Source organism: Candoia aspera, chromosome 4 (genome assembly GCF_035149785.1).
Source record: "Candoia aspera isolate rCanAsp1 chromosome 4, rCanAsp1.hap2, whole genome shotgun sequence".
NCBI classification, from domain to species: Eukaryota; Metazoa; Chordata; class Lepidosauria; order Squamata; family Boidae; genus Candoia; species Candoia aspera.
Window position 1 is genome coordinate 89278065 of NC_086156.1, and position 72089 is coordinate 89350153.

The 72089-nt window shown below is 40.6% G+C and overlaps 2 protein-coding genes across 2 annotated transcripts; both read right to left on the minus strand.

Annotated features, from left to right (window-relative positions):
* Nucleotides 1–15161: 15161 nt before the first annotated feature.
* LOC134496425 (olfactory receptor 14J1-like) lies at nucleotides 15162–16067 on the minus strand. The gene has a single exon (XM_063302152.1). It carries the CDS (start codon nucleotides 16065–16067, stop codon nucleotides 15162–15164), a length of 906 nt encoding a protein of 301 aa, XP_063158222.1.
* A 16945-nt stretch (nucleotides 16068–33012) lies between these two features.
* On the minus strand, nucleotides 33013–33957 carry LOC134496426 (olfactory receptor 14J1-like). Its single transcript, XM_063302153.1, has one exon. It carries the CDS (start codon nucleotides 33955–33957, stop codon nucleotides 33013–33015), a length of 945 nt encoding a protein of 314 aa, XP_063158223.1.
* Between the last annotated feature and the right edge of the window lie 38132 nt (nucleotides 33958–72089).

Here is a 72089-nt window from a genome sequence, read left to right on the forward strand (position 1 = left end):
ATACAGAGAAAATATGGGTTTCCAAGTGTTTTTAGAGGCTTATTGAAGACACCATTGAGATGAATTAAGATGTGGCATTGAAAGGTAATTTCTCTCTTCTTCTCTATATCTCACATAATCATTATCTCTGAGCCATTATCTCTGAACCATCCCTCACATCATGATAGAGCACATTTGTTTATTAACATTGTGACCACATTTAGGAAACTTGCTGTTAATTCTTACTAAAGAGGGGTTCAATATAATGGAAGAAGAAGAAGAAAAAAGTTTTATCATTATAATGAATTTTGGGGCCAAAGCTCTTTTTAGTTATTTAGTTGATGAAATAACTAAAATTTGAAAGGATTAAAAAATATAGTCTCCAGGTAAGCTTGATTCCTAGTTACTTCATAGAATAACCATGCCTGTGTCCATGTAGTTTTCTTGGCAACTATAGGAAAGTAGTTAGATTTTGTTTTCTTTTTTCCCAATTCACCAATCTACTTCTCAGACCTAATATTCCCAAAAGGTTCCCCATTGTAACTTGACCCTAATGTTCTAAGGCCAGACAAATTCTGATTAAGCAGATAGTTGATCTATGCAAATCATTCACTGAAGTGCTTTATGTTGTGTGGATATACTATGAGAGACCTTTAGCTGCTCAACATCTTACCAGTTTGCTTTGCCAGCTGTCCTAAAAGGCAGTATCTCATTTCACCCATCTGGTATTGTCTGGCAGATAGAGACTTCATTCAGTAATTAGATACTGATTTTAGTCAAATTTAATAAGTTGGGTTGACCTTGATTTGGGAAGAAAAGTAACATTCGTCCATTCTTCTCAAGCAGAAAAAAATCAAAAAAACAAAAGCAAAATTTATACTGTTTTGGAGATAAAGACTTCATTTCAGAATTAGATACTGCTTTGAGTAAATTATGCCAAACATGTATTATTAAATTGGGTTGACCTTGATTTGAGAAAAAAATAGCATTTGCTCAAGCAGTAAAACATCTTAAGGATCTCTAATTTATGTAGTGGTCTCAAACCCAATATATATTAACTAGGCAGCACTAGGAACAAAACTTTATTGCTAAGACAAGTTTTCTTCCTATGTCTTAGGTATAAGAAAAGGAAGAGCCAACTGGTTTTCAGATATTTGCATTTTTATTTCAACTCCTATTAATTTTATTGCTGTTCATAATGATTCATTATGTTAATGTTAATGATAATTGTTTCATATCTGCAGATTTTCAAGTCAGTGCTTAGGATTCCTACTTCTCATGGACAAAATAAGGCCTTCTCCACTTGCTTTCCCCATCTTATTGTTGTCTCCTTGTTTATCAGCACTGGAAGTATTGCTTACTTAAAGCCTACTTCAGTCTCCCCTTCAGATGTGGATGTAGTAATTGCTGTATTATATTCTGTGATTCCTCCTTTGATGGATCCAATTAACTATACTATGAGGAACAGAGACATCAAAGCTGCATTGTGGGAAATGTTTGTGTGATATTACTTCCAAGAATTAATCAGGTCTTTTTTCCCAATTCACAAAGTGTTTTCCAACATTATATAAATGTGAGCAATTAATAAATAAATATATTATGATACCTGTTTGTGGAAGCAAATCACACTCTCAAAAACAAATGGCATAATGAAATTGAACAAAATGCCTATTTGGGTTGCCTAAAGCTTTCAGTGATGACTCCATGTGAAGGTAGTTCAAAAGAATCACTACATCAAACAATCCACAAGTTGATGTGGGATCAGAACAATGTCACTTTACTTTTGTTATTTTAGTTGGTTTGGCTGTTTGTGCAAAAGCCACTTCTTCAAGTCAAGTCCCTGGTCAAAGGAGATGAGCTTTTCCACCATGCTTTGGGAAGTGAAATGTGTAGTCTCCATTGATTCTCTTTGAAGGGTAAGGTGGAGCTGATTGATTCCAAGGCTTGAACTTAAGCACTGAGAGGGACTGTGTTCAGCTTGCACAGATCTTACGTCTTATATCTATGTCTATAGCTACATTTCTATATATCCATATCTATCTGATAAATGTAAGAAAATCTGTTTTCAGAAAGATGTTTCCAGGTGGTTAGAAAAATGAAAATAGGATCCATCTTGAACTTTCAAAAAGAGCTTTACCTTTTTTCTAGGCTTTTATAGCTGTCCTTTCCAACATTTGCATGATCCTGAAGAAAGGCACAGGCATTTCAAGGAGTTTCAGAGAACAGCTCTCTTCACTTTTTTGCGATCTCTGAAGCACTCTTTGAAATTGAATTCCAGCCACTGCACAATCGTAGTACTTATAGATATATCCAAATCAGATTCTTTATTTTGCCAAAGGTTAACCTTGATTATAATTATGAATAATAATAGCATAGATGGGAATGAACATTCAAGTTAAGGGCAGTGGTCACTATTGATAAGTATAAAATACTTTTTTCCCTTTCTTGTACTTAGAGCTTTCTCTTCAATTTCTTTCTTCTTTTCTTTTTCTCGCTCTGTATTAGTTTGTATTAGATTTTATATTATCTTTAAAAATATTTAATAAAATTATGTATTAAATTATTTTTATTTTTAATTCTTAAAGATTTCTTTTAAGTTTAGATCTTGTTTTGTTACAAAAAATAAAGATATTAAACAAACAAAGGTTAAGAGCAACATCTCAGTAGATCAGTAAAAGCTTAGCCGGTTTTAATTTTCTACACTAGCTGCAAAAGGGAAATTCACGAAACTTCCACATGGAGACAGATTATGCACATGCAGCACCAGTCCCACTGTGTCAACAGTTCATGTCGTACTTTCCTGTGAACTTTATACAGGCACTTGCCTCTGCTCTACAACCCCCTACTAACAAATTATCACAGGCACTCAGACGTGTTCTATTTTTAACACCCACTCTCAGATATGAAACCATATACAGTATGTAAAAGATTTGGTTATACTGTAGAACCATCCTGTAGAGTTCTTGTATAGCCTAATGAATTAATATCTGACTATGTGCTTGTACTTTATAGTATATATGATGACTTCTATTATTTTACTGTGGAAGGCAAAAGGAAGAGGGGCCGACCAAGGGCAAGATGGATGGATGATATTCTAGAGGTGACGGACTCGTCCCTGGGGGAGCTGGGGGTGTTGACGACCGACAGGAAGCTCTGGCGTGGGCTGGTCCATGAGGTCACGAAGAGTCGGAAGCGACTAAATGAATAAACAACAACAATTACTTTACTACTTGTTCTGTTAAAAGTAGTATATATTGGAGGGGGGGGGTTATGATAACCATGGTCTATGACCATAATAAATATAGTTGATATATTTATGGTATATTTGACTAGACAAATTAAAATATTCTGCTTTTCTCTACTGTAATGTTTGTCTACAGAACTTGACTTAGACAATTGTGTGTACATGTGTGTTTCATTATTAATTGGAAAGCATAGACGTTAATTTATTACTTGTATGTGCTGACTTATAATATGATATTTTATTTATTTATTCATTTATTTATCCTGCCTTAATTATTTTTTTTAATAAATAACTCAAGGCGGCAAACATAGCTAATACTCCTTCCTCCTTCTTTTTTCCCCACAACAACAACCCTGTGAGGTGAGTTAGGCTGAGAAAGAGTGACTGGCCCAAGGTCACCCAGCCAGCTTTAGTTTAGTTTAGTTTAGTTTAGTTTAGTTTAGTTATAATAATCTATTAAGACTGCTGTTATATGATTAACATTAAAAGTAGTACAAAATATTCATCAGAGGAGATACTCAGTTTAGATTAACGTTCACTGAATGTTGTTCACCTTAATTTTATAAAATTAAACATTTACATTAGAGTTGCATTCAGAATGCCATGGAGGAAATTGATTATTTGAATCCTTTTGAGTTGAGGTTCAGATCATGGTATAATACTAAGAGAGCTTTGGTCATGCTTACCAATGACCTGTGGCAAGCTCAGGATGGGGTGATGCTTGATCTCTCAGCAGTCTTCAGTATGATGGACCATAGTATCCTTCTGGAACAGCTTAGGGTGTTGAACTGGAGGGAACATCATTTTGCAATTGTTCTCCTTTTTCCTCCAGATGGTGTTGGTGAGAGGGGAGCAGTGGAGCCCCAGGCCCCTGTTTATGGGATGACTCATGGCTCTACTCTCTCCTGCCTCCTTTTTGATATGTACATGAAGCTACTGGATACGATCATCTATTGGTACAAAGTGAAGTACTATCAATATGTTGACTGTACTAGTTGTACAACTCTGCACCTAGCCATCCAAGTGAAGCTCTTGAGGTTCTGCCCCAGTGTCTGAAGGCTGTGAGGATCAGGATGAAGAAAAATAAATTGTGTTTCCTGCCAAGACTGAGTAACTATGGCTTCTGCATTCCCTAGGTTTAGTAACTGGATGGTTTCCATCTTTGATTCTTGGTGAGGTGGCTGGAACATGAGACCGGTACAAGACACTGAGGTCGCATTCCCCAAGAACAGCTCCGCCCTATCTACTGACATATTCTCCTATCCCTGACATCACTGAAATATACTGCCCTATTCGATCCACATCATAAATCACTCCATCCCCCATACTTGAAACTCTCATCCCCCTCTACAGGGAGCCCCCCCACCAGACAACATGCAACCAGGGGGTTGAGGTAAAACCCCATAGGTGCTATAACAGCAGCTCCCAGTATCTGCAAGTCACTCCCCACATAGACACCTTTAAAGGTGATAACGAGCACTTGGAAGGAAACTAGAAGCCAGTTACAGCTTGTGCAACACTAGTATCATGTGGGAAAACTGTGAGGTGCCCAGAACTTCACTTGCATCCTGTTCCATTAAACAGAATCTTGCAAAAATGAAAATGTTTCACTCCTCCTCACTTTTTAGTCTCTGGAATACTAGGGAGAGTCCCTTCTGAAAAGTTTCCCATCCCTTTCCCTCACCTGTGGATAAAGATGCCTCTTATCAGACTGTTACGTAGACTGTGGGTCTTCCTCCTGTCTCCCAATGTCACTCCCATATACCATCTCAAGTTTAGAGGGGAGGCACCAATTTCTCTGTGCGTGTTTGATCTGGGCCTGGCTAATTACGTGATCTTCCAGACTGTGGAACCAACTCAGGAGGGTCCCAGGGAGGCTATGTAGCTGAGGTCTAAGAACAGAACACACTAAAGGGACGTAAGTCAAAAACATGAGTGGAAGTAGAAACCCAGCTCTGTGGAGAATGACACTGCCCAGCCTAATTTGGCACATTGCTGTTGCCTTCTCTATTTCTCTTTCTCTATAGGACTTCATCAAATCTCCTCCTCCGCCTCCGCCTCCGCCTCCGCCTCCGCCTCCGCCTCCTCCTCCTCCTCCTCCTCCTCCTCCTCCTCCTCCTCCTCCTCCTCCTCCTCCTCCTCCTCCTCCTCCTCCTCCTCCTCCTCCTCCTCCTCCTCCTCCTCCTCCTCCTCCACAATATAGCTTTATAATTCAAACTATTGATTTATAGAGACCAATGAATATAATGATGAAGAGAGCTAATCCTTCTCTTAATTTTGAGCTTTGATGCAGAAGGTGTTTTGAAGCCCAGCCCAGTATCTTCCAGATGTGTGTCATTACAATTTCCACCATCTTTGTTGATTGTCACCACTGGGCATGGAATAATAAACATTATATTCCTAACACAATTTGAGAGCAGCTGGTTGAGGAAGGTGAGCGTGGCTTCTCAAAGTGTGAAAGGGACCAAAAACTGCTAGGCAATAAGGCAAAAATGGATTCTCCTCCATGCCAAGATGGCGATGAGGCAGCAACTCTGGAAAAGAGCTCCTCCAAAAGATTATTTGTTATAACTTTTTAAAATCTATTGTAAATACCAGCCCATTTTATTCTACATTTATCCCTCCATGCATGTTTTCAGTGTGACAGCCTTGTGCTGCTCTCTCAGAACCTTCAATGTAGAGAAAAACTAGACACATTCTGCAACACAAGCTACATCTGAGTCCACAATACAGCTGAAAGTCAACAGTTACCTAACAAGCAGGCAGCCACCCCTGTAAGTAATCCAATCCCCTCTAACCCCTCTGATGGATGCAATGCTCTGGAGTGGGATTTACAAGCAGAGATGAAAAGCCAGCAACTTATAGATCTCTCCTTTTCTATGGAAGAGGTTGTCCCCTTCCTCCGAACACACGGCAGCAATCAGCTCAACATCTGCAGAACTTTCACAGTACAAGGGTGTGAATACAATCCTGATAAACTTAAAAAATGAAAATATAACTGACTTTCTAACCACACAAGGCCTGTTGACAGCGCAAACCATTCACTCTATTTTTAAGCTGATGTCCCCAGTGAAACCCAAAGTGGACTCTTTAAAAGTGGTCTTTGTAAAGCTTATTGGAAACCGATCAGATGATAACACTGGTAAAGCGCAGATCTCCCACACAAAGTGCACCACAAAAGCAGTCAGCAGGGAAGTCATGGGCAATCTTACCTCTATACCAAGGAAGAGGGAGAGTAAGGATTAGAGATAGCTGACCATTCATGTTGAAATGGGTGAGAAACAAAGGCCTAGTGGTCATGTAACTAAGGGACAGAGGCATTTAAATTGTAAATACTACCTACAGCCTAATCAAATCACCCTACAAATATCAAAGAACAGAGTAAATCGAGGACAATGGGGATCAGAAAGAGCAATAATCTTATCATTAAGCCAACTACTATGCTGCAAAAGGCACCTGATTGATTTGCAGGAGGCTGAATGGCTCTCATCCAGCAGAGGCCATGAGCCAATTTTACTGACATTCAGGCAATCCACAATCTCCAGCATGTTGTTCAAAATGAGGCCCCCTTTGCTTACTTTTTCAATTTTCCCAATCGATGTGTTTCATTCAGAGGAACTCAGCCCATTCTTAAGCCAAGCTAACCCCAAGAGCACTGTCACTTTAAAGAACAAATGGACATTCTACCCACTTTAAGGACATTCCACCCGCTCTGCCCCTGAGAGATGAGTGTCCAGGCAATCCATCTAAATCGGTGCTACCTACAGCAGGACAGTGCACAGATGAACCCCTGGAAGAAAACCTGATTAACTCTTTCAGTGCCTTATCAGACTTGGAACAAGCAGACATTATTAAAAGACTGGATGATCTGAGAGAAACCCTAGTGGCAACACGTAAAATAGCCAAACCTCTAAACAGTTTGGTTTTACCAACTACCCAAAGGAACTGCAATTACTTTGAGACAGGACTTGTTGGCATCTCAACCCCATCTTCTGATTTGTGGAATCTAGATACACAAATCATCAAGACAGAGTCCCCTGGAGCAGATCCAAATTCCTCCACCTTGTTCCTTGTTAAAACAGCACAAGGTTCAGAAAATTTGAAGAACAAAAAGTTGGATGCTGTCCATAGACAAGAAGAAGGTCTTGACTGCCTAAAACCTTGGGAGCCACAATCAGAGCTAGGTGGTGGGCCACACCTGGAACACGAGATGGAGTTTTGCAGCCTAACACATCCAAGAACTGGCACACTCTCCAGCACTCCAGGCACCCGCTGCTTCATGAAATTATGACTAAGGTAGCCCATGAGGCTGGAAGAACATGAGAGCCCAGGGCTGAGACATCCTCTTTGGTCAATGATATAGACACAAAACAACAACTAGCTAATGTTCACTATTCTATGTGCAAATCATTACAAATCTTATCTGATCACATACCGCAGCAAGAGAGCGTCCAAGGTAGGCCAAATTACAACCAATGCTTGTCCCTAGATATTGAAGGAATGTGGGACCTCATCTCGTCTCTAGAATGACTACATGAGCCACAGAATCCAATCACAGATCTCAACACATTGCCAGCTACCCCTTCTGATAATAAACAAGGAAGTACTATTCCGCTATTGACATGCAATATAGCCAGGTGGAAGAACAGTATGTCAGATAGAGATTGGTTGGAATTCCTCTCCATGTTTGATATCATAGCACTTCAAGAGACATGGTTAACCACTGGTGATGAAGATGCTCACCTACTAGGCTAGATCATGGTCAATACCAGCATGTAAATTCAAGGTAAAAGGGCAGGCCTCGGGGGATTAGGTGTACTTGCCAAGGCAGAGTTGGGATGGCAAGGGCAGGAACAGGCCCTCAGAGAAGACCTCTTCTCTCTTCTAACTATTCAGTTCAAATAGAAATCATCTGAAATTGTGCTGCTAAATGGATATCTACACCCATATTCCTCTCCCTCCTTCTCCTACCCCCAGAACTTTTAGGGACACACAATGACAGGTGGGCTCTACTGCTGGCAGGGCTCTTTACATATATAGAGCACACTGACCATATCACAGCAGGTTGGGAACTCTCCATCATAGTTGCCATACACAAAAAAGGAGACAAGGGAGAACCCCCAAATTGTGGACCCATAAGCCTTATTGATATAACAGCTAAGATCTATGCAAAACACAGAGGATTGGGCAATTGAGAAGAATATATTAGTGGAAGAACAGGCTGGGTTCAGACCTGGGTACTGCACAATAGACAATTGCTTTGTACTACACCATCTTATTACCAAATATAGCACAGAAGGTAAACGTTGGTTTACATCTTTGATAGATCTTAGTGCCGCATTTGACTCCATAAATAGAGACATCTTATGGAAGAAGCTTGCTAAGCTGAATATGGAACCTAGACTTCTATACCTGGTAAAGGCCATCTATACAAATACATGCCTGAAAGTCCATATTAAAATCAATGGCTCTCTTACACAGAGCATATCCACTTACAAAGGTTTTAGACAAGGATGCCCCTTGGCCCCGATGTTATTTAATCTTTATGTTAATGTCATCCCAAGATTTCTCCATTCTAGAGATTTTCACATGCCAAAGATCCTGAACAGACACATCAACATTCTTTTGTATGCAGATGACATGGTTCTGATGGCTTACTCCCAAGTTGGCCTGACAAGATGGATAGGGAGATTTGGTGTCCATTGTGCTTCTAACTTTCTGAATATTAATAAGACTAAATCCAAAGTGGTGGTTTTTGGAACAAGACAGCCCAATTACAACTGGCACTTGGATGGAAAGCCTATAAAACAAATAGATTCCTTCTTATACTTAGGGGTGGTTTTTACAGATACAGGGTCTTGGGCCAACCACTTCAAATGAAGTTCTATAAAGGCAACAGCAAGCTCTAAAATGCTAACTAAATTACTTAGTTATGAATACCCAAGTACCCTGCTCCTCATTTTAAAGGACCATAAGGCAAAAATTGTACCAATGCTAACACATGGTGCAGACTTGTGCAGCCTATCAAAGGCCTCCTTATTTGAACAACATCAATCATGGTTTTTAAGAACTATTTTATGGACCTACAGGATTACACCTGCAGCAGCAGGAAGAGCAGAAACAGGTACCCAGGTTAACAGTAATCAACGTTTTTAATTACTAGTGGAGGATCCTCTCAACGGAACCTGAGAGACAATCAAAAATTTGCCTTGAAGAACAGATGGGCACACTTCAACCCACCACAGGGATCCACCAACTTCTCCAAACCATCTCATATCTCTGCACTCTATTTTATCTTATACTATTTTATCTTTAACTTTTTATCCTTACTTTATCTTACCTTACTATATTTTATTCATTTCATCTCATCACAACCTATTTTATCTCATTTTATTATGTCTTGTTTTATGTTGTTTTATTGTACCTTTAAATGAGTTGCCTGTTCTGGAATGTAATTATGCCGGTTTTGATTGCAATGCAAAGTCAAGTGTTCAGCAGCATGGTCCTATACAAATTTTGTACTTTATGTTCCAAAATAATCCAAAGGAGGCAAGTATAAAGAAGAGCAGATTCAGTTCTATCTATACCAGAAATTAATGACCTACAGCACTCTTGATGTTTCTGAATCATACTCCCAAATGATGAATCATGAACATTGCTAGTTCAACTGCATCTAGAGGACAACAGTTTCTCTCTCCCTGGATTACATGAAAGGATACAAATATTTCTCCAGGCAATGATAGAAATATTTCTCCAGGCAAGAAAGCATAGGTTTACCCAAAATCCAAGCAGCTGATTGGGAATTAACTGAGATAATTTCTCTTGATTTTTGTGGCATTCATTCATCCTAGTATAGTAGTTATCAAAATGAGAGCCATGATACCTACATGATCTTGGAAATTCACATGTAAGTTGACTGGGCAAGCAGACATAGACTCAACTTGAAGATTGTAGGCCTGGAGCTAATGAAGTCATGGATACAATTACACAAGTTATACTTAAATAAAAAAGAGAACAGGTTTTTTTTTGAAGAGTTGCCGATATTTATTAATTTTGACAGGGCAAGCTTGATACTGCTGTTTTTCATACTATAGATGATGGGGTTCAAAAGAGGTGGGACAAGGGAATACATTACAGTTGGTGCTAAATTCAAATTACTGGAAGGGGCTCCAGATGAGCATTGAATATGGGTAAGAGGAACATGGAAACAACAATAAGATGGGGCAAGCAAGTAGAAACTGCTTTTTTCCTTCCTTCCAAGGAGCAAATTTTCAGCACAGCAGTGAAAATGGACACATAAGTAAAAAGAATAAAGAAGAAACAAGCAAATCCTAAAACACAAACAAACACAATTAGTCTGATTTCATTTTGGTTTAAGCCTGTACAGGAGAGTTTGAGTAGCTGTGGGATGTCACAGAAAAACTGATCGATAATTTTGGAACAAAAATACATTCCAAATGTAAAACTGGTATGCAACAATCCATTTAGTAGGTTGCTGACCCATACAGCAAGAATCATGTAAATGCAGGCTTGTTTTTTTTCATTATTCTTTCATAGTGTAATGGACTGCAATGGCAATGTAGCGATCATATGCCATGATTGTGAGAATCCAAACACCAGATCCCAGAAAGAAGACAAGAAGGAAGACTTGAGAAACACATCCAAGGTAAGAAATATGTCTTGTGTTCATGAACATATTGACCATGGATTTAGGAACAATGACTGAAGTAGTACCAAGGTCCTGTATGGCCAGGTTCAACAAAAAGAGGTACATGGGAGTATGCAAATGATGGCTTAAAATTATTGCAAAGATTATGCGGAGGTTCCCTATTAGAATTGCCAAATACAACACCATGAAAGCAAAGAAGTATAACATCTGTAATTCTTCTATTTCTGAGAACTCAAAGAGCAGAAAATTGGAAACTGTTGAATGATTATCCATGTTTTATAAGACTGTAAAGGATGTCTCTGGAAAGAGAAGAACAGAAGAACAATTATTTTAAATGCAGCCTATTTCATGACTGTCCATGAATTAAATTCTTATCTGTATTATTGAAAAACCTCCTGATTTCATTTTTTTAAAATGAATTTCTTATTCTGAAGGTAAGATTAGTCTACTACATGGTAAAGGTATTTAGAAAGAGGTATTTTGACAGAACAAAATAATCATATTTTGAACTATCTTCTTCATTATGGCATTTTTATTTATGTCTTCTTTCAATAACAATAAACAGTCTAATATAGTATAATATTGTCTATAATTGTTAGCTTTAATTAGCACTGTCAACTCAACATTTGGGAGTTAAAGTCTGGTAATTTTAATTTAAAATTTAGTGGAAAATGCTATAAATAAAATGGTGAATATTAAAATGAGAAGTTGAGGGTTCCAATCTGTAAAAAAAAGATTTAATGATTTATTCACCATTTTGTATATTGATTCTATATCTGAACAAATGGCCTCAACTAAGGTGTTGTACTTTCCTTTGCTGCTTGTATGTATATAGCAATTTCATATATACCTTTTCCTTTGAAATCTTCAATAGTTCTCAATTACAAAGAGTTGGACACAACTTAACAATTGAACAACAACAACTTGCTACAGAAGAGACACAGTAGAATGCTGTAAAAAAAAAAACTTCTCGGCATGCATTTAAATAGCTGACATTTGAGCCACTTTTTCTGAGGAATTGATAAATAGCTTAATTACTCACTAACTCAACCCATCTAACTCAAACCGTAAACTTAACCTTTTTGCCTTCCAACATTACACATTCACCCAGTTATAGCTGATGTTGCTAAAATCTTTCAGACCATGAAACCATTTTCAGCAAATGGGAAGGAGTTATTCATATATACTCTGTGATTCATGGTGATTTCTACTTACCCCACAAGAGCTTAGTTTGCTTCTCCCACAGCATTTCCCTCCAGAATTCAGAATTCAACGCAAGCAAAACAGGACAAAAAAGGAGCATTAATTATTTAATTGTATTTTTGTTTCTATAATGAAGATATACTTCCTGGTGAGTACTTACAAGAGAATGGAGAACCAATAAAAGTCCTGACATACTCTTTCTCTGCCTTGAGAATGTCCATCCTTTAATGAAAGGACTTTTGATGGCATGGAAGATACAGTGTCTAGGAAGTATGATTGCAAACTAAGGTGTGTGATGGGAAAAAGTGGAGACTATTGCCTGGTGCTATTGCAAAATTTGTGGAAATATTCCATTCACTATAATCATTGCTCTTTGCCATCGGTATACATTTTCCACCCCAGTTTTAAATTCTTCTCTTGGATTCATTTTGTTTAGAACCTCCAGTAGAAAGAACCTTTCCAAATTGTTGCCAGTGGAATGCTATAACCAGTCTTACAGCTTTGAGAGAAGCCAAGCAGAAGGAGGCCTAGAATAATGCTGTTCACCATCCATGTGATCATTTCATATTTATTTTGTTGCATCAATATGAAATGATCACATAGATGGTGCACAGCCTTATGCTGATACGTCTTCTCGTGTCATCTGGTTTTCACCAATGGAAAAATGAAGAAATGAACTAATTAACCAAGACTAATAGAGCATCTTCCATTGAACCCAATGTTTCTCTACTATTTGCAAGGGGTCAGTGCTTAGACAATCCTGCTCTGCCAATGAATGTTCTTGAATTACAAGTCAGCTTTCTTGACTTGATCTTATCCAGATGCGCAATAGGTTGCATACCGTATAATTGAATATTACTATGGGACTTGGTGTTGGAGGTATTGGTGTGCTCCCATAGATTATCTCAGCCCAGTTGCTTTTGGCTCCAAAGTAACTGCTGTAAACTGTGGCCTATTCAGTGTGATTGGCAAGTTTGTTAGCCAGCCCAGATCTATCAAATCAAGAAAAAACATTATTTTCATGTATTAATTTCTTCAATTAGTTTGGCTATCCACTGATTTGTCTGCCAAAACCTCATGTTTTCCACACTGACAGATAAAAAGTAATTGATTCTGGCTCATAATCATTTAGATTAAAAGGAAGAATGAGCTAAAGGGAAAGGGGGTAAAAAACAAAACAAAATGTGGTGATATCCACATGGAGGAGGTGACGAAATAATAAAGTGGCATGGAATGACTGCAAGGAGACTTGTCAATTAATAAAGAAAAAGAAAACATGGGACCAACTTAAAGTGAACTAAAATATTTGAATAGAAGATGTAGCTAATACCTTCTAATGTGGGACAAAATAACAAAGCTTGATTATAACCAACGTTTCTTTACTGTGGTCATGATTGAGCAATATTTTCCCACCATTCCTGAGAGTTCTGAAGATGTATCAGCTAATAAAAAGTGTGTGTTCTCTTCCACAGACAGTTGGAGTAATTAAGGAGGAGTAATGTTAATTCAGTGTGCCATGTATGATATAATGGAAACTCAGCAGAACATGAGATTCTGAGAAACTCAGCAGAACATGAGATTCTGATGAGGGTTCATTCAGCACCCTCCACAGATTTGATTGCACAAGGACAGATCTGATTGTGGAAATGAAGGTTGCTCCCATCCACAACCATTGATGGCAAAGTGTTAAGCCTGGTTAGAGTAAAAGCTTTTCTGAAAAGGACAGGGAAACTATTAAATAAATACTTAGGCATGGATGAAGGCCTGTTCCATAGGTTGATGTTGAAATGACAAGAGAGTCTGTTCCTGTCCTTTAAAACTAAAGAAATACTAGATCTAGGATATATTGCTTGACCTCTTGTACGGTCATTTTAGACTCTAATGCTATCACTAGAGAATCCATAGTAGGATAGGTCTGAGGCCATATTTTTTTTTTTTTTTCCATGAGGAGCTGAACAAGGATTAACTGGGAAAGAGATCTCTCTCCAAGAACATTAGTTTTAGCCAATAGTTTAATTGGAAATCCTCATTTAAGACTCAATTGAAATGTAACCTGGTTTCAGGTCTCAGGCTTGCATTGGAAATTCAGTGCTGTTATGTCCTGGATTATGTTTTTTTTTTTTTTTTCTTTTTTATACAAATAGAGGCACACATTTGTGTGCCATAGAGACTGAGCAAATTAAGACTTTAAGATATATAGCTATTGCCTTCCAATCCTCTAATACTTGGAAAGAGCAAAATGTCCCCATTGCAATCACACACTTTGGGGTCAAGGTTTTGACAAACAAGGGAGATGGGATTTCATCTGCCATTCCTGCAATCTTAGAGAGATTTCATCTCGAAATGCCTTTGAAATGCAGAGCCTGAGGGTTGAGAGGGTTGGCTTGCTCATTCATTGCCTGGACTCATGAATGGTGCTCAGCCAGTTCCTCACCCATCACTACCAATTCTGTAGATAAAATGTTATAGCTGAATTTTAGGAAACTAAAACAACTAACCCTGTGTTGGGGTGAGTTGCTCCAGAATCTCATATATCTAGTCTTATATATCTAGTCATAAGAAGTGTCATTATTTTCTTAAAAGTCATACTGATGATTCAAAATTGGTAGTTCTTTAAAGAACATTAAACTTTCTGAGACTCATAGTTGCAAGTATACATTCATAGGATTGGGCTTTTTTTCCAGTTGACCATTCTTTAAGTGGCAGGTTACTTTTTTCCTGGATTCCACTTTGCATCAACACATTCTTTCTTAGACCCATTTTATCCATGATTGTAGTGTGATAAATATCACTTGTAATGGTTTCAAAATGGCTCTATTAATAACCCAATAAAATTATTTTTAACAGAGATTAATCAGACCAAAACCAATTGTACAACCAGTCTTTCCCCTACCTCCCTTCTGCTACATTCCCTTGAATGTCAGCTCAAAGTTGAAATATCCTACTAATGAGGAATACAGTCCAGTTTTATCAGTAATCTCATGATTGGAGCTTATAACGTTTTTCATCCAGATAAACACTTGATACCTACAAATGAACAGTCAAATATATTTTCTTGGACAATTCTCACATATTTAGCAGTTTTGACAAGGCAACCTTGATGTCCTTGTTTCTCATACTATAGATGATAGGATTCAAAAGGGGTGGGACAACACAATATAATACAGTTGAGATTACATCCAGTGAAGTGGAGGGAGGCCTCAGATAAGCAAAGGCTCCAGAGAATAAGAACATGGAAACCACAGTAAGATGGGGTAGGCAAGTAGAGAAAGCTTTTTTCCTTCCTTCCAAGGAGCGAATTTTTAGCACAGCTGTGAAAATGGATGTGTAAGTAACAAGTATGAAGAAAAAGCAAACTATGCTTAAAACACAAACAAACACTATTAGTCTGATTTCATTTAGGTTTAGGCCTGTACAGGTGAGTTTAAGTAGCTGTGGGATTTCACAGAAGAACTGATTGATGATGTTGGAACAAAAAGGGGTTCCAAAGGTAAAAGAGGTGTGCAACAATCCCTCAAGAAGGGTGCTTACCCATACAGCAAGAATCATATAAAAGCAGGATTGTTTGCTCAGTATTTTTCCATATTGTAGTGGATTGCAAATGGCAACATAGCGATCATATGCCATAACTGTGAGGATCCAATGATCAGATTCCAGAAAGAAGACAAAAAAGAAAACTTGACAAACACATCCAAAGTAAGAAATGTGTCTTGTGTCCATGAGCATATTAGCCATGGATTTGGGGATAATGACTGAAATGGCACCAAGGTCTTGAATGGCCAGGTTCAACAGGAAGAAGTACATGGGAGTATGCAGGTGATGGTTGAAAATTATTGCAAAAATGATGAGAAGATTCCCAGTCAGAACTGCCAAATACAACACCATGAAAGCAAAAAAATATATCAACTGTATTTCCCCTATTGCTGAGAAGTCAAAGAGTAGAAAATCAGAGACTGTAGATTGATTATCCATGATTTATAATATAGTACACAATGTCTCTAGGGACGCGGTGGCGCTGCGGGTTAAACCGCTGAGCTGTTGATCGGAAGGTCGGCAGTTCGAAACCGCGCGGCAGGGTGAGCTCCCGTTGTTAATCCCAGCTCCTGCTCACCTAGCAGTTCGAAAACATGCAAATGTGAGTAGATCAATAGGTACCGCTTCGGCGGGAAGGTAACGGCGTTCCATGAGTCATGCTGGCCACATGACCCAGAAGTGTCCCTAGGGACAATGTCGGCTCTAAGGCTTAGAAACGGAGATGAGCACCGCCCCCTAGAGTCGGACATGACTGGACTTTACGTCAAGGGAAACCTTTACCTTTACTACACGATGTCTCTGGAAAAATACAGAGGTACAGCTATTTTAAATGCCACTTGTTTCTAGACTGTTCATGAACTTAATTGGAATAAACAGGATCCTACTCTGTAGCCTGTACGTTGACATTGATTTTTGCATTAGAACTGAGATAAGAGTCTCATCGTTTCTACGGAATACTTTAGCTATATTCCATCAGACCAATGCTTATGAAGTTGAATCCTAAAACTGCTTGCTGTTCCTCATTAATTCTCGAGCATGCAAATCAGGGTTTGAATTGAATATTTTTATACCAGTACTCCAGTAAAGCAAAGTCAGTTAAATCATTGATCTTATCTCCTTAGTTGTATAAGATAGAACAATCAACTGGGCTCCTCATCCAAATTTTAGTTGGTGAATTTGAAATTACCATTTTGATTACTATGCTGTGAGAAACCTCATTGTCCCTACTTTATTTTTACTGTAATTCTAAGGTTTCAAATTCAGGACTAACTATTAGTTTTAAAACAAGAAAATAATGTTACCTGTTTGTCTCTATAACTTGGCTTGCTATATTCCTTTTCAAAATGCATTCCAGTATAAAAACAGAATGTAGCAGAAGAAGAATTTTCAGGACATTCTGTGAAGACTTTTGTTAACTAAAATTCCATTCACCAACATCCTAAATGCTGTCATTCAAAAAGAAAGATGTTCCTATAGCAACACAATTGTGGCTTTGGAGTAATAGTTAAATGATGGGGAAAGAACAGTATTGTGAATTAGTGAGATGGATGCATTGCCTATAATGTCAGTTACTCTCTGCTTATCTGTTAATAGTAATTACTGATGGATGCTTTAATTGTACAATGTGTTTTTTTTTAATAATGCTAATTTTATGGTTTGCTTTTTATTGTGCATTGCCCAGAGTCATGTCTTCTCAGATAGATGGCTAGATAACGACAATGAATGAATGAATGAATGAATGAATGAATGAATAAAATAAGAACACTCTGGGTCTTTGCTCTCTTTCCCTGAAATGATTTGAGCTGGAGTTCTCCAAAATCACTCCCAGCACCAAGTTATACCATCATCACGAATATCACTTAATTTCTACAATAGCTCAAATAGCTCGTAAAAAGAATGTATTTTTCAAAAATGATTGAAATAATATTAAGCATAGAATTAAACAGCTACATACATTAAAACATATGTTTGTTCAATAGAACTCATATAGAAAACACGGATACTGAATAATTAATTAATTTAAAGGTAAAGAGGATAATTAATGAAGTTCACATAAGTCTGCATATTCCCATTTCAGAAGAACAAGAAAATTCTTGTGTTTCTCTCAGCTTTTTTTCCAATATAGAATTCTAAATGGATTGCAGACTTTTGCCTCTTAAATGATGATCATTTGTAAAACAATTTTCCATATATTTGAGGATTAAAATGTTCCTAATAGTGTAGCCAATCAACAATTGATAGGAGCCCACCTTCCTCACAATCATGGTAATAGTATCAATCAACCTCTAATTGTCCATCTTGTGACGCAAAGGTTGATATAACAATATTAGAAGTAATACATCAGACACTGCCATTGTGTTTTAAATACTGATTTGAAACTGGAGATGGGAGAATATAGTCATTTGTTTAGCTTTGTTACAAGCTAAATACATGTTTTTGCAGAAACAGTATGTCAACTGAAAGGCAATTTTCCTTCAATACTCACCTTTATCCAAATTCATCAGCAACACACACACACACACAATATCTATCTATCTATCTATCTATCTATCTATCTATCTATCTATCTATCTATCATCTATCTTCTAATAATGTAGTTTAAATATATTTTTTCTATTAATTGCAAATCTGGAATTGGATAAAAGAATTTTTAACAAGTATCTTACTATGTAAGAGTAAACACAAGTGTACATGGGAACTAGACTTAGTTTTTAAAAAAATGTATTTCAAAAGAACAATGAAATCAAATTTTGTTCATCTGTCTTTGCCATTACAATGTTCATTTGTGTGTAACACTAAGAAATTGAGATGTTCTACATTTCTTCTACTGTGTATTCATAACAGAGGGACTGCCATAAAATTGATTGCCAAGAGAAATAATACTTATTGGTTGGGTCCCCTTTTGACTTTTCTTTTTTCTTTTGCTCTTTGAATAGATTTAAACATTTCATACGTGTCTGTGTGCCAATCTCTATGGTTAAATGATTTGGAATTTCTAATAGTTCTCTCTAACTATACAAGTGATGAGCATGCAAATAATGTAACAAAACTTTCTCACTATGCATTTAAGTAATTGACATTCATGCCAGTTTCCCTGAGGAAGAAAGAATCAGCTTTTATACTTACTTAATATTTAGCTATAGTGATGGCTTACAATTTGCCTTCATGTATTTCGTTGGATTGTGTTGCAAAATTCAGCTCCTAGCATTAAGTACTCTTTAGTGATGCCATGTTGTTAAAATTTGTCTGATGAAGAGATTTTCACCAAAGAGGAAGGAGTGTTTAGCATCTCTTCAGTGTCCCTGGGGAATTTACTTATCCAACAAGGATATAGTTTAGTTGGCTCAAATAATTTACCCCCAGGATTCAACACACAAGAGTTATACAGGCACAAGGAAACTTATTGACTCATTAATTTTGTTTTTCCTTCTGCAATTCTCAATCTCCTAAGAATGATAGAAAGCAAACAGTAACTCTGCCATCTTGTTCTTCAGAAGTGAGCATATTCAAGTTGTAATGCCAATGGCTTTGGTAGTGTTTGGGATACTGTTGACTGCAAACTGAGATGATTAATTTATGTTGTTACATTTATTGAGCTTTCCCCTATGGAAGAGTGGAAATCTATTTTCTAAAGAAACTTTATTATATTTTCGGAATAAAGTTATTTATTGTCTTAATTATAAAATGCATATCTAATCCCAATACTTCTTAATATTCCTATATAATCATTCTAAATAACAAAAAAATATCTTCATCTCATATATCAAATATAGAAAATAACTTATTAGTAATATTTTTTGAAAAAAATATTACCATTATTAAAATAAATATAACCTAAAGTGAGAATCACATCCTGGGCAAAGCAATCATCTTAACGATCAAAACTCCATCCACACAAACAAATTTGGAATTTATCCCACCTCAGAATAAACCAAAGCACCATTGATGTTATGGCCCAGTAGAAAGGATGGCAGAACAGAGGTTACTTAGGTTACTTGCCAGGCAACAGAGTAGACATTCCAAGCAGTGGTAGTTGGATGCATCCTTTATAAGAGGCTTGGCTACTTCTCTTCTCTTTGCTAGTAACAACGTTGAGCTCAGGTGTGATCCGTGTGTAGGAATTTCACTCTTGAACCCCAGAGCCTTGGACTGGCTACCAACCTTGACCCGGCTCTTGAATCTTGGACCAAATTTAGATTTCAAAAGCAAGCCTTTGCTCTGTCTGACATTCCTGAATACATTGCTAACTCTGTAACCTGAAAATAAAACTGATAATCTTCCAAGAAACCATTTATGTGTGTGAGGCTGAAACCTGAGGTAGCACAGTTTTTTTTTTTTTTTAAGCTAGTGTCCCACAATCAGTGAGGTTATCCAGCCCTGTTGCTGACAACTGGGGTCAGAAGTGTCTGGGGAGAGCTGAATCTCAAAACAGGCAAGACAGTGATCATGCTAGCCCAATCCAAGCCCCACCCCTTTGCACATGTGTGTGACAGACAAACTCTGCTAAATAGTAAGGAACTCCCCCATCTCACTTCATCCATCCTTAAAGAAGAAGACATAAATGCCAAAAGGTTAGCTTGTGGATAACCTTTGCTGGGCTTGGATGATGGTCGGATATCTATCCCAGCCCTTTTTGATCTTTTGGTAGACAGTAAGTTTCATCAATCATGATAGCCTTCTGGCCCAGCTTAGGGGGTTGGGAGTGGAGCACACAGTTTTTCAGGGATTCTTTCTTGGAGGCGAGTGTAATCAGTGTTAATATAGGAGACAGAAGTCTAACCCTACACCTCTGTTTTGAAGGGAGCCATAGGGATCATGTCTCACCCCCACTCTTATTTAACATCTGCATCTCCCTGACCTGGGCAAAGGAATTCATTAGCATAAGGTTAAATACCATCTGTATGCTGATAATATTCAGGTACAAATCTTTGCCCTGAGCCATCCAAGGCTCTTTACAGTGCCTTACTGTGAAGCTCTGGCTATGGAAAAACAGGCTTGAACTTAATGGTAGCAAGACTGAGTGACTGTGAGTTCTAGGTTTCCCAGCATTTAGAAATAATCTTAACTCCCACAATAGATCTGAACACAATTAGAGTGTCTTCCTCTACTCACAGTTTCTGCTCAAGAAGAAATTAGCAGCTGTGGCTTGGTGGCCCTTTGCACAAATCCATCTTGTATGCCGGTTGCACCCTTTCCTAGATTGGAAGGCATTACTCACAGTCACTCATGCCTTAATAATTTCTTGGTTAGACTATTGCAAGTTATGCAACTGCTCTTAAAAACCATTCAGAATCTGCAGCTGGTCCAGTAATACAACGACTTTGTGAACTGCACTGGCTCCAGAATGCATCCAGGTACAGTTCAAGATGCTGCTTATCACCTCTAAAGCCATCCATGGCCAGAGCCATGTTACTTGCAGGACTACCTGCCTCTGGTTGCTTCTACTTCTCCCACTACATCTGGCAGGGCGGGCACGTACAGACTCCCTTCTGTGAAACAGTGTCACTATGTGGAACCTAGAAGGTTTCCTTGATGTAAAGTCCAGTCGTGTCCAACTCTAGGGGGTGGTGCTCATCTCCATTTCTAAGCCTTAGAGCCGGCATTGTCATAGACACTTCTGGGTCATGTGGCCAGCATGACTCACGGAATGCCGTTACCTTCCCACCGAAGCGGTACCAATTAATCTACTCACATTTGCATGTTTTCGAACTGCTTGGTGTGCAGGAGCTGGGACTAGCAACGAGAGCTCACCCCGCTGCACGGTTTCGAACCGCCGACCTTCCGATCAACAGCTCAGCGGTTTAACCCACAGCGCCACCACATCCCTTTTGGAACCTAGAAAGCATGACTCTATTAATTTTGGATTGTAGTATATTAATTGCTGTTGTTTTTTATATATCTGTATTAATGTCAGATTGCTGCTACTGTATAATTTTATTGTTTCTGGCCTTAGGGCTGTAACAAACATGATTATACCTAGTCTCTTATGGTGCCCATCCTATGGAACACACTTCCCATGAGTTTTAGATCACCTCGATCATCTAGGCTTCTGGAACCTCTTGAAATCTGACCTTTTCCCTCAGGTGTTGGGAATAGGATGGTAGTGGAGCCTGATATGTGGGTTTGGTTTTATGCTGTCAAACAAACTGTACAGTTTTTGGATGTTTCTTTTTAAACTGATTTTTGCTTGCATTTATTAATATATAGGCTTTTATTTATTTATTCTTTGCTTAATACCTAGAGTTATTCAGTTAAGATGGGAAGTCATAAACATTTGCTTTACAAATAAACAACACAGAAACTCTGTGACTTTCATACTTGCATCAGATGTTGAGATAAATAATGTAATGGAAGTATTTGCATCATGACATCATGCATGTCTCTGCATTTTGGCATCATTGCAGGTTGCTGCAGGTTGCTGCAGTCAAAACCAATTTAGCATGTCTGAGGAAAGAAGAAAAGATTCTAGATTTATAGGAGATCTGATACTTGGAGCTGATGTCATAGTCCATGTTTATAAACAGTTGTTACTCACAAATGAAAAATAAAAATATTTTCAAGGAAACTTCCCCATTTTAAAAAAATTTGACAGGGCAAACCTGATGTCCTTGTTTCTCATACTATAGATGATGGGGTTCAATAGAGGTGGGATAAAGCAATAGAGTACAGTTGTTGCCAAATCCAGTAAGCTGGAGGGTGGCTTTATATATGCAATTAATGCAGATAGAAGAAGTAAGGAAACAATAAGATGGGGTAAGCAAGTGGAGAAGGCCTTTTTCCTTCCTTCCTTCCTTGGAGGGAATTTTCAGCACAGCAGTGAAAACAGAAACATAAGTTATAATTATAAAGAGGAAGCAACCCACTGCTGAGGCAAAACTGAACACAATAGTTATGATTTCATTTTGATTTATGTTGGTACAAGTGTTTTTAAGTAGCTGTGGGATTTCACAGAAAAACTGATTATGTTTGAACAAAAAGTGGTTGCAAAAGTAAAACAAGTGTGTAACAACCCAGTAAGAAGGCTGTTGCCCCATACAGCAAGAATCATGTAAATGCAGGTTTGTTTGTTCATTATTCTTTCATAGTGTAATGGATTGCAAATAGCAACATAGCGATCATATGACATGACTGTAAGGATGCAAAAATCAGATTCCATAAAGAAGGCAAGAAAAAAAAAACTTGAGAAACACATCCAAAGTAAGAAATATATCTTGTGTTCATGAGTATATTGGCCATGGATTTTGGCACAATGACTGAAATGGCACCAAGGTCATGTATGGCCAAATTTATCAGGAAGAAGTACATGGAACTATGCAGATGATGGTCAAAAAGTATTGCAGAGATCATGAGGAGATTCCCTCTCAGAATTGCCAAATACAATACAATGAAAACAAAGAAGTAAAACATCTGCAGTTCTTGTACCTCTGAGAAGTCAAAGAGCATAAAATCAGATATAGTTTATAACATGGCACATGATGTTTCTAGAAAAAGAGGTTAGAAGGACAGTTATTTTATTTTGAAATCAGCCCATTTCCGGACTGTGCATTCATTCTGGGGGGTGGGAGGAGAAGGAAGAGGGGTGGGAGTCTATGAAATACTATTCAGTGACTCAGATCTACTCTTGAATATTTATGTATAGCAGCATGATTTTGATCAGACATTTATTTATTTTTAATGATGAAATAATACAATGCTAAAAAAATATGATTCTGGTGTTGCTAGCAATGGTGTGGTAGAGATCTTCTTTAACTCTGAAAAAGTAATTTCTAGAAATGTTGGAGCTTTGGGAAATTCCATCCATAGCTCGAAATCCATTCACTTGTAGTCAATTACTCATTGTAAGTTAACTATTCAGTCAATAGAGGAAACTGGCTGTCTGTGTGCCTCTGTGTGTATATATTACACACACACACACAGAGAGAGAGAGAGAGAGAGAGAGAGAGAGAGAGAGAGAGAGAGAGAGAGAGATTGATTGATTTCTAGGAGCCCTTCCTCCTCTCTCCCCAGACCATAGTTTCAGTTTATCAGAATAAGCAACCTGTAAATCAGTAGATGGATGGAACATTAAGTTGTGGGCGTATGCTTCAACTTCAAAATTGGCTTCTTATATGAAAAACAAATCTGATAAAAGCAGTCATGTTTCTTTCATGATTCCTGAACTATATTTTCAGAAATGGGTATGTACCACAACAAATGTTCAGGTGTCTCCCAACATAAGATTCTAAACTTTTAAGTTTCTTTATGATTTCTTAAATCATAAATCAATTTTCAAATTAGGCAGAAATTATTTCAAAGTTAATACTGATTTATAACTTATAAGTCATATTGTCATTAATTACTCCATATTAATTCTGATACTAATTTGAAGATTTACATTTTGAAAATGTCTGTATATTTATAAATATTTACACATACGTAAACACAGAGAGCAATCTAACATAAAGATAAATGCATTCCTCAGTATACATTTAGAATCTTGACATTTATGTCCATTGGTCTGAGAAAGTCTGACTTACACACTTCCTCCAGAGCAGGTTCTTTTGTTTCTGATGCACTTTCCACTCCCAACATTAAGCTCTCATCTAATCATAAATGATGTTGTTAAAATCTCTCAGACAAGAGTTAAGGAAGATAAATGAATTTATTAATATCTCTTCTTGTCTCTCTGGTGATTTCCACTCATTTAATAGGGGTTTGGTTTGATGTAAATAATTTGATCTACACCTTTTTGTTGTTGTTGCTGCTCCTCTTTACATAATGAAGTTATAATTTTGGCATGTGGTCTCATGATAATAAGTAATTAAAAACAATTACAGGATATTATTTCTCTGCACTGAAAACATTCAAATTTTAATTCAAAGAACTTGGAGTCATGTGTGGGAATAATGAAAAAGATATAGACATAACCCCCCCCCCCCAAAAAAAAAAAAAAAAACCTAAGAGGAGCCATGGGAAGAGGAGGAGGAGGATTAATACTAAAATAATAAAAAAGAAAATTGCATTTCAAATTTTCAAGTTATTTTATACTATTATTATTATTGCAATCCATTTTTAAACAACATATTACATCTAGACCATACAGAATCATTTTGTCCGGTCTTGCCTATCCATTGATATGAGGTCATTTCAAAGATTGAGAAATGATAGACTAAGCCATGATTTAGAATTTCATAAATAGGTTTCTTTCCAGGAAAAAAAAAATAAAAAATCTCCCTTTTCACTACAGTCCACACATAATATATACAAAGCTGTTCAGAAGTAGACAAATATCAGATTTTCAGAATATTTTAACAGCAAGTCAAAATCTTCCAAAACTTCCCCAAGTTCTTCTAAAACCACTTCCGAAATCTTGTGGAGAAAATTGCAGGGACTTGTCCATGTAGTTGCCAGGAGGCAACCATGACTTGGAGGCACAAAATAAATAAACACATAATGCCAAATTATATTCCTTTTGTAATTGTTCAACAGTTTTTTAAAGCTATCAATTCAGCTTAATACATCAAGAGTATCAGTAGCAGTATTATTTCACTCCCTGGAGCCGGTCCGCCCAGTTTTCGAGGCAACGTGTTTTCAGAAGTAGTTTGCCAGTTCACCTGTGGGACGGTGGTCTGCCGGATGATTGAGTGCCAGGAGAGGAAGGGATCAGCCATCTTGCTTGCAACCTCTGTGCAGCCTTTTAAAGGACACTAAGTTAAAAAGCCTCACTTTCTATTTGAAATTGTCTATTGACCATCTTAAGGCTCTTAGAAAACTTTGCATGGACAACTTTGAAAAATCACTGGGTGAGTGTAGCTTCAACTCAGAATTGAAAAAAATAAAAAAAAATTGCAAGCTGAAGCACTTTAAAAAAATTGAAATAAACAGCAAAAATATAAATCTGTTTTGATCTAAGAAAGTTACAAATGGATTAAGGGTCCAGTTAAATTTGGAATGTTGACTTTTACTATAGGATTTTGGAATTAACTATAAAAAATAAATAGCTTCTTGTGGATACCAAAGTTATTTTGGCTGTCCTGGCTCATAGCAAAGAGAAGAACCTTATAATTTTAGAAACTAGACACTAAAGGAAACTAAAGATTCTAAGTAGATGGGGGAAAAAAATGCAAGCCGGTTTTTGGTGTTGGTTAATGGAACCTTCTATATATTCTGGCATATTCCTGACTGTCATTTCTGGAAAAGAGCACATTTAACAAGGAACTGGGATTCATTGGTGCACACATTCCTCATGTTAGTGAGTTACCGACTATCAGAATGCTTGTATTTGTCTTTTCACAGTATGCGACTGTATCATCTCTCTTCACTCCCCTGTCTCCTCCTCTACTGTCTTTTCTCTAGGATTTCCAACCTGTTTCTTAGTCCTAACATTTCACAATATCTTCCTTGTCTCTTCTTTTCTGGTTGTCGCATATTACAAGGCTTCATTTATTTATTTATTTATTTTATTTTTTTGTTTCCATGTTGTTGCTGTTGACACCAGGATGGTAATAAATCTTGGAAAAGGTTTATTAAGAAATCCTCCCTGGATATACTTACAGTGTCAGTAGTCGATGACCCCAAAGAGCCAGGTGAGCCCTAATGGCCAGGAAAGTTTCCAGAAATGAACTCACAAGGAGGCTGGGTAAAAAGGGTAAAGCTCATAGCTCTTTTCTGCCACTCCCCCATCCTTTGCAATACTCACCCCAGCACTGTGATAAGTAGCAGTAAGGAAATTAAAGCTTGCATTTACATTCATTGGAGGGGAAGGGACTACAAGAGAGTAAGAAGGAACACAGTGGGCAATACACATCTAAAGGAATGCACTAGCACCAGCTGTTTGCCTAGCGGACTCAGGGCTTTCAGCCTCCAGCCACTTAGGAGGCAATAGAAAGCCTTAGTGTGGAACTGATTAACATCTTGTCAGTTTCAGGCAGCAGGGCAAGCTGGTGGAAGAGTTCTAATCAAATGATTAAGGTCACAGAGTTGAGCTTATTAACTTGTGGTTAGCACTTTTTAAGGAAGCCCTGTGCTACAGAGAAAAGCAGCTCAGGAAGAGAGCACTTGTTTAGGCAATCCCTGTGGGGTGGGGTGGGGTGGAGGGGTGTAGAAAGAATGAGTAAGGCACAGGACAAATGTGAAGAGTTGCTTATTCTGTCTGCTCCTTTTGTCCATCACTTTTGCTTTATTTGATAAATCTTCCTTCCCTCCCATCAGCTGAAATGTTATTTAGTGCTCCAATATCTCTCCTTCTCTCTCTCTCTCTCTCTCTCTCCATCAAATATCACTAGTCTTATGTTTGCTCTGCATATAGGGAAGTGTGGTTTTGGGCAGGAACACAAACATGCAATACAAAGATAACACAACAGATTCCTATCTGTTCATTTTTCATTTTCATTTTCTTAACTTTCTTAAAGTTAGACAAGTTTTTTTTTTAACTGATCTATAGTTAATAATGGATATTTAAACCCATAATCTCTCATCAATATCTACACACACATTTTCCTAGCTCTATAACTCTAAGGGAATACCTAGTTGCTAAACATCAATACTATTACTAGTAATGGTTAGCACATGGTCAATATCATAGTGTAATGAGGAAATACAGACCAACAGGATAGTCACTGTTTTGCCCAAAACCGAAGAACAGAGTCACCATTTCTGGAGCAAATAAGGATAATCAGGTGAATTGCATTGGGGTTTATTCACCTCCCCACACAACCGATTTGCTGTGTTGCTATATCTGTCTAAGTCGTGTTCCACTCTTGAGGCATTTCCATGAAGACTCTTTCCCAGGATAATAGACAAATTTCTCATTTACCTGATGCATAAATAGTAAAACATGTATAAATAGTAATATAATTGGGCAGATAATGTAAAAGCTATTGGTGGAAGAAGACTATTCAGAGTAAACAGAGAACCATGTAGCAAAAATGTTATATATACATAGTGTTTGTATGTATATACACACATACACACAGAGAGACAATATATCACAATTACTGTATTACATTATGAACATCCCTTGCCATTGGTCCCAAGGTTTACCCATGCCTTCATTTTGTCCTGTTATTTCCTCCTACCCACATAGTTATGTCTCCTTTACATGAGCACCTTGTGTATCACTTTGGATTGTTTGGTAGTTTCCAAGCATTATTGTTACTTTGCCAGCTTAATCTCCCTCTCCCTCTCCCTCTCCCTCTCCCTCTCTCCTTCTCTCTGTCTCTCTCATGATTTTATGCTGTTACATTTAGTAGAGATTCCCTTGATATTTTTTTTTTTGAAAAAGGAAAATTTTCAGCACACAAAAACATCAATTAGCAGTCAGTGCCCTTTGCTTGAAGTGACTACCTGTAAAGTGAAGTAACTGTACTATGCAGTACTTTTTCCCAGCCTAGTGTTCTCCAGATGTGGATGTGAATTCTGGAAGTTTCAGTTCCAACACTTTGAAACCCATTGTCTTTGGGACATTGTCAAAGGGGGTAATGGGCTGCAAGAATAATCTTGAGGAACAGGAGGAATAGCCACAACCAAGACAAGTCAGAGAAAACACATTTGTGACCAAAGCAGAAATGTAATTTGAGAAAAGATCTCAGACTTGACCCTCCCCAATTCTCATGAAGATGAAGAGAGAGGGAGGGGGAAGAGTATCTAGACTTGCAAGTTTCTGTAATTGAAACCATATAATAGAAGTAGTATTAGCATTCATAACTTTGGTTTTCCTGTCTGGTCTACTTTGAAGGGTTGACAAAGGCAAATATATAGAGAGGGCTGCAACCAGAGAAGAAATGGTGATCCAAAATCCATGGACATTGAGAAGCCAGCGCAAAAAGGTTTTGAGACTGTGCTTGCAAAATCAGATAACACCTGATCCTTTAGTTCACATTTGAAATTGAAACTGAATCCACCATTATGGGATCAATCTATCCAAAATAAGTGAGCAAAACTTCCCTCCGGAAGTGGGAGAGAAAAAAAAAAGTTAAATCCTGTAATTGGTTCCTGGCAAAGTGTGCTGAAAAGAACTTGACTGCCAGGTATAATGAAAAGTATTGTAGCTAGGCTACTTGAATTCTTGGATAAATTTTTGGGATGGCTTGCGGAACATTCATAGGCATTAGTTGCTGCTGTTGGTGGGCTGCATATCTGTACTGGGATGGGCTACAACTATGCAGTTTGCAAGGCAACCCAAGGCCCCCAATGACTCATTATAATGTTATCCATAACTTATTTCATCTTCAATGTCTTATTCTGTGCTATAGACTTTTTGGCAACAAATTTAACAAAAGCTTCAGATGATCCTGCTATACCACAGTAACAGCAAGGAGACTCTACCAGCCATTTTGCTCCTGCGTCTATAGGTGATGTCATAGGTGCACCATTCTACCCAAGGTTTTGATTCCCAGTTGTTATGCGGCTGAAGCAGAAGACTCTGAGAACACCAGGGGGGGGGGATTTACCAAAACCAGCCAAGATGTATCTCAGCGTAACCGAGTGAGCCACCTTTGCTTCTTCAGGCCTAAAATAAAGTGAAAGTAAAGTATAGTTTTGCTCAGCTACTGATGACTTTACAAACTCATGCTTTCAGGCTACTTTTTAAAGGAAAGGAACTGATTTGCCTTATCACATATTTCTACGTTATTTGAACTTCCTGGTCTAGTGTACAGTCCTGGAGTAACCTGGCCTTTTCCCTCCAGTTACTAAATGGGGCAACCATTTGCATTCATGAATGTATTGGCCATGGATTTAGGAACAATGGCTGAAACAGCACCATGGTGTTGTATGGCCAAGTTCAGTAGCTCTTGCACCTCTGAGAATTCCAAGAGCAGACAGAAATAGATTGGAGATTGGTTATCCATGTTTACCAGCAAAGCTCAGGATGTCCTTGGAGCAAGAGGAACCTACAGTTATTTTAAATGCAGCCTGTTTCAAAACTGCTTTTTGGAATTAGTGGCCTATATTTTAACCAAACTGGCTCTCTCTCTCATTTTGTGATCTTCCTTTCCTTTCCTTTCCTTTCCTTTCCTTTCCTTTCCTTTCCTTTCCTTTCCTTTCCTTTCCTTTCCTTTCCTTTCCTTTCCTTTCCTTTCCGTGTTATAGCTGTTGTGTTGTGCTTTGGATGGAGATTAATTTCTAGGATAGATTGATATTTAGTTGAATCCATTTTTTCATCCAGTCAGACCATATGTCCTGTGCCAGTGGTTGCCACAGAACCTCAAAACATTATAGAGCCACTCTTGTCCTCAAAAGTTGACAGTTACATCTACCAACAAATAAAATAAAATGGCAATAAAAATAGCAATATCATCTCATGGTGTCCTTCAATTGACATTGGTTGATGCTCATTAATGTCAAAGGCCTTTTTGAAGAGTTGTGTCTTCAAGGCATGTTTACTTATGGTTTGGTCACCTCCTGAATGAACTACTGTACATAAGGCTGTCCTTGAAAGGCATCTGGAAACTGCAATTGGTCCAGAATGCAGCAGTGTAGGCAATTAGGGGCATTTCTCAATTCACCAATGTTACACCTTTGCTACATGAGCTGCGCTGGCTCCCAATAGGCTTATAAAGGCAAATGAAGAGAGCCATCTGAATATCAAGGGCCTTAGAAAGGTGGCAATGCTGCTAAGACTTGGCTATGTGGTCCCAGTAGATGGCATTTCCTCAGTGACGGGAACTTTGTCAAGCCATTTCTCCCAGAAAATTTTGTATACTCCTATACAAAATCAGAAGTGCAAGAGAATTCATATGTATTCAATTCAGTTTTATTTCAAAAACGTAATTCTAAAATTATTCTATACTACTCCCTCTCAAAAGTTCTATAGGCAGGAATTCCTCCACCATGTTTTCCTACTTTGAGCAACCATTCTCAGCTTTTTCTTTCTCATTCAAGAAATAAGAGAGTTCTTTCCTTAGACTTTTTCCAACAGTATGTTAGCCATTGCACCACAAATCATCGTTGTTGTTGTTGTTATATTATTTTGCCCATTCTATCTTCTTTCTTGTCTTTCTCTTTTCTTCTTTTATCATTCGGCCTATATGCTGCAATGGTCACTCTGGCTCTTTTCTACCACTACCTCTAATAATCCTCAGCCCTTTCTCTACTTTATCTGCTGGGGAGGTTTCAAATGGCAGGTTTCTCAATTCTTTCATTCACACTTGGACATGACATCCATACCCACATCAAAAGGTCGCCTGCAGGACAACTCAAACTCCATCAGCTCAATCATTTGAACATGCATGCTATGGCAATGGTGGGCATCCGAGTGAGACAGGAACAGCTTTCTTGAATTTTGCAGGGTAAGGCCTCTGGCTATTTTCTTATGGAAATTAAGTTATTTTCCCAATTCAATTTGGCCACCAAATTCTTGTCATTTTTTCAGTGTTTCTCTTTGTCTTTTTGTCCTTCTTCTCCTCTTCTTATTCTTTCTTATCTAAAACAGACCTCGTAGCCAAGGCTTGAACTAAGGGAGTATATGAGCAACTGATTCAAAGTATTCAGTTTCATTATTTTCAGCTCTCAGAATACACAAGCAATAAGGAAGGTATATACCACTCATAGACTGTCCACATTCTCCCTTCCTGCAAACCGTATGAGCAAATCTAGTTACTGTAAATCTGTATAAAGCACAATTGTCTAAAAATTCAATACCCAGTAGAGGGGTTTGAACCACATAGTATCTATATTAACTATAATGGCTGAGTGGATCTGATGAATGCCAATAAGGAGAAAATACATCACACCCTTACTAATATACACAGGGAAGAGGTAGTATCCCTTCCATGGTCCATCCACAACCTCAGTGGTAATGTCTGTTTCTGATGGAGAACAATTAGGAATAGGGTGAGCTGCTACAATGGTAGGGCTGATAAATCTTTCTTGTGGCATGTGGATTTTAACAATTAAAAGCCAGGAACATTTAAAACTCTCCAACACTTATGGAGCTTCAGTCAGTGAACCGAATGCTTAGATATTACAATACTTAAATAATCTTGGTGTATTAATCACTGTTCTGTTCACAGTATGTCAGTTTCCTTTACTTGATCTCAAGATATAGGAATAAGATTGTGTCTCCTCAGCCTTGAGGTTAAAAGCCAGCCTGCAACTGTCCAGAAGTGCATAAACATACAAGCTGCAATACATCCCACCAGTTCAGCAGGGAAGGCCACAAGATCCACCATTACAAAAAGTACCCAGTGCTGGGCATATATGTAATAGATTGTATATCGTACTAGCACTGTCACTATGGATCTTGGCATTGGAGGCATCTGCCTATTCTCTCCATTTATTACAGCCCAGTTGCTTTCATCTCAAAATGATTACTTTAAACTATGGCTCACTCAGTGTGATTGGCAGGTTTATGAATCGGCCTCTGGTTGCAATGTCTTGGAAACCCCATAAGATTTGTATGTTAAGGTGTTGTAATATGCTTCAATGTAAAAAAATAACCTCATATTTGAAAAAGGCAAATCTGACACAAATTAAATTCAACTTGGAAACCATTTACGGATGATAATTCTACATATGGACTTGTAGTGTTCTGAAATTTAGCTTCTCTTCCCCAAAGGCTTTACTGTTTTAGTCTCTACTTGTTTCATGAAAGAAACATAGAATTCTTCAACAGAAACTTTTGTCAATTGTTAATTCTGACTCATAACTAATATTATACTAGTCACCTTAGTTACCTTAGTTAATTATTGAATATTGATTTTATGTTAATAATTTAAGATTATTAGGAACTCTCAAAGTGAAACAAAATCGATAATATTCAGCAGTGATTGAAAGTTACATTGAATTTGTTATTTATTTGTTTTTTTATACAGTAATATTTGAGGTGCCACAGGTTCAATATTCCTTGGGATGTAAGGTTGGAAAAAAAGTATAGATCCTCAGAACAGGAGAAGACAGTTTTATGAAAACTGTTACCAGATTTAGCTCAGTTGGAACTAAGTCACCTTTTCCTTCTGTAGGCCAGTTTTTTTTTATTCTTTCTGTTGCTTCTATTTTTTTTAGACATCATGGACCAGCCCACGCCAGAGCTTCCTGTCGGTCATCAATACCCTCAGCTCCCCCAGGGACGAGTCCGTCACCACTAGAATATCATCTATCTGTAGGCCTAAAATATAGTTAAATGTCCTTCAAAATGAGATCTTTTATTGGTGACTTAGACACATAGACATATCTAGCCTTACCATAATCTGGAGTTTTTCCTTTAAAAAGTAAAGTCCTAATCCTGTCTCCCTATAGTGGATGGGAGGTACTGCCATCCACTAAACAGCTTTCCCAACAAACTCTTTTGTTCCAATGTCAGTTTACAGTAAAATTGTCAAATAATGAAAACTCCAGTCCAGTTTTGTCAGTGATCTTATGACTGGAGCTTATAATGTTTTTCATCCACATAAACACTTGATACTTACAAATGAAATGTTAAAGATATCTCCTTTGACAATTCACCCATATTTAACAGTTTTGACAAGGCAACCTTGATGTCCTTGTTTCTCATACTATAAATGACAGGATTCAAAAGAGGTGGGACAATGGAATATAATACAGTTGAGATTAAGTCTTGTGATGTGGAGGGAGGACTCAGATAAGCAAAGCCTCCAGATAATAAGAACATGGAAACCACAGTAAGATGCGGTAGGCAAGTAGCAACTGCTTTTTTCCTTCCTTCCAAGGAGTGAGTTTTCAGCACAGCAGTGAAAATGGACAGATAAGAAATCAGGATAAAGAAAAAACATCCTAAGCCTAAGACAAAAAAGGCCACAAGTAGTTTGATTTCATTTTGATTTAAGCCTGTACAGGTGAGTTTAAGTAGCTGTGGGATTTCACAGAAGAACTGATTGATGATGTTGGAACAAAAAGGGGTTGAAAAGATAAAGGAAGTGTGCAACAAACCCTCAAGAAGGGCGCTTACCCATACAGCAAGAATCATATAAAAACAGGACTGTTTGTTCATTATTTTTCTATATTGTAATGGATTGCAAATGGCAACATAGCGATCATATGCCATAACTGTGAGGATCCAATAATCAGATCCCAGAAAGAAGACAAAAAAGAAAACTTGACAAACACATCCAAAGTAAGAAATGTGTCTTGTGTTCATGAGCATATTAGCCATGGATTTGGGGATAATGACTGAAATGGCACCAAGGTCTTGTATGGCCAAGTTCAACAGAAAAAGGTACATGGGAGTATGCAGGTGATGGTTGAAAATTATTGCAAAGACGATGAGGAGATTCCCTGTCAGGATTGCTAAATACAGTACCATGAAAGCAGAGAAATAAAGCAATTGTAGTTCTCGTACCTCTGAGAATTCCATCAGGAGAAAAAAGGAGCCTGAGGATTGATTATCCATGTTACTCTCAGGATGTCCCTAGACAGAGAGAAAAAGAGATATAGAGTTATTTCAAATGTAATATGTTTTTATAATATTCATAAGTTCAGTTGGAATAAGTGAGATCTGATTCAGTGGCCTATATTTTGACATCAACCCCTCCTCTGTTTTAGAGGAAATCAAGCTGCTGCTCTTAATTTTCCCAACATATCTCAAGTGCCTCATGCAAAAATAAATAGAAGATGCTTTTTTTAAAAAGGACAGAAACAGAAATCAGCACAGTAAACATATTTAAAAAGTACTTTTGGATTTGTGCAACCTTCTAAAAATAGAATGCTGTATAAAAATATGAGGAAATCGATTGAAGAAATTTAAAGATGAAAAGGCTTATCATACTTTTCAGTTAAGGAAAAAAAAATAACTCAGGTTTCCTTTGGGTTTTATTGAAATTTACTTCCCATATCTAATTATAAATAGATTAAGGGCTATTAGGATTATCTATTTATTGCAAGTCAATGCTGCAGTAACTAGAGAATAAAGTTGTATTTGATGTTCTGTTATGGTGGTAAATTAAACATTTGTTTCTGGGAGCCCATGAGCTTTTCACCCATCCTTTGAACTTTGGAGAGTAAGCCATCTTTGCACTCTTAATATTGCTTTGAATGTTTCTGAAGCAAGTATTTGTATTAATAATGGTCTCTAGAATCAACTAGCTTGCACATTTCTTTCTGGTATTACAAATCAGATTTTGATTAGGAAAGTCACACAAAATAATAATAGTAAATTGATATGGGAAAAGAATCTGTATCAATTTGAGGAAAAATACCATTTTAAAACCATATCCTAATTTCTTTTTTATTCCTTAACAAATGCCGTATTCTGAAATGAAGCATATGTGCCCTGGTAGACGTATTTAAAAGCAGAACAATGGAATCATATTTGTAAAATCAATCCCACTCCATTATCTAATTCTCCTTTAGAACACTTCATTTACCATCTTCTGTCTAGAACTCCAAGTACTTTGGGTGCAATAACAGATATAATTACTGTAAGACCTGATTATTCAACATCTGGAATTTAAATTATGACGACTTTTACTTCAAAAAAGAATTGAACAATACTATTTATAAAATGGTCAGTCATCAGAAATTTCTTTGAAATGATCCACAATTCTCTCTATCTAGTCAAGCAGTTAGAATACAAAGTGGTGAAATGGAACTACTACTCACAATGCATAAAGACAGCTGACATTCAAGCTGATTTGTCTGAGAAAAGAATAAACAGTTTTATTGCTCACTAAATGTTTACAAATGTAATATTGTACAGTAGAACACAAACCCAAAGCCTTTAAGTTTTCTGCATTAAACATTCATCCAGTCCTACCTGATTGCTTCTGAAATCTTTCAGAAAATAAAAGGTTTATAACCAAAGAGGAAGGAGTTTACTGACATGTACTCTGTGGTTGCTGCTGAATTCTCTCCATCCAGCAGGGTCCCTGTTTGCTCCTCCTAAATCATTGGCTCCAGAACTCAATGCAAGAAAAACAGAGCCAGCAGGAAACATTAACTCCTTAGTCATGGTATTATACTGAAGAGGTATTTTCTGTGTATGGCTGTATAACAGTCATGTGATTTTTCTTCCTCTGCCTCAAGAATGCGACATTTTAATTCAAATTTCTTTTGGCTGGATGACAGATAAGTTGGCATGGGTAACTTTTGCTACCACTTTGACTGGCTATGCATATATCTGTTACCCTAAGGAAGAATGGAGATGTTGCAGTTGCAATGATCTATGGCTCTGTGCACCTGAGTATGGGGAAAAATGTATTGGCTCTTTAAAGAATCCACTCAGTAAATCAAGGTGGCTCTTAAAGCACCAGCAGATTTAACAGTCTACAAGCAAGGGTTTTTTGTTTGTTTTTTTAAATGTCAGGCTAATGTCAGGAACCTGTAAAAAATAATTTAGTTTGCTAGGACAGGACTTTCAGAGGGGCCAAAGAACCTGTACCCAATTATTTCCAATAAAGTGACCCACACATTCCAGAGAAGTGCCATGTTATACATCAGTTACCTTGTCAGTGATTTGCAAATTCTTCTTCATCAGTGTCATGTCCCCCGTTGCGATGTATACATACATCACAATGGGGAACATGCCTTTCCGATGAAGGGGAAGGGGAAGGAAAGAATCAGTGCTAATCCTATAAGCACTGAAAGACAAAAGCAAATAAAGGACAAAGGGGCATACCTTTGCCCTGACCCGGGAAGCCATCATCCTATCTCCCTGACAACTCTGCATTACCATGGGGGACACACCTGTTCCGGACACAGGAAGAGGACAGAGGCAATCAGCGCTAATCCCCCTGATCACCCATCGAGACTCAGGAATCGCTCCCTGATTGCTCGAGACTCCGGGTTCACTGTTGGGCAAGACTTCGGGACAATGGGGGGTGGGGAAGGATCAGGTATGCACCGCGGGTATTTACTGGCTACCTCGCATGCCATGTGCTCATTCCCGTCTTTCTCTGTGTCTGCATTCTATTTGTAATAAACCAGATATCCTTAGCTCTGGATGGTGAGTCTGTGTTTTCTTAGAATAAGGCAACCATCACATAAAGACGGGAATCAATTTTTTTTTCCCGCTAGTACCATTCCAGATTTCATCTGTGAGGGACCAAAGCTGGCGATGGAAAGACTTAACCCACAAAGAGGTGACTACCATAGGACCGGCGATGGGGCACCCGGCTCCACGGCACGGGAGATCGGTGAGAACCCTATTCCCAGACGTTACGAAGTCCAGGAGGGTTCGGGATCAAGCTCGGAGAAGGAGGAGGCCGGAAGGAGCAGGTCACCTGAAGCCACCAGAGAGTTGCAGGGTGAGTGGGTCACCCTGGACGAGACACCAGGATCCCTACCAGAGACACTCAGGGCACCTAGGAAGCCATGGGACCTGCTGTCATCAACGATCGCAGGAGCCGAGGTAAGGCGCCAGATGGGACGAACCGAGGAAGGCTCCCAGACAGCAGAGAGGCTGAGGATAATGGAGGCGAGGCTGGAGTCAATCGACCAGCTGTTCATGAGATGGTCAGTGGCATGGGAATCCCAAGGAAGGGGTGAGGTGTAACCAGATACCAGAAGTCCATCACCCCCCATCCCACACCTGAGACGCGACAGCTGGAGAGAGGAAGGAGATGGCAAGAGGCTGAGGCAGCGCCGGGCAGAGTTCGCCTCACTGAGTCCGCCAGGAGGTCAGCTTCCCCCCTCCCCCCCTCTAGACGCGACCGCTAGGAAGAGGCTGGAGCTGGCATGAAACTGAGGCAATGCCACCCGGAGTCCAGCTTGGGGAATCCCCACACTGAGACCAGAGAACCCCAGCAGCCCGGGGTACGCCCTGACGACCAGATCTGTTTTGGAGCTCACCAGGATCGGGGGTGAAAGACTTCGGGGTCAAATTTGACGGGGACCCAGCAACATTATCCTTCTTCCTAACAAATGCCAAAAACTACATGGAAGAATTTGGGCCATATTTCCACTCAGAAAAGGGCAAAAATAATGCCATTTCTAACAAATTTAAAGGAAGGCAGCTGACTGGTATGTGCAGGTATGCCAGGCAGAAGCACCAGAGCTTGATGAATTCGACGAGTTCCTCTGGGCACTAGAGCTGCACTTCAGAGACCCCTTAGAAAAGGAGAGAGTGAAGAGATCCCTAAGGGGCAACGATGTAGCAGATTATGCCATGGGATTTAAAGCCCTGGTTGGAATGGTGGTGGACTGGTCACAGTCTACCCTAATTGAACATTTCAAAGAGGGCTTGAACTTGGACGTTCTGAGGTGGGCTCTATGAAGAGATGACCCAAACACTCTACATGAGTGGATACTGCTGGCCGGTAAGGCGGAAAATGCCCAGGAAACCTTCCTACAAGCCAGGAGGGCGGCGCAACAAGCGGCAATGATAAAGGGACCCCGAACCGCTGCAGGACCGGTGAGGCCAACATCCCAACCCTGAAGAGAGGAGAGGGAGCAACGGTTCACCAAGGGGCAGTGCCTTCGATGAGGGAAAGAGGACCACAAAAACAGCGGCATTCCCAAAAACAAAGGGAGTTGACAGGCCAGGAAAAACGCCGGGCAAACCACCTGTAGGGCCCCAAAAGATGCCAGCGGCCAGTGGAGAGATCGGAGCAAAAGAACTATCTTACTCCATTGAAGAGGAGGAGAGCGACCAGGAAGAACCGGTGGGAAATGCCAGCCACCTGCCCTGAGAAGCGCCAGAGGGCAGGTGGAGGAGGAGAATGGGCACAGCAATGCCTGGGTGAGTGCCAACTGTCCCACCATGTATGTAAAAGTTAAGTTAGGTTCCACCAAGAAGTCAGTTGAAGTCTGGGCCCTAATAGACTTGGGCTGTTCTAGGTGCCTAATGCACCCAGACGTGGTTGCCAATTTAAATCTCCTGTGCTTTCCACTTCAGCACCACATAGTTTTTACGCAATTGGACGGTTTGGCAGCGGGAGGGGGCCCAGTCACCCAATTCACTGGAGCAGTGGTGCTACAGTTAGGCAGCCATGGGGAGAGACTGAAATTCGTCGTGGCACCGGTAGGCCACCCTTTAATCATCTTAGGCATTCTGTGGCTGGTACGAAGGAACCCATACAAAAATTGGGAAACCAGGACAATCACTTTTGCAGACGGCTTCTACCAAGCACCTACAGGGGACCAAATTCCCCATGCTGCGGTGGGGAGGGCGGCATCTACAACCACACATCTGGCTGCAGTGGCCCTGGAAGGCTTGCCGGACAAATACGCTGAGTTTGCAGATGTGTTCGGGGAGAAAGAAGCAGACAAACTCCCACCCCACAGGAAGACTGACTGCGCGATAGAACTGGTCCCCAACACACCCTTGCCAAAGCTGAAAATTTACGCAATGACCCAGAAAGAACTGGCAGCATTGTGGGAGTTTGTGGACAAGAACTTAGCATGAGGCTTCATCGAGCCCGCAAACTCGCCAGTTGGAGCCCCAGTGTTGTTCAGAGAAAAAAAGGATGGGACATTAAGACTCTGTACGGACTACCGCGGATTAAATTCGGTGTCCGTATCAAACAAATATCCCTTGCCCCTAATCAAAGACATATTAGCACATCTGGCAAAGGGGAAAATATTCTCTAAACTGGACTTGCGAGAAGCCTATTTCGGCATACGCATACAGGAGGGGGATGAGTGGAAGACGGCTTTCAATTGCCCACTGGGATCATTCCAATACAAAGTATTACCGTTTGGTTTGGCAGGGGCACCAGGGGTTTTTATGCAATTGATCAACAAGGTCTTGCATGGACACTTGTTCAAGGGGGTCCTGGTGTATTTAGACGATGTATTGATATATTCTGAGACTGAAGAGGAGCACGAACGCTTGGGTAAGCAGGTGCTCAGGAAACTCTGCAAAGCCAAGCTATTTGCCAAGCTGTCTAAGTGCGAGTTTCATAAATCTCAGCTGGATTATCTGGGTTACAGAATCTCTGAGAGGGGCGTCGAAATGGACCCTGGGAAAGTACAGGCCATCCTGGCATGGGAGCACCCGTGCACTAGGAGGCAGTACAAAGTTTTCTGGGATTTTCTAATTTTTCAGGGGGTTCATCAACGGACTAGCAGAAATGGTTTTGCCCCTAACTAATTTACTCCACACCAAGCATTTGGGAGACACGCGCAAGGCATGAAACCCGGGAGCACTACTTAACTGGACACCTGATTGCGAAAGGGCTTTTGATCATCTCAAAAGCCTGTTCACAGCTGAACTGGTTCTACAACACCCCGACCCCACCAAACCCTTTGTGTCCAAGTAGATGCCTGTGATTTCTGAATTGGGGCACTCTTGTTTCAGCGGGACCCAAATGAACAGCTAAAGCCCTGCGCGTACCTCTCCCGCAAGTTCCCTGAAACAGAATGGAGATGTCATGTATGGGAGAAAGAGGCTTTTGCCATCAAAGCTGACTTAGAGGCATGGCGACACCTCCTGGAAGGGGCCACTTGCCCCTTTGAGGTCTGGACAGACCACAAAGACCTGGAAGCGCTCAGTACCCCGAAATGCCTCAGCCCCAAGCAGGTCTGCTGGGCTCAATTTTTCAGCTGCTTTGATTTTAAGCTGAAGTTCATACCGGGAAGGAAGAACTTCTTAGCTGACACTCTCTCTAGGTGGCCCCAGGACGACAGTCAGGCATCAGACATTATAGGTACTGTGTGGACCGACACACAGCTGGGTTGCCAAGCTGTCACACGCAGCCAAACTGGAACGCAGCGTACTCCGGCACAACCGGCCGCAAAGGGAGGGAGACACATGTCAACTTCATCGCAATTGCAACAGCAGTTCGTACAAGCCTTAATTATGGATACATGGTTGCAAACCAATAAAAGTAATATTTCTTTTGAAAATGATTTGGCCTGGAAACAAAATAGCCTGTACATGCCAGAGCAATTGCGAGCAGAGGTTCTGAGATGTTCCCACGATCTCAAAACGGCAGGGCACTTTGGCTTTGCTAAAACGTTACATCTGGTAAGGCGACAATTCTGGTGGCCTACACTTAGGAGGGATGTAAAAAATTATGTCACTGCTTGCCCTACATGTGCTATGGCCAAACGAAAAGTGGGGAAGCCCCAGGGACTATTGTAGCCGGTGGCAAGCCCCTCCCGCCCTTGGGAGGAAATCTCGATGGATTTCATCATAGACTTGCCACCCAGCCAGCAGAAAATGGTCATCTGGGTGGTTAAGGACTACTTTTCGAAACAGGCCCATTTTATTCCATGCGCCTCCATTCCCTCCTCTCAACAGCTGTCACACCTCTTTTTAAATCACCTTTACAAATTACACGGTACCCCATCCCACTTGGTCACAGATAGGAGTACACTATTTACTTCACAATTCTGGAAAGCATTTTTGAAGTTGATTGGCAGCAAGCAGGCATTGTCCACTGCTTGGCACCCCCACATGGACGGCTCTACAGAAATCCTTAACTCTACCCTGGAGCAATTTTTGCGCTCCTTCATAAGCTACCAGCAAGATAATTGGGTAGACTTACTCCCCTTTGCTGAGGTGGCATACAACAATGCAGTGCACCAGAGCATGGGCCACACCCCCTTCCAGGTAGTCTATGGATGAGACTTCATCCTGATCCCAGAGTTGCCACAGCCAGCTACCATGCCTTGTTCCCCAGATGACTGGGCTGCTCAGCTAGCCAACGTTTGGCCAATCATTCAGCTGGGTCTCTCCGAAGCCCAAGCAACCTACAAGCATTATGCGGACAACAACAGGGCTGTGCAGCCAGACTTCACAGTGGGAGATAAGGTCTACTTCTCCACTAAATTCATTGTCTCCGCAGCCCTCAAAGAAGTTAGCCCCCATGTTCACTGGCCCTTTTCCAATAGTGGAAATAATCAACCCGGTAACTTTCAAGTTAGAATTGCCACACAACTTGAAATGGATACACCCCGTGTTCCATTGTGCCTTACGGAAATTGGCTATCTCCTCAAAGTGGCTTAACGAAATCCCCCTGCCTCCTCCCATCATGATTGATGGGCAGCAGCACTTTGAAATAAAGGAGGTCCTAGATTCCTGAAGGCTACGCAGCACCCTTCAGTACCTGGTCCGCTGGAAACATCTCCCCCACCCTGAGTGGATGCATGCCCAGGATGGCTCAGTGCAATGGCTATTCACATGCTCCCATGCAGTGTATCCTTCCAAACCGGCGCCTTGAAGATTTTTTTGGGGGAGGCAGTATGTCACGTCCCCCGTTGCGATGTATACATACATCACAACGGAGAACATGCCTTTCCGATGAAGGGGAAGGGGAAAGAAAGAATCAGTGCTAATCCCTTAAGCACTGAAAGAGAAATACAAATAAAGGACAAAGGAGCATACCTTTGCCCTGACCCGGGAAGCCAGCATCCTATCTCCCTGATATCTCTGCATTACCACGGGGGACACACCTGCTCTGGACACAGGAAGAGGACAGAGGCAATCAGCGCTAATCCCCCTGATCGCCCATCAAGACTCCGGGTTCACCATCGGTCAGGACTTTGGGACAATGGGGGGTGGGGAAGGATCAGGTCCACACCATGGGTATCTAACAGTTACCTCGCATGCCATGTGCTCATTCCCGTCTTTCTCCATGTCTGCGTTCTATTCTTAATAAACCAAATATCCTTAGCCCTGGCTGGTGAGTCTGTGTTTTTTCTGAATAAGGCAACCATCACACAAAGTTATTTTGGCTGTCCTGGATCATAGCAAAGAGAAATAACTTACGATTTTAGAAACTGGACATAAAGGAAACTAAAGATTCTAAGTAAATGGGGGAAAAAAATGCAAGCCGTTTTTTGGTGTTGGTTAATGGAACCTTCTATATATTCTGGCATATTCCTGACTGTTATTTCTGGAAAAGAGCACATTTAACAAGGAACTGGGATTCATTGGTGCACAGATTCCTCATTTTAGTGAGTTACCGACTATCAGAATGCTTGTATTTGTCTTTTCACAGTATGCGACTGTATCATCTCCTCTCTTCACTCCCCTGTCTCCTGCCCTGCTATCTTTTCCCTAGGATTTCCAACCCGTTTCTTAGTCTCAACATTGCGCAATATCTTCCTTGTCTCTTCTTTTCTGGTTGTCGCATATTACAAGGCTTCATTTATTTGTTTGTCTCCATGTTGTTGCTGTTGACACCAGGATGTTAATAAATCTTGGAAAGGGTTTATTAAGAAATCATCCCTGAATATATTTAGTGTCAGTAGTCGATGACCCCAAAGAGCCAGGTGAGCCCTAATGGCCAGGAAAGTTTCCAGAAATCAACTCACAAGGAGGCTGGGTAAAAAGGGTAAAGCTCATAGCTCTTTTCTGCCACTCCCCCATCCTTTGCAATACTCACCCCAGCACTGTGATAAGTAGCAGTAAGGAAATAAAGGCTCGCATTTACATTCATTGGAGAGGAAGGGACTACAAGGGAGTAAGCAGGCACACAGTGGGCAATACACATCTAAAGGAATGCACTAGCACCAGCTGTTTGCCTAGCGGACTCAGGGCTGTCAACCGCCAGCCACTTAGGAGGCAATAGAAAGCCTTAGTGTGAAACTGATAAATGTCTTGTCAGTTTCAGGCAGCAGGGCAAGCTGGTGGAAGAGTTCTAATCAAATGATTAAGGTCACAGAGCTGAGCTTATTAACTTGTGGTTAGCACTTTTTAAGGAAGCCCCGTGCTACAGAGAAAAGCAGCTCAGGAAGAGAGCACTTGTTTAGGCAATCCCTGTGGGGTGGGGTGTAGAAATAATGTGTAAGGCACAGGACAAATATGAAGAGTTGCTTATTCTGTCTGCTCCTTTTGTCCATCACTTTGCTTTATTTGATAAATCTTCCTTCCCTCCCATCAGCTGAAATGTTATTTAGTGCTCCAATATCTCTCCTTCTCTCTCTCTCTCTCTCTCTCTCCATCAAATATCACTAGTCTTATGTTTGCTCTGCATATAGGGAAGTGTGGTTTTGGGCAGGAACACAAACAGGAAGGAAGCCCCGTGCTGAAAACCCTGAAGGAGTTTTCCTGCTCAGCTTAGTATCAACCAGATGTTTTTCATTATAATTCCCACCATCTTTGTCAATTGCCACCATCAGGCATGGAATGATAAATATTATATCCCTAACATAATTTGAGAGGAGCTGGTTGAGAAAGGTAAGCCTGGCATCTCAAAGGGTGAAAGTGACCAAAAACCGCTAGGCAAAAAAGCAGAAATGGATTCTCCTCCACTGGTGTAATTATCATCTATGAATCCTCAGTGAGTTCACCTGAAAGGCTGCTACTATCACGGCAGTATATGCACAACTGGCCTTATCAGGACCAAAACAAAAGCCAAATGTTGTTTGGCTATAGTGAAAAGGCAGCAACAACTGATACAAATGTGACAAACCTGAACATCAGCATGGTGCAGTTCTCCAGGGAAGAAACTCCCAACACCCCAAACTAAATGATATGAATAAAACCTCTTGCACTGAGCCCCCTTGTGCCATTGTGAATCTGGCCAGTGGGACAGAATAAATCATCTAAGATATACGTAATAGGCAATTACTTTGGAAGTGGTACATTTACATGAAGATACTGAAGGAGTCAGAGGGCATAATAATGCCAGAAATATACGTATAACTAAACTGGGTAAGTTTCCTAAGTCGTCCTTCATTCCAGAATGTTCCTTTTTCTTCTTCTTGACTGATGTTGAATCTTATGCACATCCAGTCACCATTAAATCCCATTGAGGTCAGTCACCTTATTCCCAGCTAAATGGTGGTAAAATAGCAGCCAGACTCCACAGTATTTATTTCCTGCTTTCAATCTCTTCCGCACTATTCTTGTTTTTCTACTTTAATAATGTCCATTGATCCTATTGCCTGAAATGGAGTTTTGAGAAGCAGCCAAATTCCCCCAAAACAACAACATCAACATCAACATCATCCACAAAGGTATTGTAGAATTGCACCAGGACTTGAAAACTAATCTTTGTCCTTTGAAAGAAAGCAGTTCTCTACCAGTGCCAAACTAAAATATTAATATCCATGGAGAGAAATAAAAAGAAGAATATGGGCTCCCAGACATTAAGAATATGGGTTTCCGGACATCATTTTAAAGATTTTTCAGGAGCAGCAGGATTCTGCTTATGATATTAGATTTCTGCACTTGTGATTGGTCACATTAATGACTAAGGTATTTGTGATCAGATAGTTTTGATGAACAAAGGAATCAACAATGGACATATATTATAAATATAATGTGAATGTCTGATCGTATTAATGATTTAAGTTTTTTTTTTAGTTTGTAGTAGATTAAGTTAACAAACTTTTATTTTAACCTTTTGCCTAAAAATGTCCAATGAAAGCATGGCAACATATTTTTTATTTGTTGGCTTCTTTGATGTACCAGAGTTGCAAAATTTCTACTTTGTGGTGTTTTTTGTAATTTATTTTGCATCCGTGATGGGGAATCCACTCATCATTATCATAGCAATTCCCAATATTCACCTTCATACCCCAAAGTATTTCTTTCTCCTCAATCTGTCAGTTGTTGACCTGGGATATATCTCAGTCATCATCCCCAAAATCATGGCGAACACCTTAATGAGAACAAGGGTAATCCTCTCTTCTCAGTGTGCTGTCCAAATGTTCTTCTCTGTAATCTTTGCAGCATCTGAAATCCTTCTGTTGACAGTTATGGGCTATGACCGTTATGTTGCCATTTGCCATCCACTTCAATATGAAACTGAAATGGACAGAAGCAGATGCATCCTAAGGGTGAGCTGTGGATGGATAGGTGGCATTCTGATAGCAGTGATGCACACTGGTGCTACGTTTTCATGCCCCTTTGCTCCAATGTGATCCACCAGTACTTTTTTGAAATCCCACAACTGCTCAGGCTCTCCTGCTCTGATATGTATCTCATTGAAATTGGGGCTATTGTTCTTACGTATGGTTTAGATGTTGCCTGTTTTCTTTTCATTGTTATTTCGTACACACAGATCTTCAAAGCAGTCATAAGAATTCCCTCTGTACAAGGAAGGCAGAAGGCCTTCTCCACCTGTGTGCCTCACTTATGACCAATCAACAGGGCTCCATCCCAGATGGATCTGGTGGGTGCTATGGCCTATTGTGTTGTGCCCCCATTCATGAATCGAGTAATATATAGCATGCGGAACAAAGATACCAAACGAGGACTATGGAAACTGATTCCCTGGAGATTTTCAGGAGAAAAACATTGTTTCAGCCTTTGACCATTCAAGAAAATTCTTAACCTGTAAATGTAAAGGTTGTGTAGGAATAGTTTTGGTAATAAGAAATTAGTTATATTTTTTGTGTTGAACTTTGCACAAAATCATTTCTGAAACCAATGTGAAAATAATGTTTAAATGCAGCGTATGGATGTGCATATGAAGAGATGTGCGTGTTTATGTTTGTGTGCAAATTGTATTATCTGTTTGTTTGTTTAGCATATTTATATAGCTCTCCATCTCATATACAGTAAAGTGACTCTGGGCAGCATACAACACATTATAACTCTGTATTAATAACTGTATTACTACAGCTTTATATTAATAACTATTCCACTACAAAAAGGCAGTTCTGGAGAAGTTGATGCCTTTTACACAATTTTGTGACTTTTGAATTAGTCTTATGGAAGTGTTAACATATTGTTTTTGGAATTCTCATCTCATGTAAATTCTTTTTCAGAATTAAACATGAATGAACATGTCTGTTAATTTTGATTTGAACTGAAAATGAAGATATTTGATATACATTCTTATTTGTGTGTGTGTGTGTTTGTGTGTGTGTGTGTGTTTTAAATAATGGAAAGCTTCTCACCCATTCATACATGTTTCAGGCAAGAGTGTGCTGCAGAGGCATCCTGCTCTACTGATATGGCAATTGGTTCCTACTATAAAAGTTTGATTGTAGAAGATTCTAAATTGTGAAGAAAGCATAGATTAGACCACCAGACTCCATGTTAAGACATCAGTTTCAGCCCATGAAGGGCGATAACAGTAAAAAAAAGCAAGTCCACAGGGCAACATTTTTTCATTTGCTGACTTTAATCACATGAGGGATATAAATACCAAGGACCATGACTTTCACAAATCCTATCTGTATCTGTATCTGTATCTGTATCTGTATCTGTATCTGTATCTCTATCTCTATCTCTATCTCTATCTCTATCTCTATCTCTATCTCTATCTCTAACCTCTCTATTCTGTATAGGTAGTCCTTGGTTAACAAGCACTCATTCAGTGGCTGAAGAATAAATGGTAATTACAACTGGTCCTTGGACTTATGACACACATAGTATCTCTGTGGTCACATGATTGCATTTTGGGCCCTTGGCGACCAGCCTGCATTTCTGACTGTTGCAGCTTCCCATAGTCACATGAATGCCATTAGCGACTTTCTCCGCTGGCTTCTTTCAAGCAAAGTTAATGGAGAAGCCAGTAGGAAGCCAGAAATCACAATCACATGAAGTCCTTGCTTAATGACCCATATGGTCCAAGCTTAATGACCAAAACAAAAATTTGCTGCAAATGATATCGTAAAGCAGTCATGTGATATCACATTCCACAACCATGCTGCTTAACGATGAAGTTCCCAGTCCTAATTTTAAGTTTGGAAAACTTTTATCCATCTCTATCTCCATCTCCATCTGCATCTCCATCTTTGCCGTCGCTAAGAGTTGACAATGATTTGATGGTACATTATCTCTTTCTGTGTCATGTTCACTGATTCAATGTAGTTTATACATCGTAACATTTCACATGCCATGGTGCTGACGCACGTTTCTGTTTGGGAGGGAGCTGCTCTGAGACCTTGTACCGAGCTCTGTATGTGAAATCAGTACAATGGAATGTGCTTGGGTTATGTTATCTGTTCAAGGTCTTTTCCCACAGACCATCAGAAACCATTAGGAGCACCTGGAATTGTGAATTTGAGAAGTCGCTACGGGGGGAGGGATTTCATTCACACTGAGGGTTTTTAGTTTCAATTTAGCGCTCTTTCATAATTCTCAGCTTTCTCCGTGATCCTGCCTACTATTCTTTAATAAATCAGATATCTTTGAATTCCTGCTCATGAGTCTGATGGTGTTTTAGAATGGGCAACCATTACACTCTGTGTGTGTGTCTGTCTGTCTCTCCCTCCTGATATAACTTGACATTTGTCAACTATTATCCATATCCAGATTCTTCCCCAGAGTGAATACTTCCAAAATTTAACATAATAATGCCATGATATTTTGTTGCTAATGTATAGACTTTATCAGAAGTCAGGTGGTATATGAAGAATCTATGACAGTGATAAAATCATTGGAATTAACTGGATGTTTGTTAATATAAATTGACAAAATTGCTACTAGAACCATTTCTACATTTTCTCTGTTGAAAGTATTACATTCCTTTTTTTTTCCCCAAGTATGATTTTCATCATTATAAATTTCAGCATTCTCAGATAAACTTATACAAAAGGAAAAACTAATGTTGCTTCTGGGACCACAAAGACTTAGAAAGTAATGGAGATAATTTTGTTTCATTATTATTAATTGGAAAACATGATAATCCCAAGAATATTAATTACTTCTTCTCTGTCTTATCTATACACAGAAATAAATTAAAGTGGTATAGTTTAAAAAAAAATGTAAGTGTAGTACAGTGCTATGATTAACATTTTTTTTAAAAGAAATGTCTCATTAGATAAGAAGTTCAATTTATGTTAAAGTTCAATGAACTTTAACATAAATCGATCCTCTCATCTAATGAGGCTAATTTACCGAACTTGACACAGCTTAATTAGAGCCCTGACAATCTTGCAAGTTATAGAACAACTTGGAAATAAATAATAATCCTGACTTTTTTCCCTAAGAGATTAATTAAAACAAATTATGGGTAGTAAAGAGCTTCTGTCTTTCAGTTTTGTATGTCTGTGTGATAGAAATATAGGAAATTTGCAGTGAAAATGTTGCCTGTTAATTTTGTGAAAAAAATGATTTTTTCTACTCAACCAAATATGTCAGTGTGTGCACACATCCACACCCTGACACACATTATATAGCAATGATCATGGAGTAAATGAATTGTTTCTTAAGTATTAGCTTTCTGAAAGAAAAATAACAGAATGATTCAGCATTGCCCAATATTTTAAATTTCTTTAAGTTTAATTCCTTCAATCTATCTGGATTGTAGCAATGAGAGTGCTTTTCCATTGAATGTCTGAAGGACAGTCCAATTGTGTGTGTGTGTGTGTGTATTCCCAAAAGAAAACAGAATGATTCCCATATAGTGAATTCCAAATTAGTTCAACTGGAAAAAAATAATTATAAAAGAGAACAAAAAAGTCACTAATGTTGTTGCCTGGAGATGCAGAAATTAATGGGCAAGGACAGGATTTCTGTCATCTTTTGGGAAAAAAATTAACTGTCAAGGACTTCTTTTCACATGCCAAATATTTACCAATGAACGCTGTTCATAAGCCACATAACTCATGTTCCAGATAATGCAATTTGTAAACATTGAGCATGGCTAATGTCCTTGCTTCCTTTTGTAGGAGAATTGCACAATCAAATGCTACATTGAGATAGGGATCCCTGCCTTGATAATAGTATATGTGAATAACATCTTGGAACTGTTACCGATCATAAATTGAATAAATGTCAGCAATATGACAAAGCTTCTTGATAGGGACATGCTGTCTTAAGTTGCATCAGTAGACATACAGCTTCCAAATTACAGGAAGAATTACTTCTACTATATTATTCATTGATCAAACTCATCTTAGGTACAGTGTTCTGGGACCATACTTTAATATTTTTTAAGGAATAGAAAAAAGAAAAAGGGCAAGGGTTATAATATACTACATCATTATAATTTTAACTATATATGTCATGAGTACTGATGGAGAGCAGGAGGGGGGCCCTATCCAGGTGAAAAAATGCATGCGTAGTACTGAGGAATTAACAAGAACCACTTCCACCTCTGCTTCCAACCAGGGAAACACCATTGGTCTCCCTCAACAGAGCTCAGCAGGGAGACCATCAATCACTTAAGAAGGGCTCATTTCGAGGATTCCAGGCAGTCCTTTTACCACTTACCACTAATACTGCATGTAAACCTAGAGCACCAGGTCAAGCTAGAAGCCCTCATGGATTCCGGAGCTTCCACCAATTTCATTGATGTAAAGACCATACATGACTTCAACATCCCAACCATAGAATTGCCACATCCCATAGAAGTGGAGACCATTGATGGGCAGCCCCTCAAGGCAGGGCCGATTAGAAGGTGCACAGAACCTTTGCAACTAAAAACAGGACAACACACTGAGTGGATCCAACTTTATGTTACGGCATCACTTAATGTGACTATAGTCCTGGGCACACCTTGGCTGCAGAACCACAACCCATTGGTGAACTGGACTACGGAAGCAATCTCATTTCCAGCTAAGGAATGCCAGCACCATAAGATTCAAGGTGCTCTCCTCTCTCCAGCAACCAACGAAGTGGGAAAACTGTGAGGTGCCCAGAACTGCACTTGCATCCTGTTCCATTAAACAGAATCTTGCAAAACTGAAAATGTTTCACTCCTCCTCTCTTTTTAGTCTCTGGAATACTAGAGTTAGTCCAACCTGAAAGGTTTCCCATCCCTTTCCCTCATCTGTGGATAAAGATGCCTCTTATCAGACTGTTACCCAGACTGTGGGTTTTCCTCCTGTCTCCCAATGTCACTCCCATATACTGTCATGTTCGCCGTTTCAATGTCTTTGATGCATCGTAACGTTTCGCATGTCATTAATTGGATGCGTGTTTCATCTTTCTGGGGAGGATGGGAACGGTTATCTTTTGGCTTTGCTTTGGAATGTATTTGTATTATCTACTGCGCTCAAGGTTACTTTCCCAGGCTAGCAACTCTGACGTTTGCTAGCACCTGTGCCGGGCGGGGCTGTTACGAGGGAGGCGGGATACGTTTGCACCAAGGGTTTAAGTTTGTATTTGGCGCGCTTTTGCTCATTCTCAGCTTTCTCTGTATTTGTCTTCAGTACTCTAATAAATCAGATTTCATTTAGCAGCCTCTTGTGAGTCTGAGTATTTGGAGCTAGGGCAATCCTTACATAAAGCTGAGAATCTAAGTTCCTAACTCCGCTGGCCCCTGTCCAGGAAAGACAAGCGTCGAACCCTGTGAGGGAGAGAGCCTGCGATGACTGAACCCGACATCATGATGATGGAGGAAGGGGAACCGGACTCGACCGTGAGGCAGTCCGGCCGACCGTCCCAAGGTGGGGAGCTGTCAGCCATCCGAGAGGAGGCGAGCTCCGAGTCGGAGAGTGAAGCCGGGGGGCTGAAAACGGCCCCAGAGACCACCGTAAATTCGCCGGGCAAGCTGCTCACCTGGGATGAGACCCAAGGAGATGCCACGGCAGCGGGGGGTCCCTCCTGGAGGCAGAGATACCCATTATCCCCCAACGTGGTGCAGGTGCAGCCAACGGAGGGCTCACCCACTCCGGATCGGATCCGAGTGTTGGAGTCCAAAATGGATTCGTTGGAGGCTATATTGAAACAGCTGAGCTTGGATGTGACCTCGTTGCGAGAGGTCCGGGAAGAATCAAGCCAAAGGCATTCTACCCCCTCTTCCCAGGGGCTGTCCCCGGAAAGGCGACGGGTGGTGCGGAGGCGCGAAGGGGACCAGTCGGTCCAGATGGAAATCGCAGCATCGCCAGGGCGATCGCCCCGGGGCCCCGTGCCGCCCCGAGCCAGGGGAACACAAGCCGCGGCAGCACCGGTGGTGGGGCGCAGCGCGGCGGGAGGCGGCATGCGAGACTTCCCTGTCAAGTTCGATGGGGACCCGACCAAACTCTCGTTCTTCCTGACGAACGCGAAAGCCTATATGGAAGAATGGGGGGCGTTTTTCCAATCGGAAAAGGCAAGGATCATCACCATTGCCACCAAACGGAAGGGGAGGGCGGCAGACTGGTATGTCCAGATGTGCCAGTCGGAGGCGCCTGAACTGGAAAGTCTCGAGGAGTTCCTCGGGGCGTTGAAGCAACACTTCGAGGACCCCTTAGCAAAGGAGAGAGCAAAGCGAGCCCTGAAGGAACTCAAGCAGGGGTTCAGATCAGTGGCCGATTATGCTTTGGAGTTTAAAGCGCTAGCTGGGAAGGTGGATGACTGGTCCCAAGCAACCATTATTGAGCTCTTTAAGGATGGCTTGAATACCGAAGTGCTACGCTGGTCCCTGGGGAGGGACGACCCATACACGCTGTATGAGTGGATCCTGCTGGCGGGGAGGGCTGAACATGCCCAGGAGATCTTTGCCCAGCGGAAGACCGCCAAGTCGGGGCGGGAGGTGAAGCCCAGCCGCCCATCGACCACCGGGGGGAAACCGGGACAACGACCCTGGGACGAGGAGCGGGAGAAGCGATACGCAAAAGGCTTGTGTCTGAGATGTGGTAAGGAGGGGCATCGAGTGGCAGCATGCCCGAAGGCGAAGGTAGAGGAACGGCCCGGAAAACCGCCAGCAAAGTCCCCTGCATTGCCGAGGAAACAGAAGGCTGCGGTGGCTGAAACCGAGGGAGACGATGTGATGTTCTTCGAAATTGAGGGGGAGACCGAAATCCCGCAGCCGGCGGGAAACGCCAGCCACCTGCTCTAAAGGGCGCCGCTGGGCAGGTGGTAGAGGACGGGCGCGAGCCTCCATCGGTGAGTGGCACTTACCGCATACTCATGGTGAAATTGAAATTGGGCTCCCAATCCAAGACTGTGGAAGTATGGGCCATGATTGATTCGGGGTGTTCCCGGTGTCTTATGCACCCCGACGTGGTGGCGGCTTTGGAGCTCCCCACGTTCCCTTTACAGCGACCCATCGCTTTTACTCAATTGGATGGGTCCGTGGCAGGGGGCAAACCGGTCACCCATTTTACAGGGCGTGTAGCCTTGCAACTGGGCAGTCACCAGGAAGGGTTGTCTTTTGTCGTGGCTCCGGTTGGGGGACCATTGGTGGTGTTGGGGGTACCCTGGTTGGTGCAGCAAAACCCCCAAATAAACTGGGTCTACCGAACTATCACGTTTAGGGATGGGTTTTATCAAGCGGCAGAGGGGAAGGGTGCCCCAGAGGAGATGGTGGGGGTTGCGGCAGCTGCGACTCCGCCTTACCCGGCCTCTCCTCTGGAAGGCTTGCCGGCCGAGTACTGGATGTTTGCTGATGTATTCGGTGAAAAGGAAGCCGATCAGTTGCCCCCCCATCGAAAGACGGACTGTGCCATAGAACTGTTGCCCAACACCCAATTGCCTAAACCAAAAATTTATTCCATGACGCAGAAGGAACTGACTCTGTTGAGGGAATTTGTGGACAAAAATCTGGCGCGCGGATTTATTGAGCCGGCGAATTCACCCGTGGGGGCGCCGGTTCTTTTTCGCCCAAAAAAGGACGGGACATTGAGACTTTGTACGGATTTCCGCGGATTAAATGCCGTCTCAATTTCCAACAAATATCCCTTGCCATTGATAAAGGACATGTTGTCACATCTGGCTAAGGGCAAGATCTTCTCTAAGCTTGATTTAAGAGAAGCCTACTATCGTGTACGGATCAAGGAAGGGGATGAGTGGAAAACTGCATTCAATTGCCCGTTGGGAGCTTTCCAGTATAAGGTGTTGCCGTTTGGGTTGGCTGGGGCCCCTGGGGTATTTATGCAATTAATCAATGAAGTTTTGCATGAACATCTGTTCAAAGGTGTACTAGTGTATTTGGATGATGTGTTGATTTATACTGAAACCATGAAAGAGCATGTAGCTCTGGTAAAGCAAGTATTGTGTAAACTCAGATCTGCTGAATTGTATGCCAAGCTGTCGAAATGTGCCTTTCATCAAACCCAAATTGACTACTTGGGGTATAGGATTTCAGCTAAAGGCATAGAAATGGACCCTGCCAAGGTGCAGGCTATCATGGACTGGGAGAGTCCCCGCACCCGCAGGCAACTTCAAAGTTTCCTGGGGTTCAGCAACTACTACAGATTGTTCATAAGGGGGTTCGCTGAGATTGCCTTGCCCCTAACTGAGCTGCTGCGAACCAAAGGGGTGGGAGATACTAGGAGAGTCAAGAATCCCGGAGCGCTGTTGAGGTGGACGCCTGCTTGTCAGACAGCGTTTGAGCAGCTGAAAGCAGCTTTCGTCAAGGAGCCCATTTTACAGCATCCTGACCCCTCAAAGCCGTTTGTTGTACAGGCAGATGCCTCCGATTATTCTATTGGGGCATTGTTAATGCAAAAGGACGAGGCAGGATGCCTCAAGCCCTGTGCCTACTTATCCCGCAAATTTTCCGAGACTGAGAGGCGTTGGCATGTGTGGGAGAAGGAGGCATTTGCCGTAAAAGCTGCATTGGAAGCTTGGCGGCATCTGTTGGAAGGGGCAAATCATCCCTTTGAAGTATGGACTGACCATAAAAACCTGGAGGCTCTTAGTACCCCTCGAAAACTGAGCCCTAAACAGGTTCGTTGGGTTCAATTTTTCAATCGATTCAATTTTCAGTTCAAATTTATTCCAGGGAAAAAGAACTTCTTGGCTGATGCCTTGTCAAGGCAACCTCAGGACTCTGGGGCAGCGCCAGATGTGGTAAGCACCCTATGGACGGCGCCCCAATTGGGCATGCAGGCTGTGACGCGAAGCCAAACGCGCGCGCAGCAGCCGCCCACCACAAGCGCTGTTCAGCCAAGTGCTTTGTCAATTCCCTCCCAGTTGCAACAAAAGTTTCTCAAAGAACTAAAAACGGATACTTGGTTGCTTGCGAATAAAGACAATGTTACTTTTGACAGAGGCTTCGCTTGGAAATCCGACCGCCTCTACGTTCCTGAAAGCCTCAGAAAAGATGTGTTACTACGTTCACACGATGACAAACTCGCAGGTCATTTCGGGTTTGTAAAAACCTTGCACCTCGTTCGGAGGCAATTCTGGTGGCCCACATTACGTAAAGATGTTAAAGACTACATTGCCTCCTGCACTGTTTGTGCAATGTCCAAGCGCAAGGCGGGCAAGCCCCAAGGACTGCTGCAACCAGTGGCAGCCCCTTCTTCCCCTTGGGAGGAAATCTCCATGGACTTTATTGTCGAGCTACCGCCCAGCCAACGCAAAACGGTCATTTGGGTAGTCAAAGACTATTTCTCCAAACAGGCTCACTTCATCCCTTGCGTGTCCATTCCGACGGCACGTCAATTGGCTCGCTTATTCCTTGTACACGTGTACAGGTTACACGGATGTCCCTCCCGCTTGATTTCGGACAGAGGTACACAATTTACCTCGCAATTTTGGCGGGCATTTCTCAAGCTGTTAGGCACGAAGCAAGCCCTGTCCACGGCTTGGCATCCTCAGACGGACGGGGCCACTGAGGCGCTTAACTCTACTTTAGAGCAGTACCTTCGCGCTTTTGTGAATTATCAACAGGACAATTGGGTAGACCTCCTACCGTTTGCTGAAGTGGCTTACAACAATGCAGTGCATCAAAGCACTGGCCAAACCCCATTTCGGGTAGCTCAGGGTAAAGACTTTGTACCTATCTCTGATCTACCACAACCTCCAACAGCTGCAGTCACTCCAGATGATTGGACAACACAACTGGCTGACTCCTGGCCAATGATTCAAAAGGCATTGGCTGATGCTCAAGCGGATTATAAATTGTATGCTGATCGGAAGCGGGCCCCCCAACCTGCATTCCAAGTTGGGGACTCGGTGTACCTTTCTACCAAGTTTATCAAGTCATCACAGCCTTCAAATAAACTGGCGCCTAAGTTTGTGGGTCCTTTCCCGATTATCGCTCAGATTAACCCTGTGACTTTTAAACTTGACTTGCCTCATAACCTTAAACGCTTACACCCTGTTTTTCATTGCAGCTTACTCAAACCGACTATTCCTTCTGACCGCTGGCATCGTCAACCTCCACCTCCCACCCCCATCATGATTGATGGTCAGCAACACTTCGAAGTTAAAGAAATTCTCGACTCTAGACGCCTTCGCAATACTTTGCAATACTTAGTTCGTTGGAACTAGAGTGGGTCGCTGCACCAGATGTAGCTTCTCCTGTTTTGGTGGCCCGCTTCCACTCTGCCTATCCCACAAAACCGGGTCCCTAAGTGTATTTTTAGGGAGGCGGTATGTCATGTTCGCCGTTTCAATGTCTTTGATGCATCGTAACGTTTCGCATGTCATTAATTGGATGCGTGTTTCATCTTTCTGGGGAGGATGGGAACGGTTATCTTTTGGCTTTGCTTTGGAATGTATTTGTATTATCTACTGCGCTCAAGGTTACTTTCCCAGGCTAGCAACTCTGACGTTTGCTAGCACCTGTGCCGGGCGGGGCTGTTACGAGGGAGGCGGGATACGTTTGCACCAAGGGTTTAAGTTTGTATTTGGCGCGCTTTTGCTCATTCTCAGCTTTCTCTGTATTTGTCTTCAGTACTCTAATAAATCAGATTTCATTTAGCAGCCTCTTGTGAGTCTGAGTATTTGGGGCTAGGGCAATCCTTACATATACCATCACAAGTTTAGAGGGGAGGCACCAATTTCCCTGTGCGTGTTTGATCTGGGCCTGGCTAATTAAGTGATCTTCCAGACTGTGGAACCAACTCAGCAGGGTCCCAGGGAGGCTATGCAGCTGAGGTCTAAGAACAGAACACACTAAAGGGATGTAAGTCAAAACCTTGAGTGGAACTAGAAACCCAGCTCTGTGGAGAATGACACTGCCCAGCCTAATTTGGCACATTGCTGTTGCCTTCTCTATTTCTCTTTCTCTACAGGACTTCATCAAATCTCCTCCTCCTCCTCCTCCTCCACAATATAGCTTTATAATTCAAACTATTGATTTATAGAGACCAATGCATATAATGATGAAGAGAGCTAATCCTTCTCTTAATTTTGAGCTTTGATGCAGAAGGTGTTTTGAAGCCCAGCCCAGTATCTTCCAGATGTGTGTCATTACAATTTCCACCATCTTTGTCAATTGTCACCAATGGGCATGGAATAATAAACATTACATTCCTAACACAATTTGAGAGCAGCTGGTTGAGGAAGGTGAGCGTGGCTTCTCAAAGTGTGAAAGGGACCAAAAACCGATAGGCAATAAAGCAAAAATGGATTCTCCTCCATGCCAAGATGGCAATGAGGCAGCAACTCTGGAAAAGAGCTCCTCCAAAAGATTATTTTTTATATCTTTTTAAAATCTATTGTAAATACCAGCCCATTTTATTTTACATTTATCCCTCCATGCATGCTTTCAGTGTGACAGCCTTGTGCTGCTCTCTCAGAACCTTCAATGTAGAGAAAAACTAGACACATTCTGCAACACAAGCTACATCTGAGTCCACAATACAGCTGAAAGTCAACAGTTACCTAACAAGCAGGCAGCCACCCCTGTAAGTAACCCAATCCCCTCTAACCCCTCTGATGGATACAATGCTCTGGAGTGGGATTTACAAGCAGAGATGAAAAGCCAGCAACTTATAGATCTCTCCTTTTCTATGGAAGAGGTTGCTCCCCTCCTCCGAACACATTGCAGCAATCTGCTCAACATCTGCAGAACTTTCACAGTACAAGGGTGTGAATACAAACCTGATAAACTTAAAAAAGGAAAATATAACTGACTTTCTAACCACACAAGGCCTGTTGACAGCACAAACCATTCACTCTGTTTTTATGCTGATGTCCACAGTGAAAACCAAAGTGGACTCTTTAAAAGTGGTCTTTGTAAAGCTTATTGGAAACCAATCAGATGATAATACTGGTAAAACGCAGATCTCCCACACAAAGTGCACCACAAAAGCAGTCAGCAGGGAAGTCATGGGCAATCTTACCTCTATACCAAGGAAGAGGGAGAGTAAGGATTAGAGATAGCTGACCATTCATTTTGAGAAGGGTTAGAAACAAAGGCCTAGTGGTCATGTAACTAAGGGACAGAGGCATTTAAATTGTAAATACTACCTACAGCCTAATCAAATCACCCTACAAAGAACATATCAAAGAACAGAGTAAATCGAGGACAATGGGGATCAGAAAGAGCAATCATCTTATCATTAAGCCAACTACTATGCTGCGAAAGGCACCTGATTGATTTGCAGGAGGCTGAATGGCTCTCATCCAGCAGAGGCCATGTGCCAATTTTACTGATATTCAGGCAATCCACAATCTCCAGCATGTTGTTCAAAATGAGGCCCCCTTTGCTTACTTTTTCAATTTTCCCAATCGATGTGTTTCATTCAGAGGAACTCAGCCCATTCTTAAGCCAAGCTAACCCCAAGAGCACTGTCACTTTAAAGAACAAATGGACATTCTACCCACTTCAAGGACATTCCACCCGCTCTGCCCCTGAGAGATGAGTGCCCAGGCAATCCATCTAAATCGGTGCTACCTACAGCAGGACAGAGCACAGATGAACCCCTGGAAGAAAACCTGATTAACTCTTTCAGTGCCTTATCAGACTTGGAACAAGCAGACATTATTAAAAGACTGGATGATCTGAGAGAAACCCTAGTGGCAACACATAAAATAGCCAAACCTCTAAACAGTTTGGTTTTACCAACTACCCAAGGGAACTGCAATTACTTTGAGACAGGACTTGTTGCCATCTCAGCCCCATCTTCTGATTTGTGGAATCTAGATACACAAATCATCAAGACAGAGTCCCCTGGAGCAGATCCAAATTCCTCCACCTTGTTCCTTGTTAAAACAGCACAAGGTTCAGAAAATTTGAAGAACAAAAAGTTGGATGCTGTCCATAGACAAGAAGAAGGTCTTGACTGCCTAAAACCTTGGGAGTCACAATCAGAGCTAGGTGGTGGGCCACACCTGGAACACGAGATGGAGTTTTGCAGCCTAACACATCCAAAAACTGGCACACTCTCCAGCACTCCAGGCACCCGCTGCTTCATGAAATTACGACTAAGGTAGCCCATGAGGCTGGAAGAACATGAGAGCCCAGGGCTGAGACATCCTCTTTGGTCAATGATATAGACACAAAACAACAACTAGCTAATGTTCACTATTCTGTGTGCAAATCATTACAAATCTTATCTGATCACATACAGCAGCAAGAGAGTGTCCAAGGTAGGCCAAATTACAACCAATGTTTCTCCCTAGATATTGAAGGAATGTTGGACCTCATCTTGTCTGTAGAATGACTACATGAGCCACAGCATCCAATCACAGATCTCAACACATTGCCAGCTACCCCTTCTGATCATAAACAAGGAAGTACTATTCAGCTATTGACATGCAATATAGCCAGATGGAAGAACAGAATGTCAGATAGAGATTGGTTGGAATTCCTCTCCATGTTTGATATCAGAGCACTTCAAGAGACATGGTTAACCACTGGTGATGAAGATGCTCACCTACTAGGCTAGATCATGGTCTATACCAGGATGTAAATTCAAGGTAAAAGGGCAGGCCTCGGGGGATTAGGTGTACTTGCCAAGGCAGAGTTGGGATGGCAAGGGCAGGAACAGGCCCTCAGAGAAGACCTCTGCTCTCTTCTAACTATTCAGTTCAAATAGAAATCATCTGAAATTGTGCTGCTAAATGGATATCTACACCCATATTCCTCTCCCTCCTTCTCCTACCCCCAGAACTTTTAAGGACACACAATGACAGGTGGGCTCTACTGCTGGCAGGGCTCTTTACATATATAGGGCACACTGGCCATATCACAGCAGGTTCAGAACTCTCCATCATAGTTGCCATACACAAAAAAGGAGACAAGGAAGAACCCCCATATTGTCGACCCATAAGCCTTATTGATATAACAGCTAAGATCCAAGCAAAACACAGAGGATTGGGCAATTGAGAAGAATATATTAGTGGAAGAACAGGCTGGGTTCAGACCTGGGTACTGCACAATAGATAATTGCTTTGTACTACACCATCTTATTACCAAATATAGCACAGAAGGTAAACATTGGTTTACATCTTTCATAGATCTTAGTGCGGCATTTAACTTCATAAATAGAGACATCTTATGGAAGAAGCTTGCTAAGCTAAATATGGAACCTAGACTTCTATACCTGGTAAAGGCCATCTATACAAATACTTGCCTGAAAGTCCATATTGGAATCAATGGCTTTCTTACACAGAGCATATCCACTTACAAAGGTTTTAGACAAGGATGCCCCTTGGCCCCGATGTTATTTGTCCTTTATGTTAATGACATCCCAGGTTTTCTCCATTCTAGAGATGTTCACATGCCAAAGATCCTTAACAGACACATCAACATTCTTTTGTATGCAGATGACATGGTTCTGATGGCATACTCCCAAGTTGGCCTGACAAGATGGATGGGGAAATATGGTGTCCATTGTGCTTCTAACTTTCTGAATATTAATAAGACTAAATCCAAAGTGGTGATTTTTGGAATAAGACAGCCCAAGTACAACTGGCACTTGGATGGAGAGCCTATAAAACAAATAGATTCCTTCTTATATTTAGGGGTGGTTTTTTACAGATACAGGGTCTTGGGCCAACCACTTCAAATGAAGTTCTATAAAGGCAACAGCAAGCTCTAAAATGCTAACTAAATTACTTAGTTATGAATACCCAAGTACCCTGCTCCTCATTTTAAAGGTCCATAAGACAAAAATTGTACCAATGCTAACACATGGTGCAGACTTGTGCAGCCTATCAAAGGCCTCCTTACTTGAACAACATCAATCACGGTTTTTAAGAACTATTTTATGGACCTACAGGATTACACCTGCAGCAGCAGGAAGAGCAGAAACAGGTACCCAGGTTAACAGTAATCAACGTTTTTAATTACTAGTGGAGGATCCTCTCAACGGAACCTGAGACAATCAAAAATTTGCCTTGAAGAACAGATGGGCACACTTCAACCCACCACAGGGATCCACCAACTTCTCCAAACCATCTCACATCTCTGCACTTTATTTTATCTTATACTATTTTATCTTTAACTTTTTTTCTTACTTTATCTTAACTTACTATATTTTATTTATTTTACCTCATCACAACCTATTTTATCTCATTTTATTATGTCTTGTTTTACGTTGTTTTATTGTATCTTACTGTGGCTGATACCTATGCTTTGATATGGTCAATTGACTAACACAAAGGAAAAAAATTGTGTGGCTGCAATGAAAACACAGCAACAACTGGCACAAATGTGACTGATGTGTTGGTTGGGAATAAGACCACTAATATTATTTCATTTATTTTATTTTATTTTTTTTATTTTTTATTTTATTTTATATATTTATTTTATTTTAATTGCTGATCTTTGATTACAATTAGATTTGGTCTTACTATTAATTTTATTATACTTACATTTATTTTTCTTCCAAGGAGAACAGAAGAGTGCATACTGTATATTATTCTCCTACTCCCTATTTTACTATCACAACAAACTTGCCAAGTAAATTATACAGAAACTCATAAGTCCAGATTGCCACTGAGATATAGTACCTGAGTAGGGAATTGGAATGAAGTTTATCATTCAACAATCTACCTAAAGTCCTTTAGAGATATTGAACTACCCCAGGGATGAGTCAGAAAGTGCCCTCCAGGGTTATGGAGACAGAACTGACATAAACTCTAACCTCTAATTCTTTAAACATTTACCTTCCCTACCCTCAAAACATATAGGGGTGAAAGATTTCTGCTTCTTAAACGTCTTTTCATGGAGTCCCCTACAGAATGGAAAGCAGATTTTGTTATCTTAAGAAAGCATTGCTGCCATAGCTGATGTGCTCTGAGAACTTTCCCTGTGATTTTTCTTCAATCATCCTTAAAAGTTCCAATCTTACAGAACCAGGTATCCAACACACAACCTTTATTCCCATGCTTGCCTGCAGTTTATCTAGATGTATCTGGCAGGCTTGCTGGAACAAGACAAAACTTTAAACAATCTATCTATCTATCTATCTATCTATCTATCTATCTATCTATCTATCTATCTATCTATCTATCTATCTATCATCTATCTATCCTACTATTACATTTCTTCACTGCCCATCTTGACAAACGACTCTGGGACTCTCTCTATATATTTTACTGTTACTCTCCTCTGGACATCACAACTTAAACTCACACCTGCGCTGACTCTATTCTACTTCATTGAATGTGTATATATGGACGTGTATGATGAACATCAGCATGGTGCAGTTCTTCAGGGAAGAAACTCCGAATATCCCAAACTAAAGGATATGAATAAAACCTCTTCCATCGAGCCCCGCTGTGCCATTGTGAATCTGGTCAGTGGGACAGAATAAATATTTTGAGATATAGGCAATTATTTTGGAAGTAGTACATTTACGCAAAGATACCAAAGGAATCAGAGGGCATAATAATACAAGAAATACTGTATATGACAAAATTGGGTAAGTTTCCTCAGTCATCCTTCCTTTCAGGAGGTTCCTTCTTTTCCTTCTTGACTAATGTTGAATCTTAGGCATATCCACTTAGAGTTAAACCCCATCAGGGTCAATCACCTTGTTCCCAGCTAAATGGGTATAATGTAACAGCCAGACTACATTGTATTTCTTTCCTGCTTTCAATCTCTTCCACACCATTCTTGTTTCTCTCATTTAATAATGTCAATTGATGCTATTGCTTGAACTGGATTTATGAGAAGCAACCAACCCCCCAAAGAACAACATTATCATAGAATTGAACCATAGCTTGAAAACTAGTCTTTTTCCATTGAAATACAGCAATTCTTCATCAGTGTCAAACTAAAATATTAAAATCCATGGACAACAAATAATAAGAAGAATATGGGCTCCCAGAGATTAAGAATATGGTTTTCAAGATATAATTTTAAAGATTTTTCAGGGGCAGATGGATTCTGCTTATGATGTTAGATTTCTGCACTTGTGATTGTTCATATTAATGATTAAGATATTTGTGATTATATTAGTTTTGATGAACAAAGGAATAAAAATGGACATATACTGTAAATATAACGTGAAGCTATCTCTTACTTAGTTTTTTTTTAATTAGTAGATTAATTTAACAAACTGCCTGAAATTATAATATATCTTCACGTATTATTTAAGAATATATTTACTACTGCTACATCTGAACTTTATTACATCTGAAATATATTACAATAATCCTTTCTTCCAAACTCTCTTAATAACAGTTCATCTGAAGTGGTTTTTTTTTCCCCTGCACAACTTAGTAGCAATTTTCTTTTCCCTTCCTTTCTAGAAGCCACAGGATAAACTTTGGCCTTAAAAACAATGTCCAACAAAAGCATGCCAACATATTTTGTATTTGTTGCTTTCTTTGATGCACCAGAGGTGGAGAATTTCTACTTGTTTTTGTTTTTTGTAATTTATATTGCAGCTGTGATGGGGAATCTGCTCATCATCATCACAGTCATTCTGAATATTCACCTTCATATCCCACTGTATTTCTTTGTCCTAAATCTATCAATTGCTGACCTAGGATATATTTCAGTCACCATCCCCAAAGTCATGGTGAACTCCTTAAATAGAACGAGGATAATCCTCTATTCTCATTGTGCTGCCCAAACATTCTCCTTTGTTCTCTTTGCAGCATCTGAATTGTTTCTGTTGACAGGTATGGGCTATGACCGTTATGTTGCCATTTGCCATCCACTTCAATATGAAACTGTAATGGACAGAAGCAGATGCATCCTAATGGCAAGCTGTGCATGGATATTTGGCATTTTAACAGCAACTTTGCACACTGGTGCCACGTTTGCAAGTCCCTTTTGCTCCAATGTGATCTACCAGTTCTTTTGTGAAATCCCACAACTGCTCAGGCTCTCCTGCTCTGATATGTATCTCATTGAAATTGGGGCCATTGCTCTCACGTGTAGTTTCTATTTTGCCTGTATTCTTTTCATTTTTATTTCTTACACACAGATCTTCAAAGCAGTCATAAGATTTCCCTCTGTACAAGGAAGGCAGAAGGCCTTCTCCACCTGTCTGCCTCACCTCATTGTGCTATCCATGTTCTACTTTTTTGGCGTCTATGCTTACATACGACCAATCAACAGGGCTCCATCCCAGATGGATCTGGTGGCTGCTATAGCCTATTGTGTTGTGCCCCCATTCATGAATCCAGTAATATATAGCATGCGGAATAAAGACATCAAACGAGGACTGAGGAAACTGATTGCCTGGAGACTTTCATGAAAAAATAATTGTTTAAGCCTTTGACCATTCAAGAAAATTCTTAAACTATAAATGTAATGATTGTGCAGAAATAGTTTTGGAAATACGAAATTAGCGGTGTGTTTTTTTTGTGCTGAACTTTCTGCAAATTAATTTCTGAAACTAATGTGAACATAATGTTTATTAAAGGAGAAATGGGAAAATTTTAAAGAGATGGTTTAAATGCAGCTTACATATTTTCATTTGTATAGATGTGCATAGATAAAGGTTGAAGGAAATATCCCAATAATGCTTAAGTGGCATTGTTATCCACCCAAGGCAATGAAATGTGTCAGATGAAAGAGTGCAATGAGGACACCTCTGTACTAATACATAATATTTTTAATGCTATTCTATAAATAAGTGTGCTAATATAAGATTCTTCTTGAGAACTGTATAGCTTGTGCATGATGTGTTACTTTAAGGAACTTGTCCACATGTAGATTTGGTAGTCTTATGTAATGTTAATAATTGTTCTTTCTTTTTCAAGATAATAATAAAAATCTGAACATGCCTGAACAAATGTGTGACATTTGCTTTTACATTTGAAAATGTAGACTTTTGAAAATGTTGCCATGTTCTTAATTTAGACAAAGAAATGGGATGTTTTTGGCACATTCATACATGCTAGAGGTAAATACTCAAAGACTGCATAGTACATTCACACAGTATGAGTTAGGTTCAATTATGAAATAATAATAATAATAATAATAATAATAATAATAATAATAATAATACCCTTAGATAAATAGGATACTTAATTTTGCCTCTGGGATCAAAAATTCTTAGAAAACTTTATTGATAAAGAGGTTTATTTATTAAGTGGAAAACAAATACTTTTTGTAATCGATTTTCTGTCATTTATCTATACAAATAAATGTTAAAGTAGTATATATATATTTTTTAAAAATCTGTTAAGAGTCCTGAAAACTTTCTAAGCATTTGAACAAGCTGGAAAGAAACAGCTCATTTGAACTGTCTCTCTAAAAGATTAATTAAAACAATTTATTGATGCTAAGGATTTTTCTTTTTGTCCTCATTTTGGTAAATAACTAAAGAAATAAATGAGAACACATAGTTAAAATGCTGCCTTTTAATTGAGAAAAGAGGAAATGTAACTCTCAAACAAATATACATGCACACAAAAACGTATACATACATACTAAGGGGATGATCAAGTAAAGCACAAAGTATATAATATAATTAATGAATTGTGCTAAACATATTAAATTTCTGAAAGAAAAATAACAGCATGTTTCAGCCTCCCCCAGTATTTTAAGTGCCTTGGACTTCAATTCCTCAAGCCATTTGAATAAGAGAAATTGCAATACCCTTCCACTGAGCACAAAGAGGCTTATGAATCTTAGGAAACATTTCACCTATCCTATCAGGCCCCCAGGTGTGATGGCAAAACCAGTTGTTTAATGCCTTGTGATAGACTGGAAGTAGTTCTCTTGCCAAATATGAAATAGGTTACTTTATTTTCCCCCTAACTTTCTAGTCTAGTTTAGAACTTTACAATTTCCTTAAGGTCTCCCAGCATAGCCTAGCCAAAGAGCTCTCCAAAGGCCAGAGATGTTCTGATTAATCAGGAAATACAGTTGATCTCTGTAAGCCATTCACTGAGGTACTTTATTTCCTCTAGATCCACCCAATAAGCAGTCACAGCTACTCAAAACCTCATCAGCTTTGCTTTGCCAACTATCCAAAAGGGCAGTATCTCATCTCATTGATAGCACTCATCTGGCAATTTTTTTGGATGGAGAAGCCTGAATCAGGACTTAGATACTGATTTAAGTCAGTATCTGACTTCTGGAGCCAAATGGAGAATTGATGTTTCTCTGGAGGAAAGGAACCCATTGCGGCCCAATGGGCGTGCAATTGCTGGAAGTGGGCTACTGTAATATCTCTGAAGTTAAAGAGAGATCATCAGATAACCCACATGTATTCCATACAGCTGGGGGGTTTTTTGTGAGCAGGTGGCAGGAACTGTGTTTTTGTGGTCAGCTTGTGTTTGGCTGGGAGTCATGAGATTTCATCATGCTTATAGCTGCTTATATCACCTATATGGACTTCAATTTGAACTGCACTCATCTATTAATCACTTTTGACTCCCCCCCACCCCCTTTGGTTTTCTTTAAAGATTGAGAATTTTCAGACTGACAACTTTTACTGAAATTACAGGGTGAGCTTCCTTTAATCCTTAAAACAAACAAACAAACAAACAGGTTAATTATAAGTTTAGAGATTTATATTTTTTTGAAATTTACAGCACTGGACTCTGCCCAGAGTCACTGGTTTGAGATCGGTGGCTATATATATTGAATAAATGAATAAAATAAAAGGAATCTTATTGTTTACTTTAAAAAGTTTTACATGGATAAAGGGATCAGAAGGACTTTATTTAAAGCTTTGAAGTTAATTGAAAAGATCCTCTCCCATGGGAAATTTCCATGTTTACATTCTGAAACTATTAAGAAGAATTTGAAGATTAGACACTGGAGGTCACCAGATGGCTACATTAAAGGGAATATTTGATTCATCGAGACAGGAATTTTTCCAACTATTCAACTCCTTCCTGGCATCAGTCAGTGTTATTGTGAAGGGACAAATCCCACTCAATAAAACTGAGGCTGATTTAGAGGTGGAATTATAAATTTTAGCTTACAAGAAAAAGATCAAAATAATGAAATTATAAATGAAGATGATGACACAAATATTGAAAAGAAATACAAATAACAAATCAGATGAGTGATCTGGATTATTTTCTTACACAGGATTTACAAGAGGGTCTTCCTGGAGTTGATGCACTGAGAGTATAAAGGGGGCTTGATAAAGATGAAGACAAAAATTTGAGAGAAAAAGAAGAATGAGTAGGCAGATGCTGGAACTTTCTTTGAGGATTTTAAAAATGATTTGCAGAAAGAAAAAAGAATACACAACTGGTTTATTTGAGCAAGGTTAAAATAATGGGTTGTTATTTTTGAGGATGTTTAACAGTTTTGTTTTGTTTTTACTGGAACTAGATGATGATGGTTATTTTTGTTGATTTTTAACTGTTTGTTGTTGTTGTTGTTTTGGAGTGGATGGAACTTTGATTATTAAAAAAGAAGAACCATGGGGATTTGCTTAAAAGGAAAGGATGGATTCAGATTGGGGGTAATAGATGTAATCTGTAATATTTATGTTCTTATTTCTGATAACCCTTACTGGGCTTTTGCTGTTTAATAGGGAGAGAGAAGTTTCTACAGACGGTTTTGTAGAAATTGGGTTGACGTACAGTACGGAATGAAGAGGTGCCTGGTTATATTTTAAGAGACTGTGATAAGTTGTTAATGTTGATTATGCTTACTGGATATGAAGGGGAATTTCTTTTTTCTTTTTTCTTTCTTTTTCTTTTTGCACTTTTTTCCTTAATTTTAAATTTTCTTTCTTTAATGTATTTTTTTTTTCTATTTTGTAGTTATAAAGGTTTTATTGTATAATATAATCTTTGATAAAATTATTGGAAAAAATGAATTAGATACTGATTTGAGTGAAATTATTCTTAAGATATTTTTAGAAATTGGATAGACCTTGACCTGGGGAAAAAAGGTGACATTTGCTCTTCCTTCACTAGCAAGGAAGCACCTTAGTGAGCCTCTCTAGTCTCATGAAATGGGCCCAATGAATGTGTTAATGGCATCTGTAACCAACAGTAGCAACACAATTTCTGGTCTGACATATGATAATATGACTATTCCCAAAGCCATGATAAATGCTTTTTTGAATACCTGGGAGATCTCATCTCCCAGGTGTTCTCAAGAAAAGATGCCTAATCTAAGTGACTTCTCTACTTTTTTTCTCCTGGGTTTTTCTGACCAATTCAAGCAAAATGTACTATATTTCATACATCTTTTTAGTGATCTACTTAGCAGCCTTGATGGCAAATTTTCTCATCATCTCAGCAGTGTCTTTCCACCAACAACTCCATACATCCATGTACTTTTTCTTAGTGAATTTATGGATTGTTGACCTGGGCTCTACTTCTGTCACCATTTCCAAAGCCATGATAAACACTTTCTTGAATACCAGGGAGATTTCATACTCTGGGTGCATCACACAAGTTTTTTCTTTTGTTCTTCTTCCTGATATCAGATTGATTGATTGATTTTATTTATTTATTTTTCACATTTCTATTACCACACATCTCTCCCAAAGGGAGACTCTTCCTCCTCACGGCCATGGCTTATGATAGATACACTGCTCTCTGTGACCCACTGCACTATGAAACCATCATGGACATGAAAGTTTGCCATCAGCTGGCAGCCATTGCTTGGATTACTGTTCTTCTTTATTCAGCCTTGCACACTTGTAGCACCTTTGCAGTCACCTTGTGTTCCAATGTTCCCAGACAGTTCTTCTGTGAAATCCCACAACTTCTGAAAGCATCCTGTGATAATTCATACCTCACTGAATTTGGAGTTAATGTATTCAGTGGATATATTGTCTTTGCTTGCTTTGGTTTTATAATTGTTGCATATGTGCAGATTTTCCAATCTCTGCTTAGAATTCCCACTTTGCAAGGAGTCATAGTGCTGCTTATCACCTTTAAAGCCCTACATGGCATAGGACAAAGTTACATGTCGGACTGCCTTCTCCTGAGAACCTCTGCTAGCCCCACATGCTCCCATAAGGAAGGCATACCGCAGGTTCCCCTTTTAAACATTGCCATCGTATGGACCTTTTCAGGAAGGGAGCATGTTTTTTCAGTGGTTGACCCTGTTCCCTGGGATGATCCCACCTTGCCCAAATGTATGATGGCCACCAATTCTTTAGAAAAGCCATTAAGATCTATTTTTTTTTCTCCAGGCATTTGGGTCCAGTTAAATGGAGTCCCCTTTTGTTTGTCCAGTTATCTCATATGGTTGCCATTTTATATTTTATATATTGGGTTGTAGGGTTTTTTTTTTTTTTAGTGATAAGCCAGGTGTTAATGTCCTTCTAGATGGCCAGTAAGGTAGGGGCCCTTTGGATCTCAAGAGTGGAGGCTGTCATGTCCCCCGTTGCGATGCAATCATGCATCACAACGGGGAACATGCCTGTTAGGAAAAGGGAAGGAAGGAGGAAGGAATCATACTAATCCTTTAAATACTCAGATACAAATACAATTAAAGGACAAAGGAGAAATACCTTTGCCCTGACCAGAGAAGCCATTGTCTTATCTCCCAGACATCTCCGCATTACCCCGGGGGACACACCTGCACTGGACACGGGAAGAAGACAGAGGCGATCAGCACTAATCCTCCTGATCACCCATTGAGACCCTGGAATCGCACTCTGATCACCCATCAAGACTCCGGATCCGAACTGTGGGACAATGGGGGGTGGAGAAGGGCCAGGTCTGCACTGTGGGTATTTATGGGATACCCTGCACGCCATGTGCTCATTCCCATCTTTTTCTGTGTATGCATTCTGTTCCCATTAAACCAGAAATCCTTAGCCCTACCTAAGTGAGTCTGTGTCTTTTTGGGAGCAAGGCAACCATGACATAAAGACGGGAATCATTTTTTTTTTTCCCGCTAGCACCATTCCAGATTTCGTCTGTGAGAGACCCAAGCTGGCAATGGAAAGACTCAACCCATGACGAGGTGACTACCAGGTGACCAGTGACGGGTCACCCAACTCTGCAGCATGAATGACTGGCAGGAACCCTATTCCCCGATGGTACGAGGTCCAGGAGAGTTTGGGATCAAGCTCAGAGGAGGAGGAGGCCGGGAGGAACGGGACGCTGGAAGCCACCAGAGAGTCGCAGGGCGAGTGGGTCACCATGGACAAGATGCTGGGATCCCTGTCGGGTGTGCTCGGGGCGTCTAAGAAGCCACGGGACCCACTGTCATCCATGATATCGGGAGCCGAGGGGAAATGCCGGAGCGGCTGAACCAAGGAAGGCTCACCAACAGCTGCGAGGCTGAGCATCGTGAAAGAGAGGCTGAAGTTGATCGAGCATCTGCTCCTGAAGATGTCGGTGGTGTGGGAGTCCCGAGGAAGGTGTGAAGTGGAACCAGGCACCAGAAGTCCGTCACCCCCCCTACCACCCCTGAGATGTGACAGCTGGGGAGAGGAAGAAGATGGCAGGAGGCCGAGGCAGCACCGGGCAGAGTTCACCTCAAGGAACCTGCCAGGAGATCATCTTCCCCCCCTCCCACACTGGAGCCGCAACTGCTGGGAAGAGGCTGAAGCCGGCACAAGACGGAGGCAATGCCGCCTGGGTTCTGGCTGAGGGAACCCCCACACCGAGTCCGGAGAACCCCAGCAGCCCAAGGTATGCCCAGATGCCCAGATGTGGCTTGGAGCCCACCAAGAGCAGCAGTGAAAGACTTCGGGGTCAAATTCAATGGGGACCCAACAAAACTATCCTTCTTCCTAATGAACGCAAAGAACTACATGGAAGAATGGGGGCCATATTTCCAATTGGAAAAGGGCAAAATAAATGCCATTGCCAACAAACATAAAGGATGGGCAGCTGACTGGTATGTGCCGCTATGCCAGGCAGATGCCCCACAGCTCGAGGACTGTGACGAGTTTCTCTGGGCACTCGATTTGCACTTCAGAGATCCCTTGGAAAAGGAGAGAGTGAAAAGAGCCCTGAGGAAAATCAGCCAAGGGCAATGATCTGTAGCAGACTATGCCATGGAATTCCAAGCACTGGCTGGAAAGGTGGAGGTCTGGTCGCAGTCTACCCTCATCGAACGTTTCAAAGAAGTCCTGAACTTGAACGTTCTGAGGTGGGCGTTATGCAGAAATGACCCTAAATCCCTAATCAAGTGGATTCTGCTGGCAGGTGAGGCAGAAGATGCTCAGGAAACCTTCCTACAAGCCAAGAGGGTGGCACAGCAAGCAGAGTCAGTAAAGGGGCCCCAAATCACTGCAGGACCAGTGAGACCAGCACCCCAACCCTGGAAAGAGGAGAGGGAGAGATGGTTCGCCAAGGGTCAGTGCCTTCGGTGAGGGAAAGAGGACCACAAAGCGGCAGCATGCCCAAAAACAAAGGCATTTGACAGGCCAGGAAAAATGCTGGGCAAACCATCCCCAGCACCCAAAAAGATGCCAGTGGCTAGTGGAGAGATCGGACAAAAAGATCTACCTTATTCCATCAAAGAGGAGGAAAGTGACCAGGAAGAACCGGCAGGAAATGCCAGCCACCTACCCTGAGAAGCGCCGAAGGGCAGGTGGAGGAAAAGAATGTGCGCAATGACATCTGGGTGAGTGCCAACTGTCCCACCCTGTATGTGAAAGTCAAGTTAACTTCCTCCGAGAAATCGGTCGAAGTCTGGGCCCTAATAGACTCGGGCTGTTCTAGGTGCCTAATGCACCTGGACCTGGTTGCAGATCTAAAGCTCTGCTGCTGTCCACTTCAGCACCACATAGTGTTTACTCAATTGGATGGTTTGGCAGCGGGAGGGGGCCCAGTCACCCACTTCACTGAAGAAGTGGCGCTGCAGTTAGGCAGCCACCAGGAGAGACTGCAATTTGTCATGGCACCAGTGGGCCAACCCTTAATCATATTAGGCATTCCGTGGTTGGTACAAAGGAACACATACATAAATTGGGAAACCAGGACAATCACGTTTACAGACGGCTTCTACCAAGCACCCACAGGGGACCGAGTTCCCTGTGCTGCAGTGGGGAGGGCAGCGTCTACTACCACACATCTTGCGGCAGCAGCCCTGGAAGGTTTGCCAGACAAGTATGCTGAATTTGCAGATGTGTTCGGGGAAAAAGAAGCAGACAAACTCCCACCCCACAGAAAGATGGACTGTGCGATAGAACTGGTCCCCAACACACCTTTGCCAAAGCCAAAAATTTACGCCATGACCCAGAAGGAGCTGGCAGCATTGCGGGAGTTTGTGGACAAGAATTTAGCATGAGGCTTCAAAGAGCCCGCAAACTCATCAGTGGGAGCCTCAGTCTTGTTCAGAGGGAAAAAGGACGGGACATTGAGACTCTGTACGGACTACTGCAGTTTGAATGCGGCTTCCATATCAAACAAATATCCTTTACCCCTTATCAAAGACATATTAGCACATCGGGCAAAGGGGAAAATATTCTCCAAACTGGACTTGCAAGAAGCCTATTTCCACATCCACATACGGGAGGGGGATGAGTGGAAGACAGCTTTCAATTGCCCACTGGGGTCATTCCAATACAAAGTGTTACCGTTTGGTTTGGCAGGGGCACCAGGGGTATTTATGCAATTGATAATGAGGTCTTGCATGACCACTTGTTCAAGGGGGTACTCATCTATTTAGATGATGTGTTGATATACTCTGAAACTGAAGAGGAGCACGAACGCCTGGTTAAGCAAGTGCTCAGGAAACTCCGCAAAGCAGAGGTATTTGCCAAGCTCTCTAAACGCGAGTTTCACAAATTGCAGATAGATTATCTGGGCTACAGAATCTCTGAGAGGGGCAT

What these genes read in the sequence shown, in the direction of transcription:
- LOC134496425 (XM_063302152.1), bottom strand. Translation starts at nt 16,067, where the DNA reads ATGGATAATCAATCTACAGTCTCTGATTTTCTACTCTTTGACTTCTCA.
- LOC134496426 (XM_063302153.1), bottom strand. Translation starts at nt 33,957, where the DNA reads ATGGATAATCAATCCTCAGGCTCCTTTTTTCTCCTGATGGAATTCTCA.